General features: G+C 40.9%; 1 protein-coding gene across 2 annotated transcripts; it reads right to left on the bottom strand.

Moving 5' to 3' along the window:
- Positions 1-20,468: 20,468 nt before the first annotated feature.
- kdsr (3-ketodihydrosphingosine reductase) lies at positions 20,469-70,796 on the bottom strand. Of its 2 annotated transcripts, XM_048522651.2 has the most exons (10): positions 70,445-70,795; positions 60,792-60,881; positions 57,628-57,684; positions 56,657-56,722; positions 54,675-54,770; positions 52,468-52,659; positions 49,548-49,631; positions 44,873-44,956; positions 39,116-39,217; positions 20,469-30,752 (listed from the first exon to the last, which is right to left on the bottom strand). In XM_048522651.2, the coding sequence occupies exons 1-10, from the start codon at positions 70,619-70,621 to the stop codon at positions 30,633-30,635; spliced, it is 1,068 nt and encodes a 355-aa protein (XP_048378608.1). In that variant the 5' UTR covers positions 70,622-70,795; the 3' UTR covers positions 20,469-30,632. The 2 variants fall into 2 exon arrangements, with proteins under 2 accessions (XP_048378608.1, XP_048378616.1); XM_048522659.2 differs by lacking the exon at positions 49,548-49,631 and having other exon boundaries at positions 70,445-70,796.
- Positions 70,797-72,089: the final 1,293 nt, after the last annotated feature.

Genomic DNA, 72,089 nt, shown 5'->3' with positions numbered 1-72,089 from the left:
TTACAGTGAGAAATAGTAGGAGCTGTCGATGCTGGAGAATCTGAGATAACAAGGTGTAGAGCTGGATGAACACAGCAGGCCAGGCAGCATCAGACGAGCAGGAAAGATGACATTTCGGGTCTGGACACTTCTTCAGAAATCTGAAGACCCTTCTGAAGAAGAGTCCAGGCCCAAAATGTCAGCTTTCCTGCTCGTCTGTTGCTGCCTGGCCTGCTGTGTTCGTCCAGCTCTACACCTTGTTATTTGAATTACAGTAGTCAGATTTGATTTCTCTGCATGTTCCAATTAAATGAAATACACTATATTTCTTAGCCACAAAGAAAATCCACATTTGGGAAGACAAAATAATATTTAGAATTCATTTTCTGTCCATTTAACCCCTGTTACCAGCAGAATGAGTCAGAGCTCTTTAATGCATGCAAATATTTCAACTAATGTGAGTTTGCTGACCCCATAAAACAACAGGAACTCAAAAGACATTACAAAGCTGGAGAACAGTGAAACCCTTCTTTCAGCTTCCAACACTTTTGTGGGCATCAAGGCTTGGAAAGGTGATCTTTCTTTCTGGCGATCTCATAACTGTGAGTATTTACTGTCTATGAAAGAATCATCCATTACTATTTTGTGAATTCATATTGCAATTATGTAAATATGGAATCAGTGGCATAGTGCTATGTTGCTTGTAATCCAGATACTTAGATTACTGATCCAGTTCAAATCCCACTATGGCAGTGGGAGAATTTAATTCAATCTTTTTGATTATCTGAAATAAAAAGCTACTGTTAATAACGGTGACCATAAAACAAATGGATTACTGTTAAAATAAAATGTTCACTAATATTCTTTAAGAATGAAAAGCTGTCCTCCTCAAACACCTTTGGCCTTCATGTGACTCCAGATCAACAATGATGTAGTCAACTCTGAAATGATCATAGCAACTTGTAACCAAGTAGGTGGCTCGTGGTCACCTTCTCAAGAATAATCAGGGCTAGGCATCATCAGTGTGGTTGGAGTATCTGGCAGGAACAATAACAGACTGAATGCCATGACCAGATTTCCGATGAACGTGGTAAAAAGATGACAAACTATACAATGTCTTCAGCAATTCTAAACATGGAGTGCCAAATAAAAACACCTCAATGAGAGGCAGACCTCCTGGTTCAGGTTAGACTTCCACTTTGTGTCCCAAGTGCTCACACTTAAATCCACCAATGGATTTTTTGACCACTGCCTTCAACTGACCTACTGGCATTTACAAAAACACCAGCAGATTGGGAGGGGAAATAAATGCTGAGGGTGAGTTTTCTGACCTAGGAACTTAAAAGGGGTTCCAAAGTTTGGAGAACAGTGAAACACTTCTTTAAAATCCCAATATTTTATAGTGGGCATCAAAGCAAACATCATGAGGGTCTTCATCCTCAAGTGTATTCAGGAGATTAGAGAGGAACAGAAAGAAGAAAAAAGTGTCCTGACTCCAGAAAAGCATGCAGAATCTGCACAGGCTGCAGCTTTGTGAGGGTCATTATCAAGAAGGCTCACTAAGAGGTGAGGAACCAACAAGCTTCATTCCTTACCTTAAAGGCTTCCAAGTTCTTCTTTTTGGCCAGGGTCCTCTGTGTAGAGCAGGATAAACCATGGTCATATTACTTCTTCCAAAAGGAACTCAAATATTTCTGTGATAGCAAGGACTGCGGATGCTGGCATCAGAGATAGCAAAGTGTGGAGCTGGAGGAACACAGCAGGCCAGTCTGCATCAGACCCTTCAAGGGTCTGGACCCAAAACGTCCGTTTTCCCGTTCCTCTGATGTTGCCTTGTCTTTTTACCCTATTGTGGAGGTGTTAGCTAACAATATGTGGGAGTACTTGGACAGCCCACCAACTCTAAATGATCTGACTAGGCCCCCAAGTCTTTTGGAAAGAGTAAAACTCCAGAAAGCAGCCTGTTATTGGTTGAGCTCCATCTATTTCTTTGGGACTGGATCGCCCTAGACCTTCTGGAGATACATACGAGTACGCTTCTGGCCAGCAACCTATCAGAATCCATGATGAAATACATCATCATCTATGAGCAGAAGAGGTTAGGGGAGGATGTTAGAAATGAGTTCACTACTAACTGCTGAATATGGACTACAATATTCAGTGCGAACTCTTTTCCCATTGGAAAAGTCAGCTCTGGAGCTGGTGATCCAAATTGACCAGATCGGAACTATTCTGACGTAGGATTGCCCATGTGCATGACAGGAGAGTGTACACCCACCTCATCAGGTGAAAGCTTTTGACAGAATATCGCAACCTACATGATGCATGAGCTCTCCAAAATAGGGTTTAAAGAGAGAACCTGCAATTCCTTTATTCATGCACTAGATGAGGGTGTCACTGGCCAGGCAGTATTTATTGCCCATCCCTAATTACCCAGAGGGCAGTTAAGAGTCAATCACATTGCTGTGGGTCTGGAGTCACATGCAGGCCAGACCAGTTAAGGATTGCAGTTTCGTTCCCTGAAGGGCATTGGTGAACGAGATGGGTTTTTCCGACAATCGATAATGGATTTGTAGTCATCATTAGATTCTTAATTCCAGATATTTATTGAATTCAAGTTCCACCGTCTGCAGTGGCAGGATTCAAACCTGAGTCCCCAGAATGTTTCTGGCTCTCTGGATTAACAGTCTAATGATAATACCACAAGGCTATCACCTCCCCCACCTCCACTGGATGCAACTGCCCTTGTTTCCACCAATGGTGTGAATTGGAAAGCTTTCCATCAAATCTGACGAGAGTGCTGGACAGTCCTGTCTCCTTTGTCCTTTTCATGTATTGCATGTTTCACTGAAATACTCGGAAAGGATGCCAGCATGAGAAGCAAGATGACCCCAGACACGGAAGTAAATTCTGCATTGTACGTGGATAATATCACCATCTTGTGGTCAGATCCACTGCCAGCACACAAACTGATGAATGGCTGTGACTGAACTGGCCTCAGGAGCCAAGATAAATTAAAGCAAGAGTGATGCCATATTCTTTAGGAATGAGGCTGACCGATCCTTTTACCCCTGCAAAGTTGGGTCAGATTATTTGACAGTGTTAGACATATGGTTTTGAGGAGTCATAACAATGTGTTAGAAACTGAAGGGAGCCAGTAGCTATGGTGAAACCAGCATTAAGCACGTGAGAACAATGCTCCCTCTCCATTGTGCACAGGAGCCTAGTCAGCAGATGCAAGACACTCTCAGTGTTGTGTGGTGTAGGACTATTCTTTTTTAAATTCATTTGGGGGATGTGGGCTGACTGGCTTGTAATTATTGACCTTCCGTAGTTGCCCTTGAGAAGGTGATGGTGACCTGCCTTTTAAAACGCTGCAGCCCACCTGCTCTGCAACCCCAATGCCAGCGGGGAGGGAGTTCTGGGATTTGACCCAGCAATAGTGAAAGATAGCAATATGTTTCCAAGTCACGATAGAAAGTAGTTTGGAGGGGAACTTGGAGGTGGTGGTGTTCCCATGTATCTACTGCTGTTGTCCTTGTCTTTGGAAGTGGTTGTGGATTTGTAAGGTGCTGTCTGAGAATCTTTGGTGAATTTCTGCAGTGCATCTTGTAAATAGTACACACTGCTGCTACTGCGCATTGGTGGTGGAGGGAGTGGATGCTTTTGGATGTAGTGCCAATCAAATGGGCTGCTTTGACCTGAATGGAAACAAGCTTCTTGAGTGATCCTGGGGCTGCATTCATCCAGGAAAGTGGGGAGTGTTCCATCACGCTCCTGACTTGTACCTTGTAGATGGTGGACAGGCTTTGAGGAGTCAGGGGGTGAGTTACTCGCTGCAGTATTCCGAGCCTCTGGGTTGTTCTTGTAGCCACTATGTTTATGTGGTGAGTCCAGTTGAGTTTCTGGTCAATGATAATCCTCAGGATGTTGATAGTGGGGCGGTGTTCAGTGATGGTAACACGGTTGAATGTTAAGTAACAGTGGTTAGATTGTCTCTTATTGGTGGTAGTCATTGCCTAGTATTTGTGTGGTGTAAATGTTATTAGCTACTTGTCAGCCCAAGCCTGGATATTGTCCAGATGTTGTTGCATTTGGATATGGACTGTTTCAGTATCTTAGAAGTTGCAAATAGTGTTGAACATTCTGATTTTATGATGGAGGGAACGGCATTGATGAAGCAGTGAAGATGGTTGGGCCTAGGACACTACCCTGAGGAACTCCTGCAGAAATGTTCTGGAGCTGAGATGACTGACCTCCAACAACCACGACTATTGTCCTGTGTCAGGTATGACTCCAGCCCCTTGATCCCTATTGATTCCAGTTTTTCTAGGGCTCCTGATGTCACTTTCGGTTGAATGCAGCTTTGAAATCAAGGACCGTCCTTCTCACCTCATCTCTGGCATTCACTCTTTTGTCTGTGTTTGAACTAAGGCTGTAATGAGGTCAGGGTTTGAGTGGCCCTGGCAAAACCCAAACTGAACGTCTCTGAGCAGGTGCTGCTTGATATTAATTACACCTTCCACCCCTCCTATATCGAGATGATTTCCCCAGGCCATCTTCCACTTTATCTAGAAATAGAAATCAGGCTAATGTTGTATGAATACAATCTACAGACCTCTAGATCTAAGGGGAAAGAAACATAACCAACATTGCTGCATTCTAATAACCATCTTTGTGTATGACTGCGTTAACCTGCGTGTGGACTTTAATTACTTAAACCAGCAAGTGGCATCACATGCTGAGTTCTATCTGTCTTTAGTGTTGAGAAGTTTAGTTCTGGCCCTCATGAAAACTATTTATGTAGAAAAGTACATTTGACTGCAGTGGTCTGCAGATAACATCCTGATCGATGATGGGCTTCTGTGGGATGTTTCCCTGAGTGCTGTGAAGGTCATTTGGCAAATCTCACGTTGGCAAAACTTTCAAACAAGAACCAAGACAAAGTTTAACAAAATGTGAAGCTGGAGGAACACAGCAGGCCAGGCAGCATCAGAGGAGCAGGCAAGTTAATGTTTTGGGTCTGGATCCTTCCTGAAACATCGACTTTCCAGTTCCTCTGATGCTGCCTGGCCTGCTGTATTCCTTCAGCTCCACAGTGTTATCTCTGACTCAGGCATTGGCAGTTCACAGTTCATGGATCATAGAATCCATGCGGCGTAGAAACAGGCCTTTCGGCCCAACAAGTCCATACTGACCCTCAGAGCATCCCCAGACCCATCACCCTATAACTGACCTAATTTACATATCCCTGGACACTATGGGCAATTCAGCATGGCCAATCCACCTAACCTGCACATTTTTGGACTGTGGGAGGAAACCGGACCACCCAGAGGAAACCCATGCAGACACTGGTAGAATGTGTCATCTCCATACAGATAGTCACCCAAGGATGGAATTGAACCTGGGTCCATGGCACTGTGAGGCAGCAGTGCTAACCACTGAGCCACCATGCCACCCACTTACTATCTCCAAGACAAAACTTAGCTGGTTGTAAGAATAGCCCTCCCAGTCAGATTCTTCCTATGTGTCTGGAGTTTCATCTCCTCCATACATGACCCTCACGGTGCCTGTGGTGATGAATCAACCTCCTTATGGAACGTGCCTTTTTAAGGAAGATCTGAAGAGGAATGTGGTGGATTTTGTTGTGGGTCATCCCAAGAGCTTCATGACGCACGATTCTGTGCTTTATGGACTGACTCGGAGATGTACATCGAGGCAAACATCAACTGTGGCGGGAGGGTCATCAAATCAGTGAAAGACACTCTTTGATCTACCTGTAACTTGCTGGGTGTCCAGTGCAAAGAATTGTCCTGTTTATCCTGGCACATTCCAAACTTCAGGATTGTGTGAAGAGCAACCAAGATTTGAGGTAGCTGCTAGGGAAGCACAATGGGAAAGGTGGTTTTCTAATGCCTTTCAAACATTGTACACCAAAGACTGGAACTAGTGGATAGAAAACCTCAGGCTGCAACACTAAAGGGAATGTACATTATAAACAGCAGGAGTACTGAAGTTGTATTGAGATACCACAGAGTGGAACATGCTTTGTAGAGAAAGGCTTAATTTTATTGCTGCTACTGTAATTTTCAATTTGAAATTATTTTCCCTTGACTTGTATGCCTGATTTGAAATGTATAGTATGAAGATAAAAGCATTACAATTGTATTGAGGTACCTAAGGGGAACATGGTATGGAGGCAAGTTGAATTATTGCACTTCTGTAGTTTTAAAGCAGAAACATTTTGTGATGTACTTCTACAAATTTTAGAAACAAAATATATTTTTGCAAAGAAGAAAAGGCAATAAATGTTGACCTTGCTTGCAATCCGATGTTTTAATAATGAAAAGTAAACTTGCTTTCAGTTTGAGCTTTAATTACTTTCTTAAAAAAATAATTTACAATGCTACATTAACAAGAAAATTGAATGTTAGTTGTTAAATGTTATTGATAATGCAGCTTCTGGTCACCAGATGGCAGTGCTGAGCAGTTGCTAAAGACCATTCCCAAACTCCATCACGTTCTATAGTTAAATATATTCCTGAATATTAACATCATCTAACCGTTGCCGACATCATGGGCATTTCAAAAGAGATTAATTTTGATTTTAATGTTTATTTTAAACTTTATTTTTGTCTAAAGGCTGACCTGGACTATTCCCCAATATGAAAATATAGAAACATGGAGACCATTAGCTCAGTTGGCTGCACAGCTGGTTGTGATGTGGAGTGACACCAACAGCACAGGTTCAATTTCCCATACTGGCTGAGGCCCCACCTTCTTGACCTTACCCCTTGCCTGAGGCATGATGACCCTCAGGTTAAACTAACCACCACTTGGCTCTATTTACCAAGCCCTTTGAGACTGCCCTTTGGTCTCCTGGGACTATGGTGACTTTATTTTAAATATAGAGTAAGGTATCAGCTGGTATTATTGCCGTTCAGGGTGCTCCTCTGAATCTATGGATACAATAATAGTCCATTGGCATCAAAGTAAACAGATGCTGAAAACTCATGAACAATGAGAATGCATTGTGTATAATAACCTTGAGACTGGTTTAAGTAAGTAACAAAGGTAGACTGCAGTGAGACATCATTCAACCGCTCAGTCATAATGAGCATTTAACTAACAACAATTGATTGCCAATCTACTTTAAATTATCATATGTTGAAAGGGCACTAATAGCTGTATTAATCTGCACTTCTCCAAGCAGTGGACCATGCCACGTAGTTGTGATAAGTTCTCGAGGGAACTGTGCAAATTCTCAAGGGATTTCAAGCCACCAGTAAACTGGTTAGGGTAACTTTTCAAGATCTCATATTGAAATGAGATCTGAGCTAATTTCAGACGAAAACTCAACTCATTTGCCCTTACCTAAGTTTGCAAATGTTATGTTCAGGAAGGTGTCTGGGGTAATTTTCCATCTTTTCTTATCTGTTGGCTGACCACAAGAAGACATTTTTTATGCGAATGAGTGTTTTAACATATTTGAGTGCCATAACTTTAAACAAAAAATGTGAAAGAGCTTTCTTAAGTTTAAACCAAACAAGAGAGGATAAACATTTATTTTCACATCAGCAGAGATCCAAATGTAATAAACATCCAGACACACGCAAGGTCATATTACTTCTAGAGATGTAACATGACTAATGAGAGTAATAAGAAGCAAGTCACTTATTCATAGCCATGAAGATGATGGCTGAAAACATTGCAAGCCTAATGGATTCTGTCCTGGCTCCTTGAAGACAAAGGGAGATTAGAATTTTCTTAAATTGTGGTTGAACTCCTGTGCTAAAAATGTACAATCTTGCAGGGAAAACAATTTAGGCCCTTTCCATTGTCTGGTTCCAAAGCAAGTCTATTTCTCCTTTAAGCAAGCAGACCAAAACTATATTCATTACTCTAGGTGCCGTCTTAGCAGAATTTATTTTCTATGCCTTAGTAATAAAGGCCAACATTCGAACTGCTTACTAACTACTAGCTGTAATTAACGTTTTGCCATTCATGAACAAGGATTCCCAGATCTCTTCGGACTGCAGTATTCCGTATGTTCTCTCCGTTGAAATATTTCATGTCTCTATTCTCCAGCAAAAGTGGTATAGGGAGGGAGTTCAAGGATTTTGACTCACCAACAGTGAAGTTACGATCATGTGTCTTAGGTTGTGTTCCATGCATCTGCTGATCATTCTGGTGTAGATCATAATTTTGAAAAATGCTGTGAAAGGAGGTTTGATGAGTTATTGCACTGCATCTTGTATGCGGTACCAGGGCTCCCAGGCACACTCTGAGGGGTACACCAAGGCCCAATAATCAGGCTGTAGGGGACCCGCTTGAGTCAGGAGCCAAGGCCCATGATTTCTGCCCCTGTCTGATACACACCTTTACTATTGTGTATTGGTGTTGGAGGGACTGAGTGTTTGATGTACTGGGTGGGGTACTGAGTAAGTGGCCTGCTTTGTCTTGGATATAGTCAATCTTCTTGAGTGTTGTTGGAGCTGCATATATCCAGGCAAGTAGGGAATATTCCATTACACTCCTCACTTGTGCCTTGTAGGTGATGGACAGAGGAGATTCCCACAGGAGAATTTCTAAGTTTTGGCTGGCTTTTATGGCCACAGTATTGATATGGTTCATCCAGCTAAGTTTCTGCATAAGGGTAACTGATACTAGAGTCTTCAACAGGGATGACACCATTGATTATCATGGGAAGATGGCTTGATTCTATCTTTCTGGCAATGGCGATCGCCTGCCGTTTGTGTTATGTGACTGTGAAAAATATATTTTTTTAACACATTTTTGTAAAACAGGAAACTTCAACAAGCTAAGATAAACTGAAAAACCTCAAACTTAGAGTCAAAATTAGTGGGAGTCCCAGACACATGGTAAGACATAGTAGTAGATTTAGGCCATTTGGCTCATTGTGTTCCACAGATTCACCACCATTTGGCTAAAGAAATTCCTCCTCATCTAAAGGGTCACTTCTTCATTCTGAGGCTGTGCCCTCGGGTCCTAGTCTTTCTTACTAGTGGAAACATCTCCTCCATTTCCACTCCATCCTGGCCTCTTAGTATTCTGTAAGTTTCAAATCTATCCCCTCATTCTCTAAGCTGTATTGAGTGCAGACCCAGAGTCCTCAACCAGTCCTCATATGTCAAACCCTTCATCCCAGGGATCATTCTTCTAAACCTCCTCTGGACCCCTTCCAACACTAGCATATCTTTCTTAGATACAGAACCCAAAACTGCTCTCACTATTGCAATTGTAGACTCACCAGAGCCTCATACAGCCTCAGGGGTACATTTCTGCTCTTGTATTCTAGCCCTCTTGAAATGAATGCTAACATTAGGGCAGCACAGTGGCTCAGTGGTTAGCACTGCTGCCTCACAGCGCCCCGGACCAGGATTCAATTCCACCCTCGGATGACTGTCCGTATGGAGTTTGCATGTTCTCCCCTTGTCTGCGTGGGTTTCCTCTGGGTGCTCTGGTTTCCTTCTACAGTCCAAAGATGTGCAGCTAGGTATATTGGCCATTGTAAATTGCCTGTAGTGTTCAGGGATGTGTAGATTAGGGGATGGGTCTGGATGAAATGCGCTGAGTGTCGGTGTGGACTAGTTGGGCTGTTTCTACATGGTAGGGATTCTATGATCTATCATTGTATTTGCCTTCATGCCTGGCAACTGAACCAGCATGTTAACCTTATCAGAATCATGAACTAGGTCTCCTAAGTCCCTTTGTACTTCAGATTTCTGAACCCTTTCCGCATTTAGAAAACAGTCTACACCTCTATTCTTCCTACCAAAGTGCATAACCTCACATTTTCCCATATTGTGTTCCATCTGCTACTTCTTTGTCCACTCTTCTAGTCTAAGTCTTCCTGCAGCCTCCCCACTTCTTCAACATTACTTCACCTATTTTAATGTCATCTACAAATTGAGCAACAATACCCTCAGTTCCTTCATCCAGATTGCTAATACATAATGTGAAGTGTGGTCCCAACACTGACACCTGCAGAATTCTACTAGGTAACTGTCTGCCATCCTGAAAAAGCTTCCTTTATCCCTACCCTCTGCCTTCTGCCAGTCAGCCAATTCTTGTCAGTACCATGCCCGTGACACCATGGGCTCTTATCTTATTATTAAAATCAGACGAATGAGGATGAATATTGATTTTACCATCATGGCAGCATTTATAAAGGAGAAAGGCCTTACTATGATGAATATACACAATAACAAAACATATTAAAAGGGTGATCATAAGAGACCTGAAAAAGACAATTGACACTCAGCAAAACTGTGAAAGCAACATATTTCAAACTGCAGTAGCAGCAAGATTTGTGTTTTTATCGAAACTTACATGGTCAACTGGTCTCCAAAGCACTCTACAGTAATGAAGTGCAACACTGTTGTAAAATGGGAAACAAGGTGGCCAAGGTGTGCACAACAAGCTTCCACAAACAGCCATGAAACAACAACCAGATATGAATTTTGTGCTGCTGAAAGAGAGATAAGTATTGACCAGGATATTGAGAATAACTCTCTGATTTTCCTTTCTTTGCCCTCTTGAGGAGACAGATGGGTTTAAAACCTTCACCTGAAAGAAACAATAGCACACCCTCAGTGTTGCACTGAATTTTCATGTTCACGTCCCTCAGCAAGACCCCTAATTTTATCACTTAGAGATGACAGTGATATCAATTGAGCGGCTGGTGACACCTGCTGACGAGAGAGAAAATCAAAGAGCAAGTGAACACATTAAAGGCACCAACATGCTTGAACCAAAGTTGAGCACGAGCTAGTAAACATTTTTAATAATGACTTGCTTCAGCTGTTCATGATGTATCCAAAATGCACAAAGATATACCAAATAAAATCAATTACATCACTATAAGCAAGATGCTGAGGTACATACAAACAATGCAAACCAAATGCTAGCATGGAGACTAGTGACTCAGCATATTTCAACCCATTTCCTCCACTCCCAAGTGGAGACCCACCAAATCTAACTTTGTCTCCAATTTTTTTTCTAGACCCTCAGTCCTAACATTATACCTTACCAATGTGCACCATCATCCTGCATGCTCTTCCTTTAGAGGCATTGGTGGTCATCACTGACAATAACTTGCGTTCCCATAGTGATTATGACATCTGATATTGCAATGTATACTCTGTTTATAGCTTGACATCCCCCTCCATCCAGGATTCCAACTTGGCACGTGCCCCTTATTTTCCACTCTCATCCACTTTCCACAATGAACTCCTTCATCCTTGCACTCTCCCCACTGGCCAACATATCTTAACTCTATCAGTGATAATGGGAACTGCAGATGCTGGAGAATTCAAGATAATGAAATGTGAGGCTGGATGAACACAGCAGGCCAAGCAGCATCTCAGGAGCACAAAAGCTGACGTTTCGGGCCTAGACCCTTCATCAAAGAGGGGGATGGGGTGGGGGTTCTGGAATAAATAGGGAGAGAGGGGGAGGCGGACCGAAGATGGAGAGAAAAGAAGATGGGTGGAGAGGAGAGCATAGGTGGGGAGGTAGGGAGGGGATAGGTCAGTCCAGGGAAGACGGACAGGTCAAGGAGGTGGGGATGAGGTTAGTAGGTAGGAGAGGGAGGTGCGGCTTGGGGAGGGAGGAAGGGATGGGTGAGAGGAAGAACAGGTTAGGGAGGTAGAGACAGGTTGGACTGGTTTTGGGATGCAGTGGGTGGAGGGGAAGAACTGGGCTGGTTGTGTGGTGCAGTGGGGGGAGGGGACGAACTGGGCTGGTTTTGGGATGCGGTGGGGGAAGGAGAGATTTTGAAGCCGGTGAAGTCCACATTGACACCATCGGGCTGCAGGGTTCCCAAGCGGAATATGAGTTGCTGTTCCTGTAACCTTCGGGTGGCATCATTGTCACTATTGTCTGGCGATTTGTGCAAAATTGAAAGAGCTGTACTACAGTCTAGTCAAGAATCAGGTATCTGTACGGTATGTGCAAGTGTGTGTGTCTATCTATCTGGGTGCATGTTTGGGGAGATTGGTTGTCAACATTGACACCAGTCCCCATGATCCCTCACAGGTCAAAAGTAAGCAAAAGAATCTTTTGATTACCACCAACTAACTTTCTCGGCTGATGAATCACTCCTTCATGTAGAACACTACCTGAAAAGTTGTAATTGGAGTAGAAAGGACCCAGCGGACAGAGAACTTCAATGACCATTACCCTAAGTGTCTCATAGTACAACATATGACAATAATGCCCTAACTCAGTATTTCTAACGTCTGTTTTTATTTTCGGAATAGATCTATATTCTCAAAACAGTTTTCATCTATGTTTATGGGTTATCAGCAGAACAAACGTGTTCTACCAGACTCTGCAATCTCTGGATTTAGTATATCCCTCATTCTACCATTACCATCAAGTCAAGACAGCAACATCCAGTCAGTGATGAGCACAGAAGAGCATCCCAGGAGCACCATAAAGAATGCATAAAAATGAGATGTCAACTTGACAATGCTAGCAGAATTCAACAAAAATTTCAAGTAACAGATTTTAATTGAGCTAAACAATCCCACAATCAACACAAGTGACAACAATGGTGGGTGGAGAACTGAGTAATTAACTAGAGGAGGTAGATCCATGATTGTGCCAGGAGTAAACCAGAGATTACTACCTGTGAGGATCTGCTTTCTAACTTTCTAACCAGTCTCATATTCACTCTTCAAAACTTTAAATCTTGCCCTAATTATCTCATTCCTACTAATGTGCATAACAACGTCTGGCTTCTCGCTCTTCCTTTTGACAATATCCTTCAAGCGTTTTGAGATGTCCCTAACCTTGGCACCAGGAAAATAACATATGATCAAGAAAGAAGTGGTGTTGGGTCTTTTGAACTTCATTAAGGTGGATAATTCCACAGGGCGTGATGATAGCTACCCCAGGTAATTGAGAGAGGCAAAAGAGAAGATTGCTGGGATCCTGACCATGATCTTTGTGTCCTCGCTAGCCACTGCAGTGGTGTTGGAGTACTAGCAAGTAGCTAACATTGCTCCTCTGTTCAAGAAGGGAAATAGGGATAAGCTAGGAAACTATAGACTGGTGTTTGGGAATCTATTAGACAGAATTCTTAAGGACGGGATTTATGTGCCTAATTGGGGACAGTCAGGCTTTATGCAAGGCAAGTCATGTCTCGCTAACTTGATTGAATTTTTAAAGGAGGTAACAAAGGTGACCTTAGAGCAGTGGATGTCATCTGCTTGGATTTTAGTAAGGTCCCTCATGGTAGGCTCATCCAGAAAATTAAGATGCACTGAATTGACAGTGATTTGGCCACGTGGATTCAGAACTGACTTGTCCATTGAAGGCAGATGGTCGTGGTGGAAGAGTATTTTTCTGGCTGGAGATCTGTGGCTAATGGTGTTTTATGGGGATCTGTACAGGGATCTCTGTTGTTTCTGATATATATAAATGACATACATGAAAATGTAGATGGATGTTTTAGTAAGTTTGCAGATGATTCAAAAGGTCAGTGCAGTTGTAGATAGTGTATAAGGTTGTCAAAAGATCCAGTGGGATATACAGCAGTTGCAGAAATGGCAGATGTAGTCTAATCCTGGCAAGTGTGAGGTGCCGCACTTTGGGAGCTCAAAGGGTAAGGAAAAGTATAGTTAATGGCAGGACCCTGAACAGCATTGATGGACAGAGGGATCTTGGGATTCAAGTCCATAGCTCCCTGAATGTGGCCACGCAGATAGATAGAATGGTAAAGAAAGCTTTTAGCATGCATGCCTTTATTGGTTGGAACATCAGACACAAAAGTCAGGATGTCGTATCACACTCAGAGTATTGTGTTTAATTCTGGTCATCACATCACATATGAAATGTGGAGGCTTTGGAGAGGGTACAGAAGAGGTTTGCCTGGATGCTGCCTGAATTAGAGAGTATATGCTATAAGGAGAGGCTAGAAAAATTCAGGTTCTTTTCTCTGGAGCAGGAGAGGCTGAGGAGAGATTTGATGGAAGTTTGTAAAATTAGGAGATGCATGGATAGGGATGGCATTCAGTATCTTTTTCCCAGAATTGAAATGTCCAATACTAGTGGGCATGTATTTAAAGGTTAGAGGGATACGTTCAAAGGAGACATGAGGGGGAAGCTTTTTTTAAATACAGACATTGGTAGGACTCTGGAACGTCCTATCAGGGGTGGTGGTAGAGGCAGATACAATAGGCGTGTTTAACACTTTTAGATAAGCACATGAATATGGAAGGAGGGAAGGAAATGGACCAAAGGCAGGGAAAAGAGATTGATTTGGCATCATGTTTGGCACAACATCATTGGCTGGAGGGCCCATTCCTATACTGTACTGTTCTATGTTCTGTTCTAGATTCACACTCATGGTCATAGAATCTCCTGTCTGACCCATGACAGCACAGTCCCCTGTAACAGTTGTTCTTTTAAAATCTTGACAAACTCTGATTAACATAAGATTCATGCTTAGTACTCAAGATCCAGACTGCCACTTCTATATTTCTCTGAGAGAATATCCCCTTCAACAGTACCCAAAAAGGGATATCTGTTTGAGACAGGAACAGCCACAGATGACTTCTGAACTACCTTCTTACCTTTCCTAACAGTCATCCATCTATCAGACTGATGCTGCTGCACAAGGCAATTTCTTAATTCATTAGGAAGATATTCAATTTTCATGAAACATTGGATTAAATTTTAAATAGATGAATAAATGCAGCCATGTCCAAATTATTGTAGGTTACAAAGGACGCTAAACTTGATAAAAGTTAAAGATTTCATGTCAGTGAAAAGGTAGAGAGGATAAGAAACTTAGCACATTTTTGCGCAGCTAACCTGGTGTTAATACTGCTTTTCAGTAATACACAATGTACTTGCCAAGCACCCAAATTCTCCTCCCAGCAGCCACACAGCTGAAAATGGAAATGTATTGGAGTAGAAACAAAATCAACATTAATTAATTTGACTTCCAGTTAGATGGCAGTGGAATAGGACTTCTGAGCCTGGGATTCGTCCGCTCTGCCCACTCTTCATTTTTTTCCTTGCCCCTCCAACTTCTACCATACTTTTTCTTCCCCTTCTATTTTAGTTTACTAATCTCTTGGTGAAGAGCTCAGGTGCAGTGGCAAGTGGGCCCAGTAATGTGGATCCATGGCGGCAGCATCAGAGTGTGTGTTGGGTTCTTGGCAGCTTCAGCATCGACATGGTGGTCCTAATGCCAACATTTGCCTGCAGCTGCAGTGGTGAGTTTGGGTTCCTGGCAGCATTTGCATGCAGCGCAGATTCATAAGGCAATGGTGAAGGCGTGTTTGGGTCCAGAATGAGACACAGTAACAGCTGCATCAGCAAGGTGGGCCCAAAGCGGATGCATGGTGGCGACAAGTCGAGTTTGGGCCTGTGCAGAACTTGGCAGCATCGATGGCAAATGCATTGATGAAGTCCCACGAGGACTGATAGCAGGAAGGGCATCGGTGTAAGTGTGATGGTGCCAAAGAGTGGCAACTTTTATTCCAGTGGCGGTGACATGGCAAAGGAGACTCGTGCCTGGCCTCCAGGTCTATGAGCACTTCACAAGCACTGTAAAATTAGACACTTTCTTTGTTTCTTAATTTTTCTGCCTTTATATTTTAAGCTTTGGTTATTTTTCTGTATTTTAAAGTGGCACAGTAGGGTCCGGTAGGGTCCACAGTAGGCTCGCAGTAACAGTTGTATAGTGTTGCTATACAACACTTTTCACTGTATTTTCTAACAATATACTAGTGACAACAAATAAAGTCAAATAAACCAAATCCTAGCGGCATACAAATTTATTTGAATTCATTTTCATATCATGTTAAGTTCCTAATGACAAAAGATAGTGTGATGTAAAATTAAAAATCCTAAAGTTCAGAAAGATTTATTTTACAGATATGAAGTCTCTACAGATAAAAATAATACTAGAAATATAGAATGGAAGGCATTTTAACTACTTCAACAAGAAAATGTAAGGATATCACCAGTTTTATTGAGTAATAATAGCCTTTTAGAATCTATTCAGTCTGTTTCTGGTATTGACAATTTATGCAGGAACACAAATATCACTAAAATTATTTATAGCTGTGTTTATTGTATTTCAATATCCTTTATTAATTTCCATTTAGTATTGAAACTAAAAAGCTGTCACTGCTAGCGCATGTAGCCGGCAAAAGAGCAGACTGTAGGGTTGCTAAGTGAACAGATTACATGACATTTTTGCTTTTATTCATTCACAAATGTGGGCATCACAGGCCAGACCAGCATTTTTTGCTCATTCCTAGATGGCCATTATGTTGCTGTGGGTCTGGAGTCACATGAAGTCCAGACCAAGTAAAGATGGCAACATTTCCTTCCCTAAAAGGGGATCACTTAATCAGATGGTGTTTTCCTGACACTTGACAACAATTTTGTGGTCATTATTAGTCTTCTATTTTCAGATTTTTTTTATTGATTTCAAATTTCACCATCTGCTACCACTATGAACCTGGGCCCCCAGAACATTACTTGGGTTGCTAAATTAATTATCCACTGACAATACTACAAGGCACTGACTCCCCTAAAGTGGAAGCAGGGAAGTTAATAAGAACACATTCAGAGAAGGAAAGAGCACAGTCACAGCTCTCTACAGCCAAGAGTAAGAGTCTAGAGGGCTGTGTTGCCTGCCCAGCGCCAAGGTTTGGGCCATCTGTTCAAGGTTGGATAGCAGCTTGAAGTAAGAGTGAGGATCCAGTTACCATGAACCAAAGTTACCAATATCATGGGCAGGATCCCCTACATCAAAAAAGGCTCCCTTCCACATCAGACCATGTCCTTTGCATTCTTACATTTTAGTGAATGCAGCTGCTGCTTATCTTCCAATGCTGGCTATGGAATGTGTTGGTGAAATGGACAATTTTAAATGTCTTTGCTCAATTACATTTGCTTTGCTTACATTGACTAGGAGGCAATTACAATAAATGATGTAATTTGTGGCCCTAATTTTAAAAGACACATTTTTGGACAATGCAAGATGTGCCAGTGACACATAAATTGAAGCCAGACACGTGGCAAACATGAATCAAAGCAGACATGATTACCACAATTGATCCGAGCAAGGCCTCAAATTTCAAGTTTTACTCTGTACCACTTCCCCCTTGAAAAAAAGCAACTTTGTTAGCTTTGTACATAGTGAGAGCCATTTTGAGTAGTTACTGGCACACTTTTGGTTTGGTCTGAAATGGCAGTGTTCCAATTTCATTTCAGTTTTGAGTGAAGTGCATGGTCTCTGTGATGCGAGCATTCCAGCACCATCACCCCTCCCCCCTCCAACCCAAATCATTCACATTCAGTTGTGTGTTGCTATCCCTGTAGACCTTCATTCAGTCTCCACATTCCCATTCAACCCCTTCATATAAATATTAATGATCCCACTTTACCCAGAGCCTGAGATTTTGGAAATTTTCATGCCCTTATTGGCCTTGTACCTTCCCTAATGTAGGGGCTCGACTGACTTTAACCAGGCTTGAACCGCCTGCTTCCAGGATCCCCATCCTGTCTTATTCATTATGAGATCGACTCCAACATCGGCAGTTCGTACTGAGATAACAAGATGGGGAAGTAGATGATCACAGCAGGCCTGGCAGCATCAGAGGAGGTCAAGGAGGCAGGGACTAGAGGGGTTGGTCGTGGGATGAGGTCAGGGGTGAGGAGATTTTGAAATCTGTAAAGTTCACATTGAGACCATTGAGCTGCAGGGTTCCCAGGCGGAATATGAAGTGCTGTTCCTCCAGCCTTTGGGTGGCATTGTTGTGGCACGGGAGGCAGCCTAGGAATAGCATGTCATCCAAGGAGTGGGAGGGAGAGTTGAAGTGGTTTGCAACTGGAGGGTGTTGTCGTTTGTCACGAACCGAGCTTAGGTGCTCCACAAAGTGGACTCCAAGCCTCCGCTTGGCTTCCCCAATGTAAAAGGGGGCCACATCGGGAACAGTGGATACAATATACCACATTAAACAGATGTACATCTGCACGCCCGCTAATGTGGAAGGTTTTCTTGGGGCCTGGGATGAAGGTGAGGGGGGAGGTGTAGAGGCAGTGTAGCACCTGCTGCGGTTGCAGGGAAAAGTGCTGGGGGTGGTGGGGCTAGTAGGGAGCGGAGAGCGGATGAGGGAGTTCACAGAGAGATCTGCCTTTTGGAGGGACCGCTAAGGGTGGGGAGGGAAAAATATCCTTAGTCGTGGGGTCAGATTGCAGGTGGAGAATGATGCATTGAATCCGGAGGTTGATGGGGTGATAGAATTCCCCTTGTCCTCGCCTAGCTTTGTTGTTATTGGGGGGAGGGGTTGTGAGGGCTGAGGTGCAGAAAATGCAAGAGATGCAGTCGAGGTTATTTGTGACTACTGTGGAGGGGAAATTGCGGTCCTTGAAAAATAAGGCCATCTGAGATGTCTGGGAATGGAATGTCTCACCTAGGGAGCAGATGCGAAGGAATTGGGAACAGGGGATAGCATTCTTGCAGGAAGGTGGGTGAGAGGTCGTGTATTCTGGGTAGCTATAAGAGTCGGTGGGCTCGAAATTGATATCAGTTTCCATGTGTTTACCAGAAACGGAGACAGAGAGGTCCAGGAAGGAAAGAGGTATCAGAGATGGTCCAGGTGAATTTAAGGTTGGGGTGCAAGGTGTTAGTAAAGTGGATGAACTGTTCGAGCTCCTTTTGGGAGCACGAGGCAATGCCGATACAGTCATCGATGTAATGGAGGTGGTGGTGGGGGATGGTGCCAGTGCCTTATTGAGGTTACACAGTAGTTTTGATTGTTCCCCATTGCTTCACCATTCCCACAAAAATCCACTTCTTTGAAGCTCTTCCCCAGACTGGAGGTGCCCATTTTACCCAGGACTCAAAGTAGTGAATGAATAAGGCAAGTTGCGGTTGTAAATGAGATGTAGACACATGGAAATGAAGTCACCACTCATTGCTGAGACTGAAGTCACGATTTCACAGTCAAGGTGCAAATTGACAATTTTTCTGTTGTTATATTTTTTTCCTCTATTTTCCAAACTCTCTCACCATTAATCAGGCCATGCCAGAGAAGAGAAAATTCTGTCCAATTTTTTTTCCCCGTTTTCAAGGTGATAGAAGTGGATTTAATGATAGTGAAAGGGGAACTGTTTAAATCTTGAAGGAGAGAAAACTGGAAAATTATGAATGGGATAATGAACAGTTCTTTCAAAGACTTGGCTCATTATGCCGAATGGCTTTCAGTGCTGTATCATTTTATGAATCTGTTTATGGCCAGTTAGCTTCTGTAGGAAGTTTCTGATAGCAGTCAGTATAATCTATTACACAGGCAAGTTTGAGGTACAAAAACTAATATACACTATTGACTTGATCAAAATAAAAACAGGGACTACTGCATTCAATCGAGTATTTTAATAGCTAGGATTTCTATGAATGGAAACAGTTTTAAAAAGGGACCAAACAGTGACTTAAAGTGGCCACAGGGATCAGCTGATCCACATATTTTGTCCAAGTTTTTTGAAACTGGGGTATATTACATTAAAGATAATGAGGTCATCAGATCCCAAGGGAAGTGTGGAAAAATAATCTCTTATTTTGATGTACAAGATTAAGAATCTTCACGTTAGAGACAAAACATTGTATGCAATTGCCGAGCCTGGAGAGTTTAATCTCAGCAGACAATACATGAACAGCTGCTATTTCAAAGACTCAGTGGTACATTAAGAGAAATTGGAATTAAGTCTGAGAAGGATCCCTTTCTTAGCAAAACTATCTGGCTTGACAGCACTGAGTGGAAAGCAGCAGCATTCAAGAGCTTTAAAGATAACTGCAAAACATGCAGTTCATATGTACTTCATTCCCCAAGAACACAAAATTACTCTAAACTAGGTATTATTTTATCTTTGTTTTATACTGGAAACTATCCCTTTCTCAATGTGTCCAAGTGATTGTGCGAAGGCTATAAGCTTAATGCTAACATACTAACCCTGAAAAAAAAAACTTGCTCTTTTTCAAAACAAAAAGAGCTTTATGACTGGCTCCTTGCAGCTTACGGTAAAAAATTACTTAACTACATTCGAATTGAAGATTCAGAGCTGGGTGGTAAAAAAAAAACTTAAAACTCGCGACCATTCAGGAAATTTTTTTAAAAAGTGGACCCGTTCACTTTTTCTCACCTGGGTTGGAACAACATCAGTAAAAACATTTATGCTGCATCCTGATTGAAATTTGTACTAATTGTTTGATATTAAGAACAACGTATCATTCTGATAAAAACCGAAAGAACTGTGGATGCTATAAATCAGGAACACAAAGTTGCTGGAAAAGCTCAGCAGGTCTGGCAGCAACTGTGAAGAAAAAAAAGTTAACATTTTGGGTCCGGTGACTCTTCCTCAGAACATTGAGGATTGGTTTTCAAGGATGAAATGAGATGCTGCTTTTGATTAAAGTTTTATTAGACCACAACTCAGAATTAAGAATAAGATAGATTTATTGAACAACGAACAGGCAAATGAAAGTTAAACACAAATAACAATACCCTGTACACATTCTGCAAATGATGTGAGATAGTGGGTTCAAGAGAGATAAACAAATCCGACCATAGGATGTCTATTAATATTTCCTAATTAACCTATATTGTAGTGCTAATCCATTTGTTAAACGTCTTAGTCAAGAACTTATCTAGGATTTATTGACAGCAAATACCATAAAATTGCTGGTATGTCTTGAAGACTCAATTGCTTCCAGTATTATTCATGGATGGTAGAAAAATTAATTTTGGAAATAAACTCCTGCATTATCCAAACAGCATGAGTTTAAAAAAGGAGTTGAAATTGCATATACTACTGTACAGTGAACAGTCAAGGTATGATTTACTTTCTCATCAAAACAAACCATACAAGTAGTAAATATTTGAAACAGATATAAGAGCAACAACTCAGTCTCTTAAATATGAAAATAGTTTGGGTAGGGCAGTTACTACCAAGATTGAAAGATGCTACAAATTGCTGAAAGCTTTTTCTTAAAATAGCAATAGTAACCAAATGTGACTTGCTTTATATTGAAATAGTGCACCAAATTAATAAGTAAGTGGAAAGCTACATTAGATTTAACCAGGTGTTGTAGCCGAGCAAAGCAATTAAAACAAGCCCTCCTTCTTCATTCATATTTCAATGTGGTTCAAAATGACGGGCACATCATCTTTGGAGATTCAACACCAGACTATCACAGAGTACCAAAATGATTGTCTCCCTATCACATTTGGTACCTAGACAGCCTCGTGAGCAACATAAAAGGAAGCCTCTGAAACAAATCACCTATGCCAGTAAAATAAAGAATCAGAATGCAAGGTCGAGATGAAAAATTGAGTTCCTAGCTTTATAATCTGTGCAAAACCAATGTGAATTCTACACTATTAGATGGTGACAAAAAGGGCTATATTTTTCCATGAAAAAACCTTCCTTCTGCAACATTTTGCTTTAGCCTGCAAAACACGCAGGGTTTATATTCTTCACCCCTTCTTCCACACAACTCCAAGAAAATGAACATGTATGCAAGTAAACTCAAATGTATTTTACAGGTAGGTGCAAAATTACTTCAAAACATACAAACCAAAACAATATAACTGCTAGTGGGTTAGACTATAAATTAGGATAGTTTTTGAATAAAAGTGGTTTTACTTTTCAAACAAGAAGACCAAAAAGATCTGTGCAGGCAAACCACAATATGTGTTTTAATATAATTTCAGGTGCATGATTTGATGCATATTTATTCTCCAGAGCTAGTGTTAAAACAAAAACCACAGAGCAATGTTAAATTCTGCATCCTTCTCAAAATGTTTATTATTAAAAAATGGAGAAAAAGGAAAACAAAGTATACAGAAAATGACAAATAAATAATTTCAAAATGCATCGTTCAACTGGGATTCAAGGATATTGTTTGTTGCACAATATTCAAATTCCTAGAATAAGACGATAACCAGAAAACAAATGGTTCCAAATTCTATTAGGGTTGGTAACATCCATCACAGCCACAATACAAGATGGAGAGAACCTTATTTTAGTTATCAGTAATTTGCTCAACAATCTTAGGCACCTTCATTTCAGGTGTGATTTGGGAATAGTTGCAGAGAAAGAAGAATCACCAAACACTGCCCTACCATTCGTACTGGCATTTTTATGGGAATGCTTTTTCAATATCTATACCACAATTACCAGAAACAGAAACGTTGAAATGTTCAGTCAACCATGCAATGGACAAGGAACAATTAATTTAGTTAACATACAACTAATGCAGTTAATTTTTTAAAAAAAATGACATACTTAATGAGTTAAGAGGAATTAAAATTAGATCTAAGTGTTAAAATTCCTGTTATGACCAGAGATCAGGCAGACTGTAAAATTTAAAAGACCTTGCTTGGCAATAATTGAGCCTCATCACATTGGTAAAAATGTACTCGTATTGGAAGGGATAAGCACTGATTGTTCTGGTACAGTTAATCAAACTTCAGTAAAGAATAGCAATTTCATTCCACACACTTTATGCTGTGGTGTTCAGCAAACTCAATATGGCACAGATGATCATTGGAAGTTGCTGCCCAATTTACACTTCAAGAACAGTGAATGCTGTTAGCCTTACCTTTACTTCTACTCACCATCTTGGCCAAAATCATATCTATAATTTCTATTATGTAAAATTTAAGAAACCAGATAATGGGAAGCAGATAGAAGTAATAACTATATGCTAGTACATCATCTTATCATAAATAGTTAGGAACTGGAGTAAGAGATTTCAGAAGTTGCATTCCCATGTTGTCAATTAAAGCTGAGAAAAATTTAAGAGGCAATCCGATAGCCATTTTAAGATCAAGGAAGATAAGAAGGTTGGAAAGCTAATGTCTGGAAAACCAAAAAGGTACATAATGAGAATCAAAAATGGGCCATTAGAATGTGGAATTTGCAGCTGCAACATTTGTTGAATCAAAGTTCGTAGATTTCTTTACTCATTAATTATTTGTTTGATAAAGGCAGTTTATTAAATAGAGGTACTGGAAGCAGTATAAGTAGATTACGCAGTTCATGCGGAGAAAAACATAGGCAAAACCTAATAGGTGAAATAATTCTTTGTGCTGTAAAATTCTATGAAGTTATCACTTTGTTTGGAAAGGATACAAGTATTCATCCAGAATCACCAAGAGCTTTCAAACCATCATCCATTGTATATCAAGCATCATGCAGCTGGTAAACCGATGATATTCTCACATTCTTGCTTAACCAACTTATTTTCTAGACAAATAGTCTGACTTGAAAATATCTCACAGCTCTCAATAAGAGGATTGCTAGACACCAAAAAAAACACTACTTGTGGCACAACAAGATCAAATAGCTAGGTAATCTTCAGTTAAGTGCTAAATGATGTGAACTCATTTCTAAGGCAAGGTATTAAAACTCATTGCACCAAAGAGGAACTTTTTATCATTATCTTGATCATTAAAACGTTTCAGAGACTGCAAATGAAATCTCAGCTCAGGTAAACTATTGGAATCTGTGAAAACAATTGTCTAGCCCAACATGCAACTAAACCAGACTATAACCTATGCACAACCTTGGGTTTTTTTTTATATTTATTCACGGGACGAGGATGTCACTGGCTAGGCCACATTTATTGCCCATTCTCAATTGCCCAGAGGGCAATTAAGAGTCACCCACATTGCTGTGGGTCTGGAGTCACATGTAGGCCAGACCAGTCAACGGTGGCAGTCTCCTTCCTTAGAAGGCTTTAGTCAACTGATGGGTTTTTCTGACAATCGACAATGGATTCACGGTTATCATTAGATTGTTAATTCCAGATATTTATTGAATTCAAATTCCATCATCTGCTGCAGCGGGATTCAAACCCAGGTCCCCAGAACACTATCTGGGTCTCTGGATTAACAGTCCAGCGATATTACCCCTAAGCCATCGCCTCCCCTCGTGCAGGTTCATAGTCCTGTGAGATGGAGGCACAGGTGGACAGGGTGGCAAAGGCAAATTTTGGTATCAGAAATAGCGAGAGCTACAGATGCTTCCTCACTCTCCACGGGAGTTGTACCGGAAGACTGGAGGGAGGCAAATGTTGTTCCTCTTTTCAAGGGAATAGGGAAATCCCTGGAAATTACAGATCAGTCAGTCTTACGTCTGTGGTCAGCAAGGTTTTGGAAAGAATTCTGAGGGATAGGATTTATGACTATTTGGAAAAGCATAGCGTGATTAAAGGGAATCAGCATGGCTTTGAGAGGGGCAGGTCATGCCTTACAAATCTTACTGAGTTCTTTGAGGAAGTCACGAGACAGGTTGACAAGCGTTGAGCAGTGGATGTGGTGTACATGGACTTCAGCAAGGCATTTGATAAGGTTCCCCACGGCAGGCTCATTCATAAAATCAGGAGGTAATGGGATACAGAGTGATTTGGCTGTCTGGATTCAGAATTGGTTGGTTGACAGGAGGCAGAGAGTGATTGTAGATGATAAGCATTCTGCCTGGAGTTCAGTGCTGAGTGGTGTCCCGCAGGGCTCTGTTCTTAGGCCTCTGCTGTTTGTAGTTTTTATAAATGACTTGGATGAGGAGGTTGAGGGGTGGGTTTACATGTTTGCTGATGACACAAAGGTTGGAGTGCCATTGATAGTATCAAGGGCTATTGCAGGCTTCAGCGAGACATTGACAGAACGCAGAACTGGGCTGAGAAATGGCAGATGGAGTTTAACCTGGATAAATGCGAAGCGATGCATTTTGGAAGGTCAAACTTAAATGCTGAATATAGGATTAAAGGCAGGATTCTCGGCAGTATGGAGGAACAGCGGGATCTTGGTGTACAAGTGCATAGCTCCCTCAAAGTTGCCACCCAGGTGGATATGGTTGTTAAGAAAGCATATGGTGTTTTGGCTTTCATTAACAGGGGGATCGAGTTTAAGAGCTGCGAGGTTATGCTGCAGCTCTACAAAACCCTGGTGAGGTTGACTGAGCTCAGACTTTTATTTTTGGATTAGGAATATTCCATGGCACAACATTGTGGGCCGAAAGGCCTGTACTGTGCTGTACTTTTCTATGTTCTATAACAAAGTGTGGGGGCTGGAGAAACAGAGCAGGCCAAGCCGCATTTTAGGAGCACGAAAGTTGACGTTTCAGGCCTAGACCCTTCATCAGTAAAGGGGGATGGGGAGAGGATTCTGAAATAAATAGGGAGGGGGGGGGGCAGACTGAAGATAGATAGAGGAGAAGATAGGTGCAGAGGAGAGTATGGGTGGGGAGGTAGGGAGGGGATAGGTCAGTCCGGGGAGGATGGACAAGTCAAGGGGGCGGGATGAGGTTAGTAGGTAGGAAGTGGAAGTGCGGCTTGAGCTGGGAGGTGCAGATAGGTGAGAGGAAGAACAGGTTAGGCAGGCGGGGACAAGCTGGTACTTGCCTTTATTGGTCTGTGTATTGAGTATAGAATTTGGGATGTCATGTTGTGACTGTACAGGACATTGGTTAGGCCATTTTTGGAATGATGTGTTCAATACTGGTCTCCCTGATATAGAAAGATGTTGTTAAACCTGATAGGGCAAAGAAAAGATTTACAACGATGATGCCAGGGTTGGAAGATTTGAGCTTCAGGGACAGGCTGAATTAGCTGGGGCTATTTTCCCAGGAGTGGAGGTTGAGGGGTAACCTTATTGAGGTTTATAAAATCATTAGGACATTGGAAGGGTGATTAGCTGAGGTCTTTTTCCCCCCCAAGGTAGGGGAGTCAAAAACTAGAGGTCATAGGTTAAAGTGAGAGGGGAAAATAATAAACAGGGACCTAAAGAGCAATCTTTTCATGCAGAGGATGGTGCAAGTACAGAATTAGCTGCCAAAGGAAGTGGTAGAGACTGGTACAAATACAGCATTTAAAAGGCATCTGGATGGGTACACAAATAGGAAGGGTTTAGAGGGATATGGGCCAAATGCTGGTAAATGGGACTAGATTAATTTAGGACATCTGGGTGGCATGGGCCAAGGGGTCTGTTTCTATGCCATAATAAAACATGGAAGACAAAGTTGTAAGGTCCATCCAACAAACTACTCTCACTATCCAGAAAATAAACAGCAGAGGGAATAATATTTACTGAATATCAGTCAAAACGTTACAGGCAAATTGAGATAATAGATTTATTTTTAATAATGAATATTTTCTCAGGTCTTTCTAATGGATCCACATCCCATTTAACACTACCATTTTCACAAATGAATTATCATTCATTCAATGGGTTTAGCATTGGATTCTAAACATTATTAGACAATAATGCATTATTTATAGTGAATCCAATTCCAGATGCAAATATACAATTCAAGCAGGACGAATTTGAAATGGGCACTTCCATTTTCTGAAAAAAAGTCAGGTAGGAGTCATGACAGCTGTGTATTTAAAAACTTTGGGAATATTAGATTAGATTACCTACAGTGTGGAAACAGGCCCTTCGACCCAACAAGTCCACACCGCCCCTCGAAGCGGCCCATCCAGACCCATCCCCCCCTATAACCCACACATCCCTGAACACTACGGGCAATTTTTTGCACAGCCAATACACCTAGCCTGCACATCTTTGGACTGTAGGAAGAAACTGGAGTACCCAGAGGAAACCCATGCAGATACAGGGAGAATGTGCAAACTCCACACAGACAGTCGCCCAAGCCTGGAATCGAACCCGGGTCCCTGGCACTGTGAAGCTGCAGTGCTAACCATTGAGCCACCGTGCTTCCCCCACCATAAAAATAGTTTCTCTTTTGGGTTGACATCTCAAATAAAAATATAGCATTCAAATTACAACTAGGTCACCTGCAAGACTAGCAAGCCTGTATATTTTGTTTTATTTATTTCCCCACATGCACCTGCAATCCTAGAGCTAACTCATGGTGGGGTGGTAAAATAAACATTCCAGCTAACATTGCACCAAAATTTGCAAATTTTGGTGCAATCAAGTTATTACGCCAACATTTTAACAAGAAGTTGATTTAGTACAAGGTAAAGTCTACTAATACTGACCATCATGGTCCAGCTGAGCGAGTTCCAACGAGTCTCTAATCACGTTAAAAAAAGCATATCATTCACTGCTGGACTGCCAAAGCCAAACAGTTCTACATCAGAAATCAGAGTTGTTGTCTAGAATAGTGACATTGAAACACGTGAAACCTCTATAAATAGTCGCACTCCTTGGAACCCTCGGTCCTAATGTGATCAAAAGAAAAACTGTACAGAATCTTTAAGAAATCATTACAATGCAAGTAACAGATCACTGTCAAACAACACAGAAACTAAAGAACTTAAATCACACCAGGGACAGTGTTGAAATCACAAACTTAGGTCTGAAAACTATATGCAGGTCGTGAAAAAGGTCTCAAAGTTATTTCAAGTTGATGCTATGTCTAGACTGGGAAAATATTTATTAAATGGCGCAGATCAAATGAATTGGTCTGTCTAAACAAGAAAGAAGACAGCCCCTTAAAGATAGAGGTTGGCTCAGGAGTGTTAAACCTCAGGAGAGTGGAGAGATCCTGAATGAATATTACTGTGGGGAAAGAAATGGAGGATAAAAGGACTTGAGAAAATAAATCTTGATGTTTGAAAAACAGTTCACGTAAGAGGAAGTGCTGCAGGTCTTTGAAGACATAAAGGTGACTAAATCTCTAGAATCTGTTCAAGTGTATCCCAGGATGATATGGGAAGTTAAAGAAATTGTGGGCCCTAGTAGGAATATTTGTATCATCTATAACCACAGGTGAGGTGAGCTGCTGGGGGACTAGACAGTGGCTAACGTTGGTGTCTTTACTTAACAAAGGCTGAAAGGAGAAGGCTGGGAACTATAGTTTTGAGAGCCTGACACCAGCGGTGTTGGGCAAGTTGTCGGAGGTGACTGAGGGATAGGATTTACACGCATTTGGAGAGACAAAGACTGATTAGGGGTAACCAGAATGGCTTTGTGCAAGGGAAATCGTGTCTCACAAACTTGATTGAGTTTTTTTGAGAAAGTAACCAAAAAGATAGAGGAGGGCAGAGCGTTAGACATTGTTTGACAGTAGGAGTTGGACAGTGGTGGCAGCGGGTTGTTTTCTGGTCTAGAGGCCTGTGACCAGTGGTGTTCCACGGGTACACTTTTGTTGTATCATTTATATAAACAATTTGGATAAGAAGAAGCATGGTTAGTAAGTTTGCAGATGACAAAAATGGGTGGTATAAAGGCCAGTCAAGGGAGGTTATCCAAGATTACAAAGAGATCTTGATCAATTGAATCGATGGGCTGAGGAGTGACAGTTGGAGCTCAATTTGCATAAATGTGAGATATTGCATATTTTGGTAAAACCAAAAAGCGCAGGACATATACAATTAACAGCAGGGCCCTGGGTAGTGCTGTAATAAACAAACACCTTGGGGTTCAGGTACAAGAGTTCTTTGAAATTTGCATCACAGGAGGACAGGTTTAGCACACCTGCCTTCATTGCTCAGATCTTTGAAAACACAAGTTAGGACATCATGTTCCAGCATATTGAAGAGGCCTCTTCTGGAGTACTGTGCGCAGTTCTGGTCAACCTACCATAGGAAGGATATTATTAAATTGGAGAGGGCTCAAACAAGATTTACCAGAATGTTGCCATGAATAGCGGGTTTGCATTTTAATAATAGGCTGGGTCTTCTTTCACTGGAGAGTAGGGGGTTGAGGTGACTTTATAGAGCTTCATAAAGTTATGAGGGGCATAGATAAGGTGGGCAGGAAGGGTCTTTTCCCTAGTTGGGCGAGTTCAGAGCTAGGGGGCATACTTTTAAAGGAGAGAGGAGAAAGTTTAAGGGCATGAGGGGCACTGTTTTTTTTAAACAAAGTATGTGGAATGAACTGCCAGAGGAAGTGGTGGATGCAGATCCAGTTACAACAAGGGATATGAGCCAAACACAGGAAAGTGGGACTAGATTAGTTTGGGAACAGTCCACATAGACTAGTTTTTCTATGTCCATGCTGTATGACTAAATTTCAAATAAATAAGACCATGTCTTGTAGCTCTTTTAAAACACTTTCAAAAAAAAATCAAGATATAATTTTCTTTTCAATAATCACCTGAATTAACTTTAAGATTCAACAGGATATCAGCTTTAGTTCAGTGATTATACTCATCTCACCAGGTCAAAAGCTTGCAAGTTTCAACTGCAAAGACTTGCAATATAAAGCCTAGATAGACACAAGTGCAGTTTTACCATACTGCTGGAGATGTCATCTTTCAAAGGAAATGTTAGGCTAAGGCTCCATGAACACTGTCCAGGGAATGCAAAGGTCTAATAGCAGCATTTATACAGGGTAACACTTTCTAGTACCTTAGCCATTGTTTGTTTCCCCCATTTTCCCTTTAAGTTGTGCAATTAACTTAATTCAAGTACATAGTTGCATGAAACAAATTACAGCAAATTGCCCATACCCTAACAAATGCCCACCCCAAAGACATAATGCATCATTAACCAGTTGTCTGGTTATTTCTCATTAAATGTGCATGTTCACAAACGGTCTGTAGTATTTCCCTACATTGCAAATGTAACAATGCATCAAAAGTATTTAACTTGCAGTAAAGAACTTTGAAATGTTCAGAGGTTGTGAATGCAAATGCAAGTACTTCATTGTGTAAATTATGGTATTATCCATTTTACAATCAGTTTTTTGGTGGATTAACAAGATGTTATGGAAACACACTAGAGATACATACAGAAAACAACAACTGTGGGACTATTAAATACTGAGACTACAGAATCAGTGGTCAACACAAAATGTAAGCAATTTTAAAAAGGAACATATTACTTATTCGGAAATGCCATGCTACATTATAATACAGTTTGACTATTTCACAGAAAGAGTGCAAAGCATTTTATTTAATAGATTATATACCACAATTAAAAATTGCTCATCCAACTCTTTGCAAACGCTAACAAATTGAAATGGAAACTTTGTCCAGTTAGTGTCAAAAGATTATTAACTTAGTGAAGGCTTTAACAGTTTTAAATGAAGACATTCAAAAACAATATTGAGGGTCACATTTAAGTGCTTAGCAACTATCCTATGGAACATTTGGTCAACCTCTGTTACACATACTGTACCCATTAGATCTTTAAACATACCAAAGGATTCAATTTCAAATGGTGCCACCACCAGTGCTGGAGAAACAAGTTAAGGGCAAAAAAAAAACAAATTTCCTCTGCCAATTTGAATGAAACACTAAAAATAAACAAGAGGACATAGGCTAAATGAGGCCTAATTCTCTCATTTAATTTGGATGGGGTGGGGAGAGAAGAGGAATAAATTGAACAATTACAAAAATAGTGCCAGCACAATACATTAAAAAATGCTTCTATGATTTATAGCGTTTCATGTGCACTTCTCCTAATCAATGCTGGTTATAAATTATATTGCAATCTCCATTCAAGGCATCAGAGCCATACTGCTAACATACCACTTGTACCACACAGACCCCACTCCAACCCAAAAGACCTGATGCCACAGAGATAAGGGGTGGAGGGGCAAGAAATAATTAACTGTTCACTGAAACATCTCCTTCAATATTTATCTTTCAAAGTCCGATCCTTAACTTCCAAATTCAAGGCAAGATTAATCCTTCTTTTCCAAGCCTATACACTTTTCTTGCTGTATCATACAACGACGCACAATGCTGTCAAAGCTTCCCAAGTAAAACAGAGCAATTGTGCGGAAAAGGCCCATGGTAACAATCTGGAAAAAAAAGCAGATACATTAAATCAGTGTTGAAAATAATCTTCGTTTTAAACACAAGTTCCATTTCCTCCCCTCAAATTAGTCTTGAAATTGAATTACACTGACTGGTCTGCAGTATGACATACATATTTAACATTTATAATGTTTGTTTACTAAAAAGATTTCACTCTTCAGGAAGATCATTCCAAACATTAAAAACTGCTCATGAAGAAGTGGAGAAGGAAAATAATTGTAAAACAAGTTAATACAGTTAAAATGAGCCAGGTTGAATTTTCAGTCATAGAGATTAAATCAAGACGCAGAATTAGAGTTAAGCTGGTGGTTAAATAAAGCAAGAAAATGCTTCCAGCAGATGCTCACCGAGTACCTTCAAAACAAGAGTGAAAGAGTGTAGACACTAAGAGAATTAGGGATGGGGCAGCAAAAAATAGAACTAATGCTGCAAGTTTAGCCACATCTTCAATTAAAGTCAAGGTCAATGGCATACACGTGTTCCTATTTCCTAACATTCTTCTGCTACAACTGGGTCACATGACACCTATATGTCAAAAGATGAACATCAACAACCAGTAGCTAGCTCATTTAGCCCTTCCACTGGAGAAGCACGCAGAAGGAGCAATAAATTAAGTTTCCCCATTACCACCCATTATTTGTCAACTGGGGAGAAGAATCATTCAGAAATGTCTCCATGTAAATTGTATCCACAGAAAACAAATAAACAAGTTGTAGGCCGGTCAGATTCTTCAGCTTTCTCTGCATTTAATAAGATCATGGCTAAGCTGATTGTAACCTCAAATCCACATTCCCATTTACCTACAATCATTTCACCCCCTTTCTTTTAAAACCAGGAATCTAACCTCCTCTGCCTTAAGAAGATTCAAATTCACTGTTTCCACTGTCTTCTCAGAGAATTCCAAAGAGTCATAACTTGCAGAGAAAATGCAGCTTCATCTGTTTTAAAACTAGTAACCACTTACTGTTAAACAGTGACTCTTCATTCTAAAGTCTCCCACAAAAGGGTACCTCCTTTCTGCCTGACAGGACCCTTCAGAATTTCATGTTTTGATCAAGTTGCCTATTACTCTAAACTACAACCAACATAAGCCTAATTTACCCAACCTTTCCACAGAAAACCTACATATTCCAGGTGTTGGTCCAGTAAACCTCAACTGCTTCCACCACATTTCCATCCAACCTTAAACAGCAGCATCACAGTGAAGCAATCTGGAAAGTATGTCCAAAAGTGATTTGCAGCAAAAGGAAGCAGCTGAATGGGTGAGAAAATTCAGTGAGTATTAAACTATTTCTATCACAGTTTGCAAGGTCTTCATTCTCGGTCTAGAGTTCATAAGGGGAACAGTGCAGAGGTCTAGACTAGACAAAAGAGTCCTAGACTAATTAACAATAGGGATTTTAAGGGCAATCCAAGGGTTTAATTTTAAGAGGTAAACTATGGAAGGACACCTCAAGGTGTGCTTCACCTGCTGAATGTGGGAAGTTGGGCACAGATTCCTTGCCTGGGATCAGAATATGTACAGAAAATGTTTCCAGCTACAGCTCCTGGAAGCCTCAGTATCGGAGCTGGAGTATTGCTTTTAGCACAAAGGTGGTCCCTCCATAGGCAAAGACTGCACAAGTAGGGAAGGAATGGAAAACAAACAAGGTAGACAGTGCAAGAGTCCTTTAGGGCCATTCCCCTGCAAAACGGATATTCTGTTCTGGATATGGTTGGGGGAAATTACCTCAGAAAAGTAGCAACAGTCAAATTTACTGCAATATAGTTGTCTGTGCTGCACAGGACAGTAGAAATAAAATGAGAAAGGGGTATTCAATGGTAAAGGAAATAGGCAGACATTGCTGTAGACGTAAACAAGCTTCCAGGATATTATGTCGCCTTTCAGGTTGCTAGGGCCCAGCAGCTACAGGACATTGTGGGGCTGGAGGGTGAATAGCTAGTGGTCATAGTACACACTGAAAAATGTGTTGCTGGTACCAAAAAAAAGGAAAGATGCCCTAAAATCAGAATACAGAGAATTACAAAACAAGTAGAATCAAAGAGAGTGATTTCAGGATTGCTACCAGTGCCACATAATACAGTAGAAATAGCACAATATAAATCAGATGAATGTGTGAATGGAGTGATGGTGGAAGGAGGTGGTTTCAGATTCCAAGGACAGTGGGGCCAGTCAAGCCAGACCTGGACAGGACCAGATTGGTATTGTGTGCGTGCGCGCACGTGTGGAACGTATTTGCTAGAGCAGTCAGTAAGAGTTTAAAAACAAACCTTAAGGTCTTATATTTAATGCACTGAATATTCTCAAAGTATATGAACTTGTCACACTAACAAATATAAACAAATACAACACAGTTGGGATTACAGAGATGTGGCTGCAGGGTGACCAAGGATGGGAACTAAATATCAAAGCGTATTTTCCTTTAGGAAGCACAAACTAAAAGAAGGTGGTGGGGTTGCTGGTTAAGGAGAACATTAACACAATGATGAGGAAAGATATTATCTCTGCTGAAGTGGAAACTATTATGCTTGAGTTTAGAAACAGCAAGGGACAGGAAAAGATATTGGGACCCTTCCCAGGAAGGGTCACTCAATCCAAAACATCAACTCCGATTTATCTCACAGATGCTATGCATTTCCAGCAATTTTAATTTCTGTAAACAATATGGGGGGTGGGGGGTTGTTTATAGACCTCCAAACTGCAGCAGTAGTTTGTGGAAGGCATAAACAGTAAAAGTACAGCTCTAATTATTGGTAATTCCAATCTAAATATAGATTAGGCAAGTCAAAATCAGCAACAGTATCCTGGAGGAGGAGCTCCTGGGAATTGTATGGGATGGCTTTCTAAATTAATACATTGGAGGAACCAACAAAGGACGAGGTCATCCTCGACTGGATATTTTGTAATGAGAAAGGAATAATTGGCAAATTAGCTGTATGAGGCCCCTTGGAGAACAGTGACCATATGACAAAATTCTTCATCAAGATGAAAACTGACATTTGGTTCTAAGACTAGGGTCTTAAGGTCTAAAGGAAACTACAATGGCATAAGAGCAAGCTTACTACAATAAATCAGGGTACGTTACTTGAAGGGATGACAGCGGAAGGGTTGGTTTAATTTAAAGAGCACACAGAGGAACTCAAATTTGTTCATTCTTGTCTGGCACAAAAAAAAAGTGACCCAACCATGGTCTACAGAATTAACTACTGATAGTACTAGATCCAAGGAAGGGATGTACAAATTGGCCGATAAAAGCAGAACCAAGCACTGGGAACAGATTAGATTTCAGCAAAGGAGTACAAAGGAATGATTAAGAGGAGAAAATAGAGTATAAGAACAGACTTGTGGGATATATACTGATTAGAAAAGCTTCTATAGTATGTGAAAAGAAAGATTAATTAAGATAATCATAGGACCCTTACAGTCAGAAACAGGGGAAACAAGACATTGATGGAGAATAGAAATTAATATTAGTGGGGAAATGGTATTAAGGAAACTGACGGGATTAAAGGCCAATAACGCCATAGAGGCCAAGAACGTAATTATTACAGTTGCTAAAGAGGAGCCAGTGGCTATAGTTTACCTGGATGTTCAGAAAGCTTTTGATAAGGTCCCACATAAGAGATTAGCATTAAAAACGTGTGGGATTAGGGGTAATATACTGACGTAGATAGAGAGTTGACTGACATACAGGAAAGAAAGAGTAGAAATGAACAGTCATTTACCAAGCAGTAGGCAGTGACTAAGTGGGCACCACAGAGATCAGTTCTTGAACCCCAGCTATACATAATGTATAGGAATGATTTATATGATGGAACTAAATGCATTATTTTCAAGTTTGCAGACAAGAAGGCTGGGTGAGAGGGGGAACTGAGAAGATGCAGCAGAAATTATGCAGTTTTGTTTGAGCAAGTGGGCAAATATGTGGCAGATGAAATATTGTGGATAAAATGTAACATCATCCACTTTTGTAGCAATAACTGGAAGGTATATGATCTGAATGTTGTTAGATTGGAAAATGGGGACGTGCACTGACACTTTGGTGTCCTAGTACACCAATCACTTTAAATAACCATGAAAAAGAGGAGCAAGCCATGAAGAATGCCAATTAAATTGCCAACCTTCATAATGAGAGCATTTGAAAATAGGAATGGTGATGCACTGTTGCAACTGTACAAGGCCTTGGCGAGGCCATACTTGAATATCAGTTTTATCTTTCTAAGGAAGGATATTCTGGCTATCAAAGTGCAACAAAAGGTTTACCAGACTAATTTCAGGACTGACATATGAACACAGATCATATCATTTTCAGCTGTATATGCTGGAAGGGAGTCTCACAAAAACTTGTAAACTCTCAGAGGGCTAGACAAAGTAAACATAGGTAGGATGTTGCCAATGACTAGGAAGTCCAGTATCAAGGGCACAGTTTACGGATATACAGTAGGCTATTTAGGATTGAGGATGAGGAGACATTTCTTCACTCAGAGTAGTCAATACTTACCACAGGAAGCAATTGAGGGCCAAAACATTGAATATTTTAAAAGAATTAACATATTGCTCTCAGGGCTTAAGGAATCAAAGGGTTTGGAGGAAAAAGCGAGAGCAGGGTACTGAGTTTAATGGTTAGCCATGGTCACATTGAATAGCAGAAAGTGGCTCAAAAGGCTAAATGACCCATTCCCACTCCGGCATTCTGTGTAGTGTCATCAGTTCCCTAAGTAAATTACAAACTTTTTGTCTTTATATTCAATTCTCTTCACAATAAATGGAAATAAACAATTAGCCTTCCTAATTATTTGCTATACCTGCATTGTTTTTTTAAAACAAAGACAACCAAATTACCCTGATTGCTCACCATTTAGATAAAATGCTTTTTAAACCCCCACTCTTTCTGCAAAATGGATAAATCCACATTTTCCCACATCTTACATTTGCCATTTTGTTGCTAACTGACTAAACATATGCATATCTTTTAAAGCCTCATGATTTATTCACAATACTCTTTCATTATCATCAGCAAATTTAAGAAGCATACCTCCCATCTGTTTATTCGTGGGATTTATTGCAACGCCATTTGTTACATCTTGCCAACTTGAAAAAGACCCATTTAAATCAGCATGGTAAGTCAGCATGGTTAGCCAGCTAATTTCCCATCCATGCCAATATATCCCCAATGTTATGAGCTCCCATTTTCCATAGTAACTTTTGACGTGGTACTTTATCAAAAGCCTGTTAAAAATCTAAGTGCTGTTCAACCACTGGACAGTCTCAAATGGATTAGTTACCAGGATTTCTCTTAACCAAAACATATTGCAATAGGGAAATATTGTGACTATCTTGTTCATGGTATATTTTAATAATTTAGCAGTATTTTTTAGTTCTGGGAAGATAATAAAAGAAAGGCTATTAAAATGTTGTGCTTTACAGACTGCCACAACACTGAAGAAATGGCAATTCAGATGGTGACCCATGTTTGTATTAAAAAGTCAAAATAGAAGAGAGAGTTATGAAACAGTGGGTAGGCTTACTTAGCTAAAGAACTGAAGCCATAATGTCTAGATGATATGCAAAACATTCAGTCCAGCAAGAATATTTTTGTTTGGTGCTTGGAACGGAATTGTTTTAAAGCGTTCAGTAAACACTGCAAGGCTCTGATGAAGGGTCTAGGCCTGAAACGTCAGCTTTTGTGCTCCTGAGATGCTGCTTGGCCTGCTGTGTTCATCCAGCCTCACATTTTATTATCTTGGAATTCTCCAGCATCTGCAGTTCCCATTATCTCTGAAGATTATAACTTTGATTAAATAAATCAAAGCTGCTGTAAGAGTGGGATAATAAGACCTACTTGTGAACCCCTGAGCAGACACACCATCTTGAAAATTGGTAGAGCTTTGGAAGATTCTGGTATCAATTTGTCAAGATAGCTGCTGAAAATGTTAGTTGCAGCTTGGACCTTTTATTGGTTTTTTCACACTGTTTACAGCATAACCCAAACCGGAGTTCATTATTCACTGAGTGGAATTCAAGTGGTACGCAATCTGTTTGCACTTTGGGAGGGAACAGAAGCTGGAGAATTATCTACTTTGAAACTAATGGAAGGATCTACAAATGGTACTCCATGGATTCTTGTGCCAAAGACAGAAACCAGCAGATTAACTGGGAAGCATGAAAAAAATATTCACAAGGGGTTTAAGAGAAATCTACACAGTCAGGAAGTAATAATTTAGGGTTGTATGTTGCAAATGCTAGAGCAGAGGAGAATGAAAACTGACTCTGGCATACATATGGTGGTCTTCCATACAAGTTTAAAAAAAATTAAGATATAATGACATATTGCACTCAGCAAAGTGATGGAAGGAGTCATTGTGACTGCTGTTTGATCATTTTGGCAAAGGAATAACCTGTTTATGAACGCTCAATTTGAGCAAGTTTGAGTTCCAGTGACTCCTAGCATTAATGCATCCTTATTATAAACATGACAAAAAGAGCTGAACCCAAAGATAATGGAACAGTGACTGCCCGTGACATCAAAGCAACATTCGCCTTATTATAGTATAAAGGAGCCCTGGCAAAATGGAAGTCAATAGAGATCAATGGCAAAAAACTTTCCACAGGTTGCAAATATTCTTAGCATTAAAAAAATTGGTTTTGGATGTTGGAGGCCAATCATCTCAGCCATAGGACATCACTGAAAGAGCTCCTCAGGGTAGCGTCCCAGGCCCATCTTCAGCGGCATCATCAATGTCGTTTGCCCTCATCACAAAATCAGAAGTGGAGATATTCACTGATGTTTGAACAACATTCAGCACCATTTGGCACTCCAACAACGCTGAAGCAGTTTATGTTCATATGCAGCAAGGCCTGGGTCAAATCAATGCTTGGACTGGTGAATAGTAAGTAACCTTCACAGCAGACCAGAGGCAGACAATGACCATCTCAAAACAAGAGACAGAAACAATCTCCTCATAGAATAGAATTCTACTACCTTCACATAATGATTGGATTGTGCCAGAGTTGGACTTGACCTGACATAGGAGCAGTGCTCTGAATGCTTGTGATCTCTAATCAACCTGCTGGACTCCAACCCGGAGTAGTGTGACTTCTGACTTAGTCCAATCATTGGCTCTTGACATTTAATGGCATTACCATCTCACTGAATTCCCCACACTCAACATCCTGGAGGTTATCATTGACCACAAACTGAAATGGACTAGCCTTGTAAGTTCAGTAACTAAAAGACTAATTCAGAGGCCTGACATCTTGACATGCGTAACTCATCTCATTTCCCTAATATCTGTCCACCATCTACCACACACAAGTCAGGAATTGGATAGAACACATTCCACTTGGCCATATGGGTGCAGGTCCTAGCCACTCAGGAAGATAGACACCAAACAGGCAATGCAACTGGCTTGATTAGCAATCCATTCATCCCACTACCACCATTGCAGCAGTATGTAACATCTATAAGATGCACTGCAGTGACTCACTGAGGCTCGTCTAAGAGCACCTCTCAAACCTGTGACTTCTGCCACCAAAGTACAGGAGACCAGGTGCATGGGAATGTTCCACCACCCACAAATACCCTTCCAAGTCACAATGCATCCTGAATTAGAATTATACCACCATTCCGTCAGTTTCACTGGATCAAAATCACAGAACTACCTAACACCACTGTTGGCAGGACCATAGAGGCTCAACATCACATTTTCCAGGCAATTATGAATAGGCAGCAAATGCTGTCCCAGCCAGCGGCACTCACTTTCAATGACCCCAAGAAGACAAGAATTATTGGGGGAAAGCAAGTAGTAAATCCAACGACATAGCACACGCAGGAATAAACTATACCGTTAACTTATTTATATTGCTTTATTTAATTGTTCTATATACAATAAAAACTTGTGCTTAGTTTGGAGCTGAATTTTTAAAATTGAGGTGCTTGGATTTCTCTGTAAAAGGTTAATGGTGCTTTGTCTGTAACTAAGTGCTTATTTATTTGAAACACTAGAATTGTAAGTTAATTCTTAATTCGAGAAGGTCCAACTTGTCTTTTGAAATTTTACTTGAAAAGGAAGATGAAGGAACACACTGCAGACCCAGCAAACTTCATTTCTGTGTGTAGCTGAAAGATGTGCAGGATACTAAACTGAGACCTATAAAACCAGCATGATTTCAGAAAACTCACCCAAGACTGCGCTGATCATCAATTTGGGGCAAAAAATAAAAAGTGATTAGTAACATTTATAAAATCTAACTACGTTTAAACAACATGTACAAATATGAAAGAGAAACTTCTCTCTGAATAACTTAGAAATGACAGAACAGCAAAAATTATGAGTATTCACATACCTGCTGAAGACCCTCTGTAATAGTGGTCACAGGAGACATACCACAGGTAAGTGATGATAGCATATACCCATCAGAACCAACTGAGCTGTTAAAGTTTCCTTGCTGGTTAAAGAACAAGATGACAGGGGTGAAAAGAGGCTTAGATTCATTATATTCAATGATAGACATATCTTCTGTGGTAAAATAATTACACACAATACTTTGTACAATGAAAATTAAACTTCCAATATTTGTGCAATCAGGTGACATAGTTGTACAGTTGCAAACATTCTGTGATGTATAGTGTAATGGTTTAGAAATGTGTAAGTGGCATCGTTACTTAACCTAAGATTAGGATTGACACAGCCTGGTTGTAAAGACAGAGGAATATACAGAAGGCAGTGAGCAAGTTCAGATAAATTTGGCTGTGTGAAATGTACCAGGACACTTCCTACTGTTCAGGAAAAATCTGTTTTTGGCAATAAATTTACTCAAGTTCAGACAGATTCACCACATTACCAAAATCACTCAACTCTGTCAATCTTTACAAGATAATTTTGGTTCTTTGGACTTGAGAAATACCAGAAATACCATTTACTTGTCATTAAGTCCAAAAGATTGATAGCTGTTTTTATGGATCAAGTGGCATATTCCACCATTTTAAAGTGCCTTAAAATGCAACCACCGCATTGGATTGGATAAAGCTTCCATTTCTAAAGTATACTAATAAATACTGCTTTTACAACAATCTAGTCATTTATGCAAGTTGTTTCTAAAAGTGATCACAAATTTATAGATTTAATGAATTCTATTTAGGTACATGGCAAGGACGACTCTGGAGATTTGAGGTCAAACTGGAGTCAAACTGTTTCTCTCTCCACAGATGCTGCTAGACCTGCTGAGTTTCTCCAGCATTTTTTGATTGTTTCAGATTTCCAGCATCTGCAGTATTTTGCTTTTGTCTAGCAACATTACAGATCACAGAAGAGTTCCAAATCTCCAATGCACTTTGCGCATAGAATTTTTTTTATTTCACTCCTGAAATGCCTCTAGTATGTCCTCAGTCCTAGACTGCCAGTCAATTAGGTTGTTCGACTTTACATTTCCTACTTATCGTTAAGTGTTTGAAAAATTGATACCTCAACTTTCAAAATTCTAGGGAATGTAACGCAAGATGCATAATTTCTCTTTTCTATTTAAAGTGGTGGAATTCAAGCATCATTCTGGTAAATCTACGGTGCAATCTCTCCAAAGCCAGTATATCCTTCCTAAGCTTTAGCAAACAAATACTCCCAGTATCAGAGATAATGGGAACTGCAGATGCTGGAGAATTCCAAGATAATAAAACGGGAGGCTGGATGAACACAGCAGGCCAAGCAGCATCTCAGGAGCACAAAAGCTGACGTTTCGGGCCTAGACCCTTCATCAGAGAGGGGGATGGGGAGAGGGAGCTGGAATAAATAGGGAGAGAGGGGGAGGCGGACCGAAGATGGAGAGTAAAGAAGATAGGTGGAGAGAGTATAGGTGGGGAGGTAGGGAGGGGATAGGTCAGTCCAGGGAAGACGGACAGGTCAAGGAGGTGGGATGAGGTTAGTAGGTAGCTGGGGGTGCGGCTTGGTGTGGGAGGAAGGGATGGGTGAGAGGAAGAACCGGTTAGGGAGGCAGAGACAGGTTGGACTGGTTTTGGGATGCAGTGGGTGGGGGGGGGGGGGGGGGGGGGGGGGGGGAGAGCTGGGCTGGTTGTGTGGTGCAGTGGGGGGAGGGGACGAACTGGGCTGGTTTAGGGATGCAGTGGGGGAAGGGGAGATTTTGAAACTGGTGAAGTCCACATTGATACCATATGGCTGCAGGGTTCCCAGGCGGAATATGAGTTGCTGTTCCTGCAACCTTCGGGTGGCATCATTGTGGCAGTGCAGGAGGCCCATGATGGACATGTCATCTAGAGAATGGGAGGGGGAGTGGAAATGGTTTGCGACTGGGAGGTGCAGTTGTTTGTTGCGAACTGAGCGGAGGTGTTCTGCAAAGCGGTCTCCAAGCCTCCGCTTGGTTTCCCCAATGTATTTGTTGCGAACTGAGCGGAGGTCCCTCACACCCCGCCCCCGCCACAACCGCCCCAAGAGGATCCCCCTCGTTCTCACACACCACCCTACCAACCTCCGGATACAACGCATCATCCTCCGACACTTCCGCCATTTACAATCCGACCCCACCACCCAAGACATTTTTCCATCCCCTCCCCTGTCTGCTTTCCGGAGAGACCACTCTCTCCGTGACTCCCTTGTTCGCTCCACACTGCCCTCCAACCCCACCACACCCGACACCTTCCCCTGCAACCGCAGGAAATGCTACACTTGTCCCCACACCTCCTCCCTCACCCCTATCGCAGACCCCAAGATGACATTCCACATTAAGCAGAGGTTCACCTGCACATCTGCCAATGTGGTATACTGCATCCATTGTACCCGGTGCGGCTTCCTCTACATTGGGGAAACCAAGCGGAGGCTTGGAGACCGCTTTGCAGAACACCTCCGCTCAGTTTGCAACAAACAACTGCACCTCCCAGTCGCAAACCATTTCCACTCCCCCTCCCATTCTCTAGATGACATGTCCATCATGGGCCTCCTGCACTGCCACAATGATGCCACCCGAAGGTTGCAGGAACAGCAACTCATATTCCGCCTGGGAACCCTGCAGCCATATGGTATCAATGTGGACTTCACCAGTTTCAAAATCTCCCCTTCCCCTACTGCATCCCTAAACCAGCCCAGTTCGACCCCTCCCCCCACTGCACCATACAACCAGCCCAGCTCTTCCCCCCCCACCCACTGCATCCCAAAACCAGTCCAACCTGTCTCTGCCTCCCTAACCGGTTCTTCCTCTCACCCATCCCTTCCTCCCACACCAAGCCGCACCCCCAGCTACCTACTAACCTCATCCCACCTCCTTGACCTGTCCGTCTTCCCTGGACTGACCTATCCCCTCCCTACCTCCCCACCTATACTCTCTCCACCTATCTTCTTTACTCTCCATCTTCGGTCCGCCTCCCCCCCTCTCCCTATTTATTCCAGCTCCCTCTCCCCATCCCCCTCTCTGATGAAGGGTCTAGGCCCGAAACGTCAGCTTTTGTGCTCCTGAGATGCTGCTTGGCCTGCTGTGTTCATCCAGCCTCTCATTTTATTATCTTGGAATACTCCCAGTATCATGTGGTTTAACCACAGCTTTGCACAGCTATATCGTAACATCTATACCCACATATTCTAGCACTCTAGATATAAAGGCCATCATTTCTCTTGTATTTTTGATTTTTTCAGAATAATTCATGACATTTTAAAAATGGTCAGGAGTGAAATAAAAAAAATTCTATGCGCAAAGTGCATTGGAGATTTGGAACTTTACAACTTTTCCTCTCTCTTTACAACCAGGATGTGTCAATCCTAATCTTGGGTTAAGTAAAGATACCACTTACACATTTCTAAATCATACTATACATCACAGAATGTTTGCAACTGTACAATTGTGTCACTTGATTGTACAAATATTGGAAGTTTAATTGCCCTTAAATGCCTTTTCTGAACTCTAGCTTTTCACCATTTACAAAGTCTCCTATTCTGTTTTAGGTCCAAAGTGAATTACTATTTGTGCTTACATTGAAATTGATTTGCTACACTGCTAAATATTCTCTCAAATCTTATCAATATGTCTTCATAATTTTATGTCTCCATGTACATTTCTTACAATGTCGCTGATTTAAGACACTGGAAAACTTTGATGATCGGACAGAAAGCACAATCCAAGTTGTTAATAAACATTGTGAATGGGTGTAGTCCGAGAGATTCCTGCAGGAAACCATTCATTATATTCTACCAACTGACTTCCTATCCATTATCCTAGTCTTCTTGCTATCACTCAGCTAATTTTTTCGCCTGGGAATTAATGTGTCTCAATTATAGGAGTTTCAACATCAGTGCATACAATCTGAGGAACTTCATCAAATGCCTTTTGGAAGTCAATAAATAATATTTATAGGCAGTTCCTTATCCACTATTTTGACTCTTCAAAAATCCCATCATACCACCTAACATATACCCATCCTAGATTTTGTTAAATCAGCTGAAAGCTAACAAGGTGTTCAGAATTAATATCTTTAACTACAGATTTCAACCAATAATTTCCAAACATGTTGGGGTACTGGTCTATAATTCCCTATTCTCTCCCTGTTTCTTAAATAACAGTATGACATGCAAAATTGCCAGTCTCTATAAAGAGCCAGTCTCAAATTGAGACTTTACAAAACTATAGTCACGTGGCCCTGTCAGATCAAGATGTCCAACATGCGATCACCTTTTTCTGATGTAAATACTGACAATACATTAGCTCACTATTCTCATTTTAAGTGACAAAATTATCAATTTCAGGGGTTTACATTGCTCTGGCCAAGACTTTTTCTGCAATGTAACTACAATTATGGTGTGTTGATTTATTTATTGTCACATGTACTGAAGTACAAAGTAGTAGTTAAGGACCCAGAAAGTATGCTTTCAGTGATACATCTGTAGAAGCTGGTGAGGGACCTTATGGAGATGCCAAATTTTCTGCGCTACCTGTGGAAGCTGAAGCATTGTTGTGCTTTGTTGACCGTCACATGTATGTGGGAAATTCAGGACAGGTTGTCAGTTAGGAACTTGACACTCTCCACCCTCTTAGCCCCTGCACCATCGATGGAGATGGGGGTGTGTTTTCCACCTTTCTTTCTGAAGGAAATGATCAGTTCTTTAGTTTGCCAAAGTTGACAGAAAAGTTGCTCTTATTGCACCACATCACCAAGTCCACTATCTCTCTCTTCTGCATTTTGACTCATTGTTAAATGCCCGTACTACTACGGTGGTGTCATCAGCTGTACTATTACTTGAAATATCTTTTTCCATTCCTCTCTTCTGGTAGCCCATCGTATATTTTGTCACCCTTTACCAAACTTTCCATTTTACGGATTCACCTGTTTTTTTTAAAAAAATACAGCTATGTTGTTCTCTCTAGTCTTCCATCATTCTATTTTTGATCTCAAGCAAACAGCTTCCCATATTGTGGGTCGCAACCCTCAGTAGGGTCCCAAGATGAGATTTTGAAGTTGCAAACTTTAAAGACAGCAATGGCAGTCACGGGGCTTAGATGGGTTCCTGACAGGTGTGACACCCCTTTAAATGCAAGTCTTTTTTGCCTATTGGTCAGTACGACCTAACTGACAGCTCACTGTGACCACATTTCTGCTGTTGAGAAAAGCCTATACGAAATGTGTTAATTTTGTTTTCAAATGCATCATGATTTGGTGGTGTGGGGTGTAGACAGGGGAGAGGAGGTTGGGATTGATAGAAGAGAATGGTCAGCATGCTCAACTTGCTTCACTCCCACCACAACAGCTGTAGCCTCCCCACCCTCATCAATTCTTGTGCTCCTTAAGTTTTCACCCAGGGTCTCTCAATGCCAAGCATTAAAATGGGGTCATGCCAGGGATAGGTTTGAGAAGCATTGCCTGGAGATAATCACATTCATTTTTAACAGCTTCCATTGACCTTTCGTCATTTTAGACATCAGAGTAGCCCTGTTTATGGTAGATAACATCTATCTCAGTGCATTGAAGACAGCCTTGTCTAGATTTAGAATCTTGGCTGGAGGAGACTTTTCACAGCTCTCAAAAGGCAAAATTTTAAAATGGCACATGGAGAACCTGTGAATACAATTTACGACATGCATGAAATTTTCAAGATTTGTTTTGATACTTACCACAGCATCCTTCACAATGATTTTGGCCACTTGGTCTGGCTGACATAGACCTGATGTTTCAGAAATCAACTTGGTCTCCAAAGGCTACAAAACAAAATATTCTCAACTCATCAACTTTGAAGGAACTGAGAGAAAAACAATGATTAAGAAATTAACATTGCTTCATGCCATAGGTGGCAACATATCACCACCTTCAAGGGCACTTGAGAAGGGGGGGAAAAAAAATGCTGATCTAGCTAATGCTGGTGAATGCTTAAATTAGATAATAGTCTCAAGTGTTTGACAAATGTATTGTTTTTTGAGAATGGAATTAAATGAATAGAGGGCAGCGAATCAGTGATTTTGGATTTTCAATAAGTTTTTAACTAAGTACCACAGAAGAGGTTATCATGCAAAATTCAAGCACACAGAATAATGGCAATATCTGGAAAGGATTAAGAATTAAGAATTAAGGTGCAGACAGGAAATTGTAAGAGTGAATGGGTCATTTTCAGAGTGGAAGGCAATGACAAGTAGGGCAGGGCAGGGCTCAGTGCTGGCACTCCAACTATTTCAAATGTAACATTCTCAAGTTTGCCAACAACACAAAACTAGATGAAATTGCCAGTGGTGAAGAGAATGTAAAGCTGCTTCATGAGAATTTAGATAGATGGAGTTGGCAAACGCATAGCAGATGGAGTACAGTTTTAATACGTGTGAAGTGTGCAATTCTGTATTTCTAATAAAGTGGATTTATGTTAATTAAATGGTGTTGGATTGGGAAATACGTTTAAAAGGACCTGATGTCCTTTTACATTGGTCACTGAAAGCAAGCATGCAGGTGCAGAAAACAGCTAGTCTTCATAAAAAGAGGTTGGGAGTACTGGAGCAAGGATGTCTAGCTGGAGCTGGTCAGGGCCTTAGTGAGACCTTAAATTAGTGTGCAGCTTTAGTTTCCTTACCCCAAAAAAGGAAAGTATTTACAATAGAGAGCATCAGTGAAGGCTCAACAGACTAATTCTTGGGATGGAAGATCTATCATATGAGGGGAGATTGGGTCAACTGTGCACATATTCACCAGAGTTTGGAAGAATGAGGTGATCTCATTCAAACAAAATTCTGATAGGGCTGGACAGATTGGATGCAGGTATTATGCTCCCCGATCAAAGAAGGTTTTCTTTTCCCCAGAACAGAAAGTCAAAGTCTCAGGATGGGTGCCAGGCTATTTAAGATTGCAAAGCGGTGAAATTTCCTCACTCAGAAGGTGGTGAACCTGTGGAATTCTGTGGCTGTGGTGGCCTAGTGGTATAATAGCAAGACTAGCTGAGTTTCTGGGCTAATAATCTTCCAGGAACCTGGGTTTGAATGCCACCAAATTAGATGGTAAAGTTGAAATCCACACAAAAACCACCTCTGGAATTAAGAATCTACTGATAACCATGAAATTGTTGTTGATATTTGGGAAAACCCATCTGGTTCACTAATGTCCTTCAGGGAAGGAAATCTGCCACCCTCACCTGGTCTGACCTACATGGGACATACAGCAATGTGGTTACTGCCTTCTGAAATGGCCTAGCAAACCATTCAGTTGTACCAATTGCTGCAAAGTCTCAAAGAAATGCGACTGCACGGATCATGACATCGATCTAGGCACTGGAAAAGATAGCAGCAGATACAGTCCTGTTGACGCTACAAAGACCTCCTTACTAACATCTGGGGCCTTGTGCCAAAATTGGGACAGCTGTCTCACAGACTAGTCAAGCAACAGCCTGACAATCATACTCACGGAAACATATCTTACAGACAAAGCCCTCGACACAATCACCATCCCTGGATATGTTCTGTCCCATCAACAGGGCAGATTGACAGATGTGACATCACAGAGGCAGAGGCAGAGGCAGTCAGGAGGGAGTTACCCTGGGAGTCCTCAACATTGACTCCAGAGCCCATGAAGTCACGTGGCTTCAGGTTATATATGGGCAAGGAAATTTCCTGCCGATTACCACATACCTTTCTTCCTCAGCTGATAAATCAATATACCACACAGAACAACACTTACAGGAAGCACTGAGGATGGCAAGGGCACAAAATACACGCTGGGAATTTCAATGTCCACCACCAGGGGTGGCTCAGCAGTAGTACTACTGATTGAGCTGGTCAGGTCCAAAACGACATAGCTGCTAAACTGGGTCTGCATGCAGCAGATGGGGAGGGAACCAATAAGAGAGGAAAAACATACTTGACCTCATCCTTACCAAACTGCCAGCTGCAGTTGCATCTGTCCATGACAGTATCAGTGAGAGCGACCACCGCTCAGTCCTTGTGGAGACAAAGTCCCACCTTCATTTTGAAATTAACCTCCATCGTGTTATGTTGCACTATCACCATGTTAAATGGGACAGACTTTGAATACACCTAGCAACTTGAGACTGGGGATCCATGAGGTGCTGTCTGCACAATACGTAACCTCATGGCCTGGCATATCTCTACTCAACCATTACCATCAAGCCAGGGGATCAACCCTGTTTCAGTGGATAGTGCAGGAGGACATGCCAAGAGCAGCACCAGGCACAGGTGAAGATGAGACGTTCAACCTGCTTATGCTTCCAAACAGGACTACCTGCATGCCAAACGGCATAAATAGCATTGCTAGAACTAAGTGCTCCTACAATTAATAGATCAGACTTAAGCTCTGCAGTCCTGCCTCATCCAGTTGTGAATGATGATTAAACAACTCACTTGAGGCAGTGGCTCCACAAATATCCCCATCCTCAATGATGGAAGAGCCTAGCACATCACTGCAAAAGATAAGGTTGAAGTATTCGCAGAAATCTTCAGCCAGAAGTGCCGAGTGGATGATCCACCTTGGCCTCATCCAGCATTGCCCAGTATTACAGATGTCAGTCTTCAGCTAATTTGATTCATTCCACATGATATTAAGAAACAATTAGAGACACTGGATAATGCTAAGGCTATAGGTCCTGACAACGTTCTGCTAATTGTACTGAAGTTTTGCATTCAGAACTCGCCACTCCTCTTGCCAAGCTGTTCCGGTAAAGTTGCAACACTGGCATCTCTCTGACAATGTGGAAAATTGTACTGGTACGTCAAGTGCGTAAGAAGCAAGACAACTCCAACCCAGCCAACTGCTGCCCATCAGTCTACTGTTGATCATCAGTAAAGCGATGGAAGAGGTCATCAACAGTGCTATCAAGCAGCACCCACTCAGCAATAACCTGTTCAATGACATATACTTTGGGTTCTGCCAAGGTCACTCAGCTTCTGACCTCATTACAGCCTTGGTTCAAACACACACAGACAGAAGAACCGAATTCCAGAGGGGAGGTGAGAGTGATAGCCCTTGACATCGAGGTTGCGTTTGACTGAGTGTGGCATTAAGGTGCCCTAGCAAAACTGAAACCAGTGGGCATCTGTGGCAAATTTCCTGGTGGTCGGAGTTGTACCTGATACATAGGAGGATAGTGTGGTTGTTGGGGGTCTGCCATCTCAGCTCCAAAACATCTCGACAGGAGCTCCTCAGCGGAGTGTCGTAAACATCTTCAGCTGCTTCAATGACCTTTCCTCTTGACACCATCCAGGAGGAAGCAGTCCACTTGGCTGGCACCATATTCACAAGAAGCCACTCACTCCACTACCAATGCTCAGCAGCAGCAGTGTGCATCATCAGCAAGATGCACTGCAGAAATTCAAAGACCCTCAAACTGCAACTTCAAAACCCATGACCACTTCCATCTAGAAGGACAAGGCACAGATATCTGCGAACCAGTACCTTCAAGTTCCCCTTCAAAGCACTCACCACCCTGACTTGGAAATACCTGCCATTCTTTCACTGTCGCCGGGTCAAAATCCTTGAATTCCCTCCCACGTGGTACTGTGGGTCAACCCACAACAGATGAGCTGCTGTGGTTCAAGAAGGCAGCTCACTACCACCTTCTTACAGGCTTGGACAACAAATGTTGGCCAGCCAGCAATACCCACATCCCATGAGTAAATAAAATAAATAAACCACAAAAAAGAAGTTGTGGCCAAGTCAGTGAATAATTAAGAAAGATAAATAATGGACAGATTTCTCCACGCTGAAGCTGTCAAGGGGTGTGAGCAGATAGGAGGAGAATGGTGCTGGAGAGAGGATCAGCATGATCGTGTTCAAAAGTGGGATTAATGAGCTAAATGGTTTACTCCTGCTGTATGTTTCTGAGACAGACTCTGCTGAATCCAATGCGATTAAAATATACAGCAAACTGCTCACCATTAAATATAAAACATATGAAAATGAAATAGTTAGGGAACTATTTTAAAACTTAAATACATTTGCTTGGAGGAGTGAAGAATCACAGAAGTCTTGGCATGCCCTCAAAAGGGTTTATATTATTCATGATCCATCAGCACCTGGAATCTGTGTAAGATGAGCAATTTCTTTGTTCGGCATTAGAAAATCTTGCAAGTTTGGTGATGGTTTTTCACTTTTTACACTTGCACTTTCTTCAGTACTGAACAATGGAAAAATTTATTTAAAATCCTTATTGAAAATGTAAATAATTTGCATCGTACTTTTCCATCTAAACAATGAAAAATGAATATATAGTACTGGAATGATTAGATTGGGGCAAAGGAAATGCAACAATAACTGTACACCTCAATCTGAATTCATAAACAGAAAATGACAGAAAATGACCTTGACTTTATTCTCTTCCTGAAAACCAGGTGTGTCTGTATCAGGAGGATAAGCAACTGTAATGTATATATTGTATGGCTTCACCTAGAAAACAAACAAGTAAAGTTTAGGGAAAATATCTATGAAGCACTGCAGAATCAATTCAAAAGTTTGGCATCAAACTCTAACGTGCACCTGAAGGATGGAAATAGGATGATCATGAATTATATTATAGTCTCCTTATTCCCAACATTTACAGCATGGAAAATAAAAAAGGGCAGCTTGAGAATTAAGGACTCAGATTTCCAAGGCCCATAACAGCAGTCAAGTACAGATCCACTTATCTCTTCAGCTATTAAATGACCCAAGTTCTCAAAGCTGGTCAGGAGAAGAGAAAAACCAAGAGTTGCTACCCCTAAATCAATGCCGATTGCATTGTAGGTCAGCACCGAGAGGAAATTTGTGTATAAGAATAACTAACTATCTCACCATGCTGAATCTAACGTCTTGCCTACTTATTCACGTGACAAGGCAAGAATGAAAACTTAATGAGCTTGACGTAGCATAAATTTTGACAGTAAATTATTAGCATTTGTCATTACCCTAACAAATCTGAATACACATCAGGATTTAGCACAAATGAGAATTTAAGCATAAATTATGGAAGTAGCAGTGTGTTATTCTAAACTTCACTATAGGCAGAGCCATATTATACTTTGTATTAAAAAAGAAATCTCCCAGTAGATATGCTCACAACAACAGAAGATATTAGACTTTGTATGATCAGATTAATTAATTTTTGACAAATTGCTTGCTTAAGACAATAAGTGCTGGAGTAACCCATTCAGCCCTTCGAGCCAACACCACCATTCATTATGATCATGGCTGATCATCCACAATCAGTATCCTGTTCCTGCCTTATCCCCATAACCCTTGATACCACTACCTTTAAAGAGCTCTATCCATCTCTTTCTTGAAAGTATCCAGAGAGTTGGCCTCCACTGCCTTCTGGGGCAGAGCATTCCATATATCCACCACTCTCTGGGTGAAGAAGTTTTTCCTCAACTCTGTTCTAAATGGCGTACCCCTTATTTTTAAACTGTGTCCTCTGGTTCTGGACTCACCCATCCGCGGAAACATGCTTCCTGCCTCCAGAGTGTCCAATCCCTTAATAATCTTATACGTCTCAATCAGATTCCCTTGCATCCTTCTAAACTCAAGCGTATACAAGCCCAGTCGCTCCAATCTTTCAACATTTGATAGTCCCACCATTCTGGGAATTGACCTCGTGAACCTATGCTGCACCCCCTCAATAGCAAGAATGTCCTTCCTCAAATTTGGAGACCAAAACTGCACACAATACTCCAGGTGTGGTCTCACCAGGGCCCTGTACAGCTCCTATACTCAATTCCTCTTGTTATGAAGGCCAGCATGTTATTAGCTTTCTTCACTGCCTGCTGTGCCTGCGTGCTTGCTTTCATTGACTGATGTACAAGAACACCTGGATCTTGTTGTGCTTCCCCTTTACCTAACTTGACTCCGTTGATATTTAATATTTGATGTGTGGGGCTGGCAGTGTTTTCAGGCTCCATGGTTGGTTCAATTTGTACAATTGGAGGTTACAGGGCACAATTTAACTATAGCTAACCAAACCCAAGAAAAAAAATCAAAAAATTACAGCAAAAAAAGGGAAAAAGTGATGGGCATTAACTATGCTTGACAGCTTTTAATTACAAGACTGTGGATAGAGAATAAGAATTAAGTTCTGAAATATATGAAAAATCAAAATACTTTGTGGCATATGCATGACGTTTTAAAAGAAACAGAGCACAATATCTTGGCATGACCTCCCCAATGTTTGGGAGCAGCAAAGCGGTTAGTGCTGCTGCCTCACAACGCCAGGAACCTGCACTTGATTTCACCCTTGGGTGACTGTCTGTGCGGAGTTTGCACGTTCTCCCTGTCTGTGTGGGTTTCCTCCAGGTGGTCCAGTTTCCTCCGACAGTCCAAAGATGTGCAGGCTAGGTGGATTGGCCATGCTAAATTGCCCAGTGTTCAGGGATGTGTAGATCAGGTGGGTTATAGGAGGATGGCTCTGGGTGGAATTCTCTGAAGGTCAGTGTGGATTGTTGGGCCGAAGGTAGTGTTCCCACACTGTAGGGATTCTGTGAATGATCTATGAATATTCAATGGCTGTCCATGCATCATTTGAAAACATGATATTTCAATCTCATCTTTTGTTACCTTCCTGTTGAAGTGCCATTTGCTAACATAACAGAGGAACACGGCAGACAAACAGATGTTCCACACAATCTTTACTGCATTTTTAAATGGAGTGCAATCCCATGGATATACATACATAATTGTAAACAGAATCTTACCTACTTATTGCAAGGTTTAAAAAAAAGGCCCAACAGGCCCATCTATCAAGTTGCGTTTTACCTTTCCTTCATTCGAGGCCTTTTCTTGTTTTTGACTCTCACCATTTCTTAGCTCAATTAAGCCAGCAACAATCCTGTTCTATCGCTCTGTCCAAGTTTTTATTTACTACCTGCTGTGGGCACAATGAATGGCCTGCAAAACTTTTCTGAAAACTTCAGCCTTCCACATCCAAGTACCCCTTCCCATTCCAATTCCCGAGAGAAATAGCGACTAAGATTGATTTGAACCTTTGATGAAGGCAGGCCCAGAAATGGAAAACAATTCTGTACTCAAAAAAGCGGCCTTGGAATACGTTACAAATATTGTCCAGTCTCACTCCAGATATTATTGGTGCCAAAAATGTCTGCTAATTAAAAGAAAATTATTTTTGGCCACATTAACCCTGTTCAAAATAAAAAAAATCCAGCATTAAGATAAAGAAAACACTAATTTATGGTACCTTTATACAGGCAACACAAAGTACCAAAAGCTATAACAAACAGAAAATTGAAAAACACACCTCCATTTGTAAAGATTCAGCTAATCCACGCAAAGCAAATTTGGATGGAGAATAAGCTGTATAACCGAATAAGCCCAGTTGACCAGCCTGGGATGACACAAACACGATCCTCCCCATTCTCCTTTCCTTCATTGTATGAATGACTGCTCGAGTAGGATAAACACTACCCAGATAATTGATTTCCATTAACCTCTGGGAGAATGAAAAGTAGTACTGATCAAAACAATAGTCATTCAAATTGTCCAGATACATTTACAATACAAAATGATGTAACATTTAATTTGCATAAAAGTAGATTTGTCAACATTTTATACTGAGATAGGATTTTAAACCCCGAATATCAAATCTTGAAAATCTGCACAGTACTAAATGTTAAAAGACACTTTCAGTTCAATAAAATGCATGCACGTCAGGTCCCTCTGCTTGCTAAGACAAGATAAAGATATGGATGGCTCTCAATATTCAAGTACCAGCATAAAATTTTATTACTACTGGCATTCCTATTACCATCATCATTACCATGCTCTCCACTTGCAATAGAGCTACACAGCATGAGCAACATGAACTATAGGATGGACTATCCAGTAAACGTTTACAGTTTTACTGATCATCTTTTTGGAGCAGCATTAGCTTAAAGTTACAGATAATTTTTCATAGATGAGGTTGACACAGATGATACCATTGCTGTAATCCTTTTGTTGTTGATCCCAAAACAAAACAAAAATCAAAAATAAATTCTTGACAGAGCTATCCAAAAAAAATGAAATCTGCACAGTCTGTAGCAGTCTTCCCTATGCCAGAAGTAGTACTAGCAGTTCACTCCATCCTTCATACATTAAGAAAGAAGAGAAGCAAAAGTAGCTTGCTTCACTTCATGCAGGGCTGGCAAATTGCATAGATTTCTATCAATCTCAGTGGGATTGAAAGCTAGGTACAAAAAACAGCTTTGCAATGCATTACAAAATCTTCAAAAAATGTGCTGTTAATTTATTGTAATTACAGTTCAGGTATGAATAGTCATCTACTATTGAAAGCAAGGTGCTTGAAAATTACTTCGGATTAGCTCTGCGATTGTGCAAGAAAAAAGCTACATGTTTAGTTTATGCAAAAGGAAAAAAAGTCATAAATCAACTTGTCATAATCAAGAGTGTTAAGAGAACATTGTTGAACTTTGAAGGATTCAATGCAATGAACACTATTTTCAAGTCTTTTCCTAAAATAAACTACTACATCACAAATAATGAAAGTATAACATGTTATTATTTGTTTCAAGACTTTCAAAAAGCAAAGACAAACCATTTGAAATCTTTAAATTCAGAACAGTAAAACGATACACACTAGTGCTGGAAGTAGAAATATAACATAAACAAAGACTGGTTTTTAAAATCAATTTCAAACAATGTTGTGTGCTTTAGAAAATGGTATTACTCTGTATCAACATAACATATAATACTAAATATAGTACTAAAAACTAAATTAAGCAAAAAAACTGAAGATGCTCAAGTACTGACCAAAAACAAATTGGTGGAGAAACTCAACAGGTATGGCAGCATCTGTGGAGAGAAAGCAGAGTTAACGTTTTGAGTCCAGGGGCCCATCTTCCGAGTCAGGTTCTGAAGTAGGGTCACTGGATTCAAAAAACTAACTCAGCTTTCTCGCAAAGATGTAACCAGACTTGCGGAGTCTCTCCAACAATTTCTGCTTTTGATGCTAATTAAGCGATTGAGTCTACAGCATCTTTGCTAACACAATACTGCTTTGAAAACTTAAATTTGTTATCCCAATTTTCATATTAAAGAATTCAATCAATATGTGCATAGAGCATTTCTTCTCAGATAAATTACTTGACAACCTGTCCTTTTCTATTCTTACTCCAGTCACTGAAAATTCCAAGAAACAAGCCCCGGGTTAGATGTCTATTCAATGGCAGTTTAAAGAAAACCACAGAGCGCCAAAACAATTTTGGTAATAAAACAAATTTTCGTTTTAAAAAATCCTGGGTGATAAACAATCTTCCACTTCACCAGAGAACACACACTGAAGAAATCAGGAGACATTAAAAATACGCAACCACTTATTTGGAACAAAAAAAAAGTGCTTTGTACAGCTCCACATTAGTTAGGTAGAATGCAATCTACTGTTGATGCTCCTAGAAATTGGCTCGAACTGCAGAAAACAATTTAAGTCTAATAATGCAAATTACTCACACCAAAGAAGCCAATGTCAATATCTTCAAACTTTGCCGCAACAGATATGCCAGCACAGTTTACAAGCATGTCAACTGGACCCAGCTTCTCCTGTGCCTACAGTGACAGTTAAATATGAATAAATTAATGACTCAGGACAAGATGTCTGGTTAAGAAAAGGACAGATTCCTGTTTATTTGACCTACTTAATGTTTTAAGGAACACAACATTAGAGACAAATGATCATAGTTTTTTGTCTGCACTCTAGGGGAAATGTCTACATTATTCACATACTGAGATTCCCACATTTAAATAGGTAAAAGGAAAAAGATGAATGCTCAAGTATTTTGTTTGAATTTTGAGGAAGTGATAGTGTTGATCAATGAAGATAGAGTGGATGCTGTCTACGTGGATTTTATTAAGAGTTTCAACGAAGTCCCTCATGGCAGGCTCATCCAGTAGATTAAGATACATGGGATCCATGGTGACTTAGCCATGTGGATTCACAATTGGCTTGCCCATAGAAGGCAGGGGGTAACGGTGGAAGGGTTTTTATATCTGGAAGTTTGTGACTAATGGTATTCTGCAGGGATCCATACTGGGACCTCTGCAGTTTGTGACGTATAAGTGGCCACACATGTAGACAGGGTGGTGAAGAGGCGTATGGCACGCTTGCCTTTATTGGCTGGGGAATGAAGTACAAGAGTCAGGATGTCATGTTGCAGCTTTATAAGACTTTGGTTAGGCCACACTTAGAGTACTGCATTTAATTCTGGTTGTTACATTACAGATGGGACGTGGAGGCTTTGGAGACGGTGCGGAAGAGGTTTACTAGGATGCTGCCTGGGTTAGAGAGTCTGAACTACAAGAAGAGACTAGAAAAACTAGGCAAAAAGAGACTAAAAAAATTTTCTGTGAAGCGACAGAGGCCGAGGGGAGAATTGAAAGAAGTCTATAAAACGAGATGCATAGATGGGTTGATGGTCAGGACCTTTTCTCCCAATGTTGAAATGTCTAGGACTTGGGGGTATGCATTTAAGGTGAGAGGGGAAGTTCAAAAGGTGATGTTAGGGACAAGTTTTTTTTTTAAATCTCTTACACAGAATGTGGTAGGAGCCCGGAGCCTGGAGGCGGCAGATTTGGTAGGGGTGTGTAAGGGACTTTACATAAGCACATGAATAATCAAGGAATGGAGGGATGCGGAACAAGGGCAGGCAGAAGGGATTAATTTAATTTGGCACCATGCTGGGCATAACATTGTGCGCCGAAGGCTGTACAGTTCCATGTTCTACCTAACTGTTCTCAATGAAAGAATTTCAAATGTGCATAAAACAGGGGAGAAAGAATTAATGATGTACAATATACAGTAAACTTAAAAACAATATTTGTGCAAAAACAGATCTACATTCAATTTCCTTTTGTCCCAGCAAATTAAGATTATTTCAATGAATAACAAAAAATTAGCGTAGATATTTTGAAATTATTCCCTGGAATGGCAAAAATATTGATTTCCACCATAAACTCCTGTTAATAAACTCCAATTTTTTTACTATCAAAGACACAGTCTTTATGTAAGATTCAATTCTTTACGGCAAATCTCCTACAATTCCACCTTAACTTCTGATAATGAATAAATCAAACTGCACTATTATACTTTGGATTAGATTTTCTGGAAAGTATACGACATTTGAGTTTGTGTTGCAGAATGCCACACATTTTCTATAAATCATGAAGATCAGTGCTCAGTTGCTGTCTTACATGATACAAGATTTAATTGTTTATGAGAAGATAGAAAGAAGTGTAAAGAATCAGGACAACACAATAAACATGAGATGCATTTGTCAGTCAACATATTCAGAGTACAGGTCTACTGCAGCATTATAGCAGCAACAAAAACAGCAGTCTTTTTTTACCCAATCCTCTTCAGGGTCAATAATATATACACAGGATCTATTATATTAAATTGTATGGTTAGCATGTTAATTTTTAAAACGCAGACTTACTTGTTTAATTACACTTTGCACTTGTCCATAGTCTTTCGAAACATCAACAGATATACACAATACTACCTGTGAAGCCAATCAGAAGATATTGTCTCAAACCCATGCTTTGTAAACAAAACAGCACAAAAATCTATGATGCAAAATAAATTCTATGCAAGAACAAATCAACCAGAATAATTTTGAAAAAGGGACTACATGATGAAATTAATTGCATAAAGGAAAGTGGTAGAGACAGGAAGGAGACTGTGGGAGCACAAGAAATGAAGACACAAAGGATAAGAAAGCCTACGGGTAGATAAACGCTGCACATGGTGGGAGGAAAGGCACAGATGTAAGTGAGCAGTAGAAATACAAGAAGCACACAAGGGAGAATGAAACAGAGTATGCATGCAAAGGTAAGGTTTGTTGGGAGTAGGGCAAAGCCACTCCTGTTCAACTGACAGATTGCCCACCTCTAGGGAATGTGGATTGTGGAAAGAAGGCAAAAGCGTAAAGGGTAGGCCATTTCTCAAGAAGAAAAACAAAAAGTAAACTGCAATACTAAGTGGATATCTGAAAGGATCTCATCAATATGCCCAATAATTTGCAAGTGAATATGCCCCACTTCCAATTGCTCAGGCCTTTACACATGATAACACCCTATAGAAGTATAAAAGTAGGAACCAATCTGATGGAAATACTAACGCTATGGAAGCTAGCTTCAAGATCAGTTATTAGAACTATGGCTGACATTGTTGGCGCAAAAAGAGAACTATTTATCATCTATCACAGTTGTACAATTTTCCCTGCCAAAACGAAAGCTTTCTCGTTCCCCTGCTACAAACAAACTGTTCTTTTAATAAAATGTCAGTGAACAAAGAAGTGACTTAGAAATACAACAACTGCATTTAAATCACAAGAGTTTCACACTCAAACATTCAAAATGCTTTAGTATGCAACAGTCACAATGCTTACTCGTCTTCTACACCCACCTGTTTATCATTAATTGAATGCTTCTCAATTTCCTTCTTCGCCCGCAGAAGTTTGCCCTGGAAAACAAAAGGAATTGAAAATGCAGAAACATTTTCAGACTACCAATTTTAGAAATTCATGATGGCACATTCTAAAATCGAAGACTCTAAGTTTAAAAAAAATCTAACTGTTTACCAAACCTCAAGTGATTCAGTTTCACTGTTTTTTGATCAATGAATTTTGCAAATTCAAATGCATGAATAATTTGCAATTCAGGAAGCATTTTGAGTTTGCTTTGCACCTTTCAAAGCATCTTAATCTAGGTGCAACAATTAAAATTTAAATATTCATAAGAGATAAAGATTGTTTCCTACAACATTTATAATTTGAACGACAAATCAAAATATTTTCAACTACAAAGAATCATCATTTTTACTATTTATAACTAAAAAATCCTAAACTCCTTTTTCACTTAAGTTCTTATACTCAGATCCAACCTAATCACAGCAAGCAGTACAAAGTTCCTAAAAACACATGGAGAGGAAAAGTTTAAGGGATTCTTACTCAGCCATTAAATTTTCACACAATTTGTAATATCTGGAATAGTTACCAAACATACCCATTTCTGAAGAGGGGCCCCAACCCTAAACGTCAACTTTTCTGTTCCCCTGATGTTACCTGCTGTGCTTCTCCAGCTCCAAACTTATCTCTGACTCCAGCATTGGCAGTTCTTTCTACCTCACAGTTACCAAACAGTTGTGTTGAAGCACAACTTCCCTACTCTTGCATTCAATTCCTCTCACTTAACATTGTTAGCTTTCCTGATTACTTTCTGTACATGTGCTCAAACATTGTGATTCATGCACTAGGACACCCAGATATTCTCTGCATCCTGTCACCATTTAAATAAGCTATTTTATGTATTCTTTTGGCCAAAACAGGCAGTTTCAAACTTTCCTGATTATACCTCATTTTCTGGATCATTTATTTTGCCACTCAATCTATTTATCTACCTTTACAGACTCCTTATATCCGCTTCACAATTCACTCTCCTACCTACCTTTGTATCACCAGCAAATATAGCGACCATACCTGCAGTCCCTTCACCCAAATCATTTACATTAAAATTTATGAGTTGAAGCCCCAGCATCAGCCCATGGCACACTACTCATGACAACCAGCCTAAAACATATCTATTTATTCCTACTCTTCAGCTGGCTAGTAGAAAGCAATCTTCTATCCATGCCAATTTGTCATATTCAACACTGTGGTGTGGCACCACATCAAATGCTTTCTGGAAACATAAGCACAACACATTCACTGGTTTCCTTTTATCCACTGCACAAGTAATTTCTTCAATAAATTAGTTAAACACGTTTGCTCTTTGACAAAACTATACTGGCTCTACCTGGCTGCTCTGAACTTATCCAAGTACCTTCGCTTCTGCCTCCCTCATGTTCTGAGTTAAGGAGTTACATTAGCTATTCTCTAATCTAAAAGTAACTTTTCCCAAATCTATTGCGTTTTTGGAAAATTTAAACCACACATCAACTATCTTACTGGCTACTTATTTTAAGACCCCAGGATAATATCCATCAGGGCCTGGGCATGTGTCAACTCACACTTCATACAATTTACTCAGTATTACTTCCCTGGTAATTGCAATTTTCTTGAATACCATCCCCCGCTTTCTTCTCCCGAAATATAGCTATTTCTGGAATGTTACCAGTCTCCTCTTGACGGAACGCTGATGTAAAACTTCTGTTCAATTCATCTGTTCTCTCTTTATTTGCCATGACTAATGCCTCAGTTCAACAATTACTCTTCAATGCTTTAACTTGTCTTCTTTTTGGTTAAGTTGTGAGGGAGGGAAATCAAGGACTCAATTTTAAATTTACAGTTAAAGGAAATGATGTGATGAAGGATAAGAGGGAGACAGAGTTGGAGGAACTCAGAACACTTGCAAGGCTAGAATGGGGTACTGAATGGACCGAGGAGAATGCTATGGAGTGATTTAAACACAAGAAAGAAAAAACCTGAATAGCAACTGAGCTTGGAAACAACTTTAGATTGTGGGTACAGAGAAGCAAAAACAAATGGGACTTAGTACAAATTGGGATATCAATAGAGGATTTTTGGTAAAGAGAGCATCTAGACGAAGAGAGGAACTATTATTTTGTGGTCTATCCCAAAAGTCTGCAATTTAAAATTACTTAAATTCAGCATTTCCCTGCTTTTGACAAATGAATCACGCTGAACATGTTTTTCTTTGCAGAAATAAGTCAGCTTCAGTCCAAGATATCTGTCCACTAATTTGAAGAAAATGGAGACTACATTTCTAGACAGTTGTAGCATTGGAACATTTTTCAATTTTGTAAAATGTCAAGGACTCCTGTTGTGCAGTGATAGTATCCCTAACTCTTGTCCAGAAGGCATAGGTTCAAGTCCCACCTTCTCCAGAAGTGTATTAAAACTCCCCCTCCCATTCCTCAGATGACATGTCCATCACGGGCCTCCTGCAGTGCCACAATGCCACCCGAAGGTTGCAGGAACAGCAACTCATATTCCGCTTGGGAACCCTGCAGCCCAATGGTACCAATGTGGATTTCACAAGCTTCAAAATCTCCCCTCCACCCACTGCATCCCATAACCAGCCCAGCCTGTCTCAGCTTCCCTAAGCTGTTCTTCCTCTCATCCATCCCTTCCTCCCACCTCCTTGACCTGTCCATCTTCCCTGGACTGAACTATCCCCTCCCCACCTATACTCTCCTCTCCACCTATCTTCTTTTCTCTCCATCTTCAGTCCACCTCCCCCTCTCTCCCTATTTATTTCAGAACCGTCTCCCCATCCCCCTCTCTGATGAAGGGTCTAGGCCCAAAACGTCAGCTTTTGTGCTCCCGAGATGCTGCTTGGCCTGCTGTGTTCATCCAGCTTCACACTTAGTTATCGTGGATTCTCCAGCATCTGCAGTTCTCATTATCACTATTAAAACATCTGAGCAGGTTAAGTAAAAAGTGTCAAGATTCTTATTTCACAGCCTTATAGCAAACAGAACAGAAGAAAAAGTCAATTTAAACAAAATTCTTCTTAACCTTTCAGGTGGCTTGATTTAAGGCACTGAATTAATTCAATGCAAGAGAATCACAAAGTGAAAGTACAATAGTCATGTTTCAATTAACATACCTCATCTCGAGCCACCAGAGTTATAAAAGCACCACGCTTGAAGCACTCAATAGCAATACATTTCCCAATACCACTTGATCCCCCTGTCACCTGCATGGTTAAAAAAAACATTGTAATTAGAAACATCATTTTTCATGACTCTCTGATTCAAGGAACATTCTATACACAAGTGATTTCATTTTTTTTGCCAAAATATTTATTACTCTGCAGATATGCAGCAAATTAGGCCAAATTTAACACCTGGAAAATGAAATTTCACACTGTAGAAAATTAAAATGGGAAGGGAGTCTAAAATGTTTTAACACATGTTGAAACCTACTGAACAATGTGCACAAAAATCATTCAGTTTTCTCCTTTCCTGCCTACCCTTCTTCTTTACGTTTACTTGGGCATCTTTGCTTGTGTTTATTATACTTGCAGAATAGCAAAAGCATAAATTACTGAAGTGAGTGACGATTTGTCCAACAAACATTAAGTAATGCAACTGTTTGCTATTGTAAATGAACTAATTAACACTAGTCACACAGTCATAGAAACAAGCCCGTTGGCCCAACTCGTCCATGGTCACTAGGTTTCCTAAACTGAACTAGTCTCTTTTACCTGCATTTAGACCCTATCCCTCTAAACCTGTCCTGTCCACATACCCGTCCAAACGTCTTGTAAATGTCGTAATTATACCCGCCGCTATCACTTCCTCTAGCAGGTCACTCCATAAATGCATCACCTTCTGCATAAAAAGGCTGCCCCTCAGGTCTCAAATCTTTCTCCTCCCACCTTGTACCTATGCCCTTGGAGATATGGATTCCCCTACTTGGGGAACCAACCTTGGAAATTCACCTCACCCACACCACAGAAAAAGACTCTTCGGTCCATCACGTCCACACTGGACAAAAACAGATCACTTAACTCTTATAAATCCACTTTTCCAGCACTTGACTCAACAACTTGCTCACAAGTGCCCATCTAGATACTCTTAAAAGTCATGAGGGTTTCTACCCATACCACACTGGCAGATTTCCAGATCCCCACCACCCCCAGATGAAAAGGTTTTTCCTCATCTCTTCAAAGCCTCCTGCCCCTTCCCTTAAATGTCAGCTTCCTGGTCATTTGTCCACAATGGAGGGATCAGAGTTTCTTCCTGCCTACCCTATCAACGCCTGTCAATTTTATGCAACTGAATCATATCTGCTAAGGAAAACAAGACCAGACTCCCCAATTTCATTACAAATTCTCCAGCCCAGGCAACATCCTGGTAAAGCTCCCGAGTACCTACTCCAGTGCAATCATAGTTCTCCTATAATGTGGATTCCAGAACTGCATGTATAACACAAACCTATGGCCTAAACACTTTAACAATTCCAGCATAACCTTCTTGCTCTTAAAAACGAAAAGTATCCCGTATGCATTCTTCACCATATTATCCACCAGCCCAGATTCCTTAGGAGACTGGCATGCATGCACACCATGCTCCCTCTGATCTTTGGTGCTTCCCAGGTTCTTTTTTCATCGTGTATTCCTTTCTTTTATAAAGGATAGTCTCCTTCTTTTCTCTCCCTCTGCTGCAATTCTACCACCCCAACCCCTTTTAACTACTTAAGGAATTTGGAAGTTGCCAGGTCGTGATATGGAACCATGTGGCAGACGTGGGCCACGTCCTGCAGCAAAAACGGATGGAGAGTGGACCAGTGAGGCAGTGGCGGCAAGAGCAAGCCAGTGAGGCAGCCAAGAGTGGGACACTGGCAGTGACAGTAGGCTGGAAAGCCCGAAGTTGGATGCTGGCAAAGGCATGCAGCGTGCTGGAAAGACCAAAATGGGACTGCAACAACGGAAAGAGAAGTTGGACTTTCAAAAGTAATTTTTTTTCTTTATCTTATTCTAAGTTAATGCGAATGACACCACGTGCATATGGTAAAGGTACACATTTTTCACAGTATATTTACATTGAATACACGTGACAATAAGTGATTCAATTCAATTCAAAACTACACATTATTACAAAGCAAATGGTGTTAGGTGAAAGAAGTAGAGAAAAAAGTTGAACACAAATTTCTTTTAAAATACAAAATGATTTGGGTAGGCATTTCAAAGAAACAGAAAATTAAGAGGGGCCTTTTGAACCTTCAAGCCTGCTCAATCATTCAATATGTTCATGGCTGCTTTTACAACTCAGTATTATTCCTTACTCGCTTTCTCCCCACAAATAAGAACACAAGTAAACTATTCTGCCAATCAAGCCTGTTCCAACGTTTAATGAGATCATAGTTGTTCTGTGGCCTTGACCAAAATCCCTTAATATATTTGCTCGGATTTAAAGTTAACAACTCATCCGGAATCTACTGCCATTTGTGGAAGTGTTTTCCAAACATCTCCCACCCTCATGTTGAAATGCTTCCTATCATCTCTCCTGAATGGTCTGGCCCTAATTCTCATATTATGTTGCCTATATCTAGAATTCCCAACCAGTGGAAACATTTTCTTTTTATCTACCTTGCCTTTTCCTGTTAATATCTTTAAGACTTTGATCAAATCACTTCTTAACCTTCTAACTATACTGTTTGATCCCTTTAGCCTCAAGAACTATATCTAACTCCTCTTGAAGATACGTAATATTTTGACTTCACCTGAATTCTGTAACAGAGAATTCTACAGCCTCACCAGTCTGCCATTGAGGAAATTTCTCAGTGTCCCAATAGCCTAACCCATCTTCTTAAACGGTGACCCCAGGCATGGGCATCCCAGTTACCTGGAACATCTTTCCTGCATTTACCTTGACTAGTTGTGTTAGAGTTTCATGGTTTTTATAACATGCTCCTTCATTCTTCTGAACTCCAGTGATTACAAGGGCAAATTACTGCAGGTGTTGGAATTTGAAGTGAAAACAAAATATGCTGGAGATCACAGCGGATCAGGCAGCATCCACGGAGAAAAAGCAAGCTAACGTTGAGTCTTGATGATTCTTCAGAGTGTTCAGGTCTCAAAGAGTCATCAGGACTCAAAACATTAGTTTGCTTTCTCTCCACGGATGCTGCCTGACCTGCTGCGATCTCTAACATTTTCTTTTCAATCCAGTGAATCTGGTGCTAACTGGTCTAGTTTCCTTCTTCACTGCCTGCTGTACTTGCATGCTTACTTTCAGCAATTGGCGTAGAGGTCACCCAGGTCTTGTTGCACTTCCCCCTTTTCCAAAATAGCAACATTGAGATAATAATATGCCTTTCTGCTTTCAATACCAATGTTGTTAACTTTACATTCACCCACAGTATACCGCATCTGTTATGTATTTGGCAAATCACACAGAAGCACATGCTGCATCCGCCCACCCTGCTTTGTGTTGTCTGCAAACATGATGTAGGGAACCCTGCAGTTCAATGGTATCAATGTGGATTTCACAAGCTTCAAAATCTCCCCTCCCCCCACTGCATCCCAAAACCAGCCCAGCTTGTCCCCGCCTCCCTAACCTGTTCTTCCTCTCACCTATCCCCTCCTCCCACCTCAAGCCGCACCTCCATTTCCTACCTGCAAACCTTATCCTGCCCCCTTGACCTGTCCGTTCTCCCCAGACTGACCTATCCCCTCCCTACCTATACTCACCTCTACAGGCTCCATCCCCGCCCCTTTAACCTGTCTGTCTCCTCTCCACCCATCTTCTCCTCTGTGCATCTTCAATCCGCTTTCCCTCTCTCCCCATTTATTTCAGAACTCTCTCCCCATCCCTCTTTTCTGAAGAAGGGTCTCGGCCCGAAACGTCAGCTTTTGTGCTCCTGAGATGCTGCTTGGCCTGCTGTGTTCATCCAGCTTCACACTTTGTTATCTTGGACTCTCCAGCATCTGCAGTTCCCATTATCCCAGGTATAACATTTAGTTCCCTCTAGGAGGTACTACGTTTGAAAGTACAGCTTCCTGTTTTGGGAAGCGGGAGAAAGACAGAGTATAGCAATCAAAACCAATGGAGGGTGCAAGGTGGGAGAGATGCCTGGAAGATATTTTACCTAACAAAATGTGGTGAGGCTGTAGAAGTGAATGAGGACAAGAATGTATGTATCCAAAGTTGGCCCAGGCCAGAGAACTGTGGATTAGGTAAAATACACAGAAGTTAGAGATTCAAGAAGAAACCTTTTCAGAATTTTTTTTTAAGGAAAGAAGCAACAGAACAAATGCTTCTACCACTCGAACAAGTCTTTCAGCAATGCCCTAAAATAGTTACTGCATGTGCACGTAAACAGACACAGTGAATGACCTAACACCTTTCTATTTGCTTTTCTACAATTCTGGCTATGAGGAAATGTTGAGCAGGAAAGCTCTCTAACAGAGTCAGATTCATACCACACGGCAACAGACCTTTTGGACCAACTTGTCCACACCGAATATAACCCCAAACTAAACTGATTAGACCTGCCTGCTCCAGCCCATGTCCCTTCAAACCTTTCCTGTTCATGTACTCATGCTAAAGTCTTTTAAATGCTGTAAGTGTGCTCACATCCACCATTTTGTCAAGAAGTTCATTTAATACATGAACCACCCTTCTGTGTAAGCATTTGCTCCTCATGCCCCTAACCTTAACACTGTGGCTTCCGGTCTTGAAATCCCCCATCATATGGAAAAGACAACTATCATTAAATGTTTAGCACTCATTATTTTATAAACTTCTGTAAATCACTTCTCAGCATCCTATGCTCCAGTCAAAACAGTCCCAGTCTTAACAGTCTTTCTTTATAACTCAAACCCTGACCTATCACATCCTGGTAAATTTGTTCTGAACCCTCTCCAGCCTGATAATATCCTTTCTACAACTGGGTGACCAGGACTGGAACAGTATTCCAGAAGAGGCCTCACCAATGTCCTATACAACCTCAATGTGACTTCCAACTCCTAAACTCGTAGGTCTGAGCAATAAAGGCAAGCATGCCAAATGCCTTTTTAACCATCCTGACTATGTGTGAAGCAAACTTAAAAGAATTATATACCTGAACCCCTAGGTCCCTCTGTTCTATAACACTACCCAAGGCCCTACCATTAAGTGCACGAAGCCTATGCTTGTTAGTTGAACGAAAATGCAATACTCTTTAAATAATTCTTAATAGAGCAACAAATTAAGTGTCAGTTGAATGTCTTACCAAAAGTCATTTCTCACAAGGTTACAAAACATGGAAGGTAGTTAGAGCAGTCTGAAGAAAGGGCATATAGGCAATTTGTGCATGACATTTCAGAGAGGAGGTAAAAGATCATGGTGTAATTGAGGTAGATGGAGGAGCTAACAATATCAAAGACATCAATAGTTAAGGAGGACAGTGAACCAAAATTACAATTATACAGGTTGTCATCGTTGCCACTGACTCAGGTAGATTCCCTTCTCAAAGTCAATTTGAGGAAATTTGACACATACATTACAAGTAACGTACAAGATTACGTGAAGTTAGCTGGCAATGGTGTTTTTATTAAGAGGAGAAATGCTGAGTTTTAGAATTGCTGGAAAAAGACATGCTGTTGAAACTTTTTAGAAGTTTTAATATTATGACAATAATTTTGTAAGAGTCAGGAACAATTTCTAAAGAAAATGTCAATACTGTTGGCAAGACTAGGATCTAGAAAGGGCAACAGTTTAAGGAAGTTATAATAATGGTATTTTGTTATAATAACAACTTATTCAAGATTACCCCAAAGGGTGAATTTCAATACATCAAAACATTCTGGCAAAGGCCGAGTAATTATGGTAAAAATATATGAACAATAACAATCATGTCATTAAAAAAAATAGACAAACAAATTCAGCAGGTTGACTGAGAAGTGTTGAAATGGAGAATAAAAGAGTCAAACTGAATGAAAGTAATAAAATTAAAAAACAAAGCAGCACTTCTACATTACAAGGTACTGAAGTCTATGTAAAATTCAAGTACTTTGCTGAAAGCCCAAATCATACAAGGAAAAGGACTACACCAGTATCTTTCCGTCCTATGTTTTAGAGGGGGACATTTTATGAACTTAGCATTGCTTCGATTGGTCTGGGCCTAACAGGGGTAACCAATTCTGAAAAATCAGCACACTATAGAAGGGATTTTCCAAGCTTAATACAAACATTAACTTGCCATGTTTGTAGAATTTCAAGCTTTGAAACATGAACAGCAGTGGTTCAACTAATTTGGGTGACTTGCACAAATGCCACTCAGGCATAGCACTTATGAACAAAGAACAGATGCAACCCAGCAGCATAGATCAACAACAGCTCGCAGACAGTCTGAAACAATCGAGGGGGTCGGAGGATGAACACCCAATTATCTTTTTCTTCAGGCACGACTATCTTACTGCTACAGTATTACACACAGGGCTCAAGGCTTCCATCTCAGTCAAGGGCATGGAACGTGTGCTCATGTCTACTTAAGTCTATTTGCATTGCATGAATTAGATTTAACTGGGTACTCTTAAAAGCGAGTGGGTTAATTTCAGTGAGCAAATGAGTTAGATGCACACAGTAGAGGCAGCTGGAGGGAGCTTTATGGTGTAAAAGCAAAGAATTGAGATTTTTCTAAAAAAAAGGTGATGGGTAGGATCGTGGGAAAATATTGGTGAAACTAGTTGCAAAGATGAGTCTGAGATAGTGCAGATTTATAATGGAGGGCAAGAACAAACAGGAAAATCTGACTGCTGAGCTGGAAAAGCATCTTCAATTCAGACACATCTGGCAGTTGACAGCTATAGCACATACAGTTTAGTGTAGAGCCCCCACAATGAGTCCAGAGAGGTGGCTGTTCCATTAGGGAATGAAAATTCAGTACTTGCTGTTAGGGATGTGGACAATTACTAAACAGTTCAAAAACCAATGGCAGTGAACAGAAGCAGAGGTATCTCCAATAATTGTCCAATGAGATTTGGGAGGCAATGCTTTCCCTCCCTTAGGAGCAGAACTGAAATGTCCATTAAAAAAAAGGAACAGAAGTAGGCCATTCGACTCCTTGAGCCTATTCTACCATTCAGGAGGACCATGGCTGTTCCAACATTCCTCACATTCACTTTCCTGCCCTTTCCCGCCACCCCACCCCAACTCTCAATTGCCCAACTAATCATCTGGTGAAAAGTTGCAGACTTGAAATGTTAACTGTTTCTTTCTCCATTAACACTGCCTGACCTGCTGAGTATTTCCAGCACTTTGTTTTTATTTTAGAATGCTTAAAATAAGCAGGATGAAAAGCAAGAAATAGCTGGAAATGGAGCAAAGGTTTTTACCAGCAAACAAGATTCTAGAAAGAATAGAGACTAATGACAACAATAGGGAATTATTAATTATGGAGAATTTAAGGGAGGTACAAAAGGACAGAGATCACAAGGGACAGAAAGGGGCGAATTTGAAAATTGCCACAGAATTAATGCTCATTCTGTAGGCCAAGAAAAGACTAAAAGATAAGTTCAAATAGAGAAAAGGATACAAAAGTAGTGATGCTTGCAATGGTAATTAGAATTTCAATTCCTTCTTCCAAAGATCAAAATCCATCTTGAAGAGAAGTACCACACTGCATTCATGTTGTTCAGCTGGGGGAATGTGTAGAAGGTATGTGTAGGTAGAAAGCTGTGTTGTCAGGAAACTTAGGTGGTGAAAGATAGGAAAATGAAAAGTTCATCCAATTTGGTTCAGAATTTAAAGCACTTTCGACTTGATAAAATTGTGAATTGAAAACTGTGTTTGTAAGCAGTTTACATTTCACATGATGACAGAGATGGGGAATGAGCAGCAACAGTCTTGCGAGGGGAGTGAAAAAGTCAGAGAACATGGGGAAGCTCACTAGTGAAATCAAAGAAAACATGAACAGTGAAGGTGAGAATGGCAAATGGGTTTCAGACTTGGGCCCCCAGGAACAACGAATGTGGTTAGCCAGTCAAATTGCTGACTGAAACAACATGAGGACGATGGACAAGTTTGAATCAATGTTTGGATCAAAACATCATTCACAGTAGACAATTTTAAAGTCAATTAGAAGATTGTTCCAGTCTTGAAATGATTAGGGAATTAGTTAGATTTTACTGTGATGTGTTACTTGATGCTGCACTCCAAGAAATACATTATTTCATCATCAGGACATTAATGTGAAATTGGAGTAAATTCTGTGATCAAAGCTGTACCTTAATTTTTTTTTAAATAACGTACTGAAGTTTCTAAAAGTTGAAATCTGAAATAATTATTAGATATACCTGTCACCAGTGTGACAACCTGCAAAATCCAAAACAGCTGACATGCACAAATAGTAAATTTTGCAAGACAAAAACCATCTTGAGGTATTACCCTTTTGCTTAGAATATGAACATTACTCTTAGAGATGAGATTCTATTTTGTGGTAGGAAATTTAAGTTAATCTAACATGCTTTGTTACTAAAACAAACCAGTATACTTGCCCGACATTTAATTTTACTTTAAAATCAAAGACTATGAACTTTGCTAATCATGATGGAAACCTCTGAATTGGCACCAGAAGTTGGTAGAATAAAGTACAAAGAATTCTCTGCAGAGATGTGTGAGAAAATGAAAATGTATTGAAACAACAACACTTCAGACTCCAACAAGGTGTGATAAACCTGAAAGCAACAAACTTTGCATCTATAATTCTCACCACGGTGGATCCTTAGACTGAACTGTATCCATGTAAACAAATACAAAATACTGATTTTGTACTTTTTAATATGAAGAGGGTGAAAGAGAGTAGGAAAACATTGGGATTTGCTACTATCCCATACAATTATGTGAGTAATAAGTTAATTCAGGCGGATGGATGGCTGGTATGTGACGCAGAATGATGTCAAAGCAAGATCCCCACACCAGTTTAGGCTACCATGAGGGTCCTTCCGTCTCAACCTCACCCCTTGCCTGAGGTGTAGGGGCCTTCAGATCAAATACACCACTAGTCATTTCTCTTACGACAGAGGAACCCTATGATCCTCTGAATGGCAACTGTACCTCTGCCTAAAGACAGAACGAGAGGAAATATTCCTGGGGATATCAACAAGAGAGATTCATGAAGTAGAAAAAAATACAGTTCTTCACATTTATAAAGACAAATAAAGGGAAACAGAAAACTGCTCATTAATGACACGAGATTAATCGGTAAGACGACAATAATAGTGGAAAGTGTGAGCAGAGAAGTTGTAATCATTTAAAAGTTTTGTTTGACATAGAATATATTTACAATATGTAACCTGAGGTATGTATTATTCAACCTCTACAAATCTGGTCCAGAATATATAAAAGGTGCACGTGCAGCAGGGTTGGGTTGGTGGAGTTTCCGCCTCACTCTCCTCTAACCCGTGCGGCACCGGCGACCTGTTACCTTCCCTTCTCTACACAACCCTCCGCTCTATCACTTACACATGGGGGCAGTCAACGCAACCTTCCCTTCCCATGCACACAGGTGCAGTCACCTCCCATACAGTCGCAATTACCAAATCCCTCCTGCTGCCCTCACACTAGGCTTTGACTGCTTCTCCGCCGGTTCCCTTCCTAGTATTCACCGGGCGGATGGCTTTGTGTCGGAGAGAGTAGGATCTGCAGATGCTGGAGAATCTGAGATAACAAGGTGTAGAGCTGGATGAACACAGCAGGCCAAGCAGCATCAGAGGAGCCGGAAGGCTGACATTTTGGCCGAGCCGCCCGTTGCCGCGGAGTTTTCACTCACCACAACGTGCGATCCGTTGAGCTTGAGGGGCTTGGGGCTGATGAGTGGGGACACCATGTACAGGAGCAGAACGAAGGCCACGATGAAGGCCCCGACTACCAGCAACATGACGAGCAGCAGCGGCCTCCAGCCTGAAAACTCACTCCACAGAGTAACACCCTCCTCCAGAAAAAACATTTAAACCAGTCGGCGAGCGCTCCCGCTGATGGAGAGACGGAGAGGAGGAGCTGCGGTTAATGGAGAAACCACCAGCTAGAATAGCAAACAACATTAAAGTTCACAGCAAGACACGGGCGCTGCCAGACGACTGCCGAAGTGGGGGGCGGGGCCGGGCTGGGCTAGAGGTGTGGCCGAGGGCGTGGGAGCGTTGGAGGGGTGCGGTCAGGGTTGGGGGCGGGGTCCCAAGGCAAGTGGGCGGGTCTGGACGTGGCTCGATCAGGGACGGGGAGGCTAAGGGAGTCGGCAGGCGGAGGTGGGAACAGAGCCAGAAGTGGGACCCAGCGAGGATGTGCCTGATTTTGGAGACGGAGTGGGCGGGGCAGGAAAGAGGGAATGGTGGTTGAGGGGGTTAGGGGCGGTTAATGGCACATGCGCAATTCTCTGTCTAGGGAGCGGCGGAGGTCAGTTTTTATTTTAATGCGTTGATGAGTTACAGACTTAAAAGCAGCAGTGTCGGTGTATTAATATTAAACAGACGGTTGAATTACGTTTAAGTAGGCTTAACATTGAGGTTATAACTTTAGTAGTTATTTTTAAATCAACTAGCTCACGCAAGTGAAAAATATTTGTAGTGTTTGAACTTGGACCTTTTGGTTAATAGGTGAGAACATTAGCCCTGTTCCATAAAATCAAAATATCGGAAATTCGTTTGTTTGAGGCATGAAGGTTATGTGTCTGCCTCAAGGCTGTTGATGCTGGTCACTATTTTGAAATCAAACAGCCCAACCAACTGATTCCCAACATACAAACATAAGAGTCATACAGCACGGAAACAGACTTTTTGTCCAAGCTGTCCATGCCAAACATAATCCAAACTAAATTAGTCTGACCTGCCTACTCCTGACCCATATCCCTCTGATCCATTCCTATTCATGTTCTTATTCAAATGTCTTTTAAACATTATAATTGTGCTCACAATCATCACTTTCTCAGAAAGCTCATTCTACACGTGATTCACCTTCCCTGTAACAAAAAAATTGCCTCATGTCGTTTGTAAATCTCTCACCTTAAAAATGTGCCCCTCCATCTTGGTGAAAAGACAACTACGATCAACTCTATCTGTACTTATATTTCATTATTTTATAAACTTCTATCAGGTCATCTCTCAACCTCCTCTGCTCCAATGAAAACAGCCCTGGCCTTTCATTATAACTCAAACCTTCCATACGCAGCAATATCCTGGTAAATCTCTTCTGAACGCTCTCCAGCTTGATAATATCCTTCCTGTAATTGGGTGATTAGAACTGGACACAGTACTCCAGAAGAGGCCTCACCAATGCCCTATACAACCTCAATGTAACGTCTTAACCCCTACACTGAGCAATGAAGGCAAGCAAGCCAAACTCTTTTTTAACCATCCCGTCTATAAGTGATGCAAACTTTAAAGAATTATGTACCCACACCACTGTTCTACAATACTACCCAA

Source organism: Stegostoma tigrinum, chromosome 2 (assembly GCF_030684315.1).
Source record: "Stegostoma tigrinum isolate sSteTig4 chromosome 2, sSteTig4.hap1, whole genome shotgun sequence".
Lineage (NCBI taxonomy): Eukaryota > Metazoa > Chordata > Chondrichthyes > Orectolobiformes > Stegostomatidae > Stegostoma > Stegostoma tigrinum.
The sequence above is the reverse complement of the archived record's forward strand: the minus strand, read 5'-3'. Positions and strand labels throughout refer to the sequence as shown.

What these genes read in the sequence shown, in the direction of transcription:
- kdsr (XM_048522651.2), bottom strand. Translation starts at nt 70,621, where the DNA reads ATGTTTTTTCTGGAGGAGGGTGTTACTCTGTGGAGTGAGTTTTCAGGC. An exon ending in TTGACATTGGCTTCTTTGGT is followed by an intron (nt 52,660 to 54,674) that starts GTGAGTAATTTG and finishes TCATTCTCCCAG; the next exon opens with AGGTTAATGGAAATCAATTA. An exon ending in CTGAATCTTTACAAATGGAG is followed by an intron (nt 49,632 to 52,467) that starts GTGTGTTTTTCA and finishes TTTGTTTTCTAG; the next exon opens with GTGAAGCCATACAATATATA.